This window comes from Anser brachyrhynchus, assembly GCF_964034855.1.
Source record: "Anser brachyrhynchus genome assembly, chromosome: 1".
In the NCBI taxonomy this organism is placed as follows: Eukaryota; Metazoa; Chordata; class Aves; order Anseriformes; family Anatidae; genus Anser; species Anser brachyrhynchus.
In genome coordinates, this window is record NC_137694.1 from 111816050 (window position 1) to 111888138 (window position 72089).

The 72089-nt window shown below is 37.1% G+C and overlaps 2 long non-coding RNA genes across 2 annotated transcripts; both read left to right on the top strand.

The window, feature by feature from the left end:
* Nucleotides 1–6267: 6267 nt before the first annotated feature.
* On the top strand, nt 6268–49800 carry LOC308184662. Its single transcript, XR_013942771.1, has 4 exons — nt 6268–6703; nt 8938–9090; nt 47195–47244; nt 47576–49800. It is a non-coding gene; the product is annotated as an uncharacterized lncRNA (long non-coding RNA).
* Nucleotides 49801–57594: 7794 nt separating this feature from the next.
* LOC308188384 lies at nt 57595–65341 on the top strand. The gene is made up of 3 exons (XR_013945473.1): nt 57595–58181; nt 60343–60545; nt 65005–65341. It is a non-coding gene; the product is annotated as an uncharacterized lncRNA (long non-coding RNA).
* The last annotated feature ends 6748 nt before the right edge of the window (nt 65342–72089 follow it).

Sequence of the window (72089 nt, forward strand, 5' to 3'; positions counted from 1 at the left end):
AATTAAATTAAATTAAATTAATTAAATTAACAATTAAATTTCACATGGTCTAAAATTTTGGGTAGACTTGTGCGGTGCCAGGAGTTGGACTTGATGATCCTATGGGTCCCTTCCAACTCGGGATATTCTATGATTCTATGAAATTATCTACCCTCAGTATTGAGGGGATAAATGCATTATCCAAAACTATTGAGTGGTAACTTTATCAAGCTACCATTTTCCTAGCAAGAGAAAAGAGACATCACAGATAGAGTTTGCATAGTAGATAACTATGGAACTGATTTCTGAAACCTGGGATCAGAATATGTATCACATGTCTCACTTGTTAGGCTTAACAGTATCACACACTCATATTTCTTTCCCATAACCATGAACGCTTCAAATATATATTTCATTTATAAGGAACATGTCAAAATTTGATCCACATAATTGATAGAGTACAGAAAAAGCAGTAACCTGCTATTAAAAATTTTCCATTTGTTTTTTTAGCATGTCCCATTTTAAAATCTATGAAATGCCTTTCTTAACACCTGAATAAACAGGTGTTAAGATGATGCAACTCTTCAACCGAGATAGGCTGAAGTTAAAAATGAAGTACATCAGGACCCTCTGAAACTCAATCCCTAGATATTCTAAGTGTTTTCTGAGTGACTCTCCTTGTTTTGCAGCGGACCAGTCAAGCTTTCCACAACCCTGAAGTTCATGCACAACTCCCATTTTGAACAGTTAACTGAACTTGGCTTAGGCTGTTCTTTGTCTCTATTACTCAGGACTTGCATTCTCTGCAAGTGGCAGATCACCACATACACTAAACAGTAATTTTGTTGACTGGTGTTTTGACCACACTTATTTCCCCCGAAACCAGGCAATTAGAAACAGGAGTAAGTCCAGCATCTGGAATCTACTTCCTACTTAATATCAGAATAGAAGTAGCAATTGCAAAAAAAAAAAAAAAAAAAAAAAAAAAAGCCATGATCCCTGCAGCTCCACAGTTATGCAGCAGAATTCTGCCTTTCTAAGGAATGTTCATAGACAGAAAACAAAAACCCAGAACTAACTCAGAATCAAATTCTTTGCTAGTATCCTCCATGCAGATTGAAATGCAACTAGTTCTCAGTGGTCAGGCAGAAAACAATACAGAGAAAGTCTCTGATTTTGGAGTACCATTTCCAGTTTTGTTTCCCTAAAGAAGAAGTAAGATACTGTTGAATGACAGGAATGAGTGAGTCAAGCCAGGACAGACATAGATTTGTATTCAGCTAGGCAATACTGAAATAAAAGTTATTTCTAAAGTGACGAAATAGAGAAAAAGGATGCTCAGTTGAACTTATTCCAAACTGAGGAAAGGAATCCTTACCTTGCACCTTCACAAAGAGCATCCACTTCAGAGCAATTTTGCTAACACACATTTCAGGCAATTAACAGTATTATTACCTTCTCCAGGGCAAAGATCTTATTACATGACATTTACACATGTCAAAAAAAAAAAAAAAAAAAAAAAGAGAGAGAGGAATAGGGAGAGGGAGAGAGAGTAGAGCATAAATACAGTTCAAATTAACACGTGTAGGCAGAAGCCCTTGCCCTATTAACCTATCCCATACCGTACACACTCTAAGATGCGATAGTAAAGGTATGGTTACCCAGATACTTCCACTCACAACACTTTTGCACCTGGCCCTATACACATGCATACCGTACAAAGTTATGGAGGGAAATAGCTCATCCTTACTGAGTCTTCTCCATTTTGACTTTCTGTAGTTGATCATGCTCTCCAATTGTTCGTTCTTTTTCAAAATCAGAAGCTAATGTCTTTCATGTTATGCCTGTCTAAAATATCATGAATATTTTCTACTAAAGCATGTTCAAATTCACAACTGCTCTAAGATAGCTTTAGTTGATATGACATGCATCCCTTTACAACATACTTTCATGTCTATCACAAGCAGCTGCCATTACACTTTGAATTTTATTGTTTATATACCATTTGGAAGCTTTGAATGGAATATGGGAAGAACTGGATTTTACAAACATGAGGGTGAATACAGACACTTCTTTTTCCATTTTAAAAGAAAAGCAACCAGAGAAATTCCTTCTTAAAATCAAGTTGATAATAAGAAATGTTCTGGTTTATCTTAGACACAAGGTTATGAACACAAGCTATGAACACTCTAAAATGTTATGAGAACTGAAAACAGTCAAATCTACATAAAAAGTTTAAGATATCAAGGCAAACTCCATTTTTAAATTTTCCTTTCCTTGAAGAGATAGAACACTTAGATATTGGCTGTAGAGTTAACTCATACTGTCTTTATATTCTTCTTAGTTCAATGTAGTATGATTTGGCATATAAAACAGGCTGACATTTGTTGGTTAACATTAAAATATGAAGCCTGCTTTTATGTCAAAGTTCAGAATATAAAAAGAAATCTGACAATTCAAGTTTCAAAAATATTTCCTAAAACACAGAATTTGAGTTATCCTGATAAATAAATAATAAAATATCTTCCAAATTAAGGATTTTCAACCAAACCTGATTCATCTACATGCACGCCAGTACATTTAATTTTTTGCACCATAGTCCCCTCAGGGAAACAACAACAAAAATCATTTGGGTCCATAAAATTAGGCACATTTTGCTAAATATCACTGATGCATTACTATTCAATTAATTAAAAAAAAATCATAATTGTGTTCTGCTTCACATAGCATTATTATTATAGAGAAATCAAACCCATTGTAGCTTATAGAAAGCATAGGAAGTAGTACCTAGCTATCAATTCTATCATCTGTTTGGTTAATGACAAGCCATGCAGAAATACAGCAATAGGACAGGAATCCTAAAATTAAACATAATGTATGTATAACCAGTACCTTGCATAACCGATATAAAGAGGGCATCACTTTCCCATGTGAACAACTGAGACTATATTGAGCAGCAGACAACTGGCAAGCAGACTTAAGATCAACTGTACCATCTTTCATCCCTCAGTCATACAAGTTGAGGAAGATCCATATAGCATTTACATAATAGTACACCATGAAGTATTAAATGTGAATTGGGAGAAGGGAGATTACTACTATGTACTCCACAACCAACTCTGGAAAAATCTATTAATGGCAAATACATTTGTATTCTACTCTCCCAGTGGGGCCCTGAGGACAGCCTGAGGGCATAAGAAAGACAGAGCTTACTGTTTACCCCAAACTCGAACGCCCACGGAACATTTTAGAGACCCCAGCTTAATCCAAGCAAGCAATTAACGTACCCACTTATTTAAACCAGAGTGGGAACTCACCCTATGTGTTTTGCTGTTAGTGTGATCTGTGTCTTGTCCAAGATCAATATTATAGGGCAAAAATGGCCTTTGCCCTCTTGCTCAGACAGACCAGGCCTGCAGAATGGAGCCAGAAAGCCTGGGAAAACCCTGTCTTTGTAGTAGCACGGCACTGGAGCATCTTGTCTATGAAGGACAACCCGATAATGGGAACTGCATGTTCTTGATCTTGGTATGGTGTCCCTTACAGCTGGCACAGGCCACAGCCTCTCCAACCAGAGGGAGGTGTCTAAGCTGTAACCTTGTCCAACCCAGGGAGCGCCACAGCCCAGACCAGTTCTACATGGAATGCTAGCCTTGGTGGCACCCTCTCCATTTTCCTTTTGTTCAAGAATTTGCTCCAGGAGGGATAGAGAGTGCATGACTGTTTTCTCCCATTCAGATACCTTCATCCTAGAAAGTTCCTGGATGACTGTGCACAAGAAACTGCACAACCCTGGGCTTGTTGCCCGTGGCAAGCCTGAAGATATGGCATGGGCATGAGAAGCGGTGGTCAAATGAAGAGCTCAGAGTATTAGATATTATTCAGCACCAGAGGAAATGTTTTACCTTATGACTATTAAGAAAAAGTTGATTAATAGAACATGAATTGTACCTGTCAGGCCTGAAAACTGTACAAAAATGAGAAACCCCAGAACTGCTGATGGCTCTGTTCACCTGTATTTTGAAATCCACTCTAAACAAGTTTGTCCAGAGTATGGGGATGCTGAGACAGCATAAGGTCTCATGTCACTAAAATAAATAAATAACACTTTCAAATGAAACTGGTAGCTGAAGTTTTTCAGCTGGTGATTGATCACTTCTATTGTGAGCATCTGAGAAATGCATTTTCATTTGTTCTAGGTTGAAAGGCACACTTCAACTTGGCCATAAAGTTGAACTAGGCAACTGTTTTAATTCAGCTAAAAGCAAAAGAAGCTGCCAGGTGACAACTTTTTTTTTTTTTTTTTAAATTGGAAAACATTCTCATATAAATAATACTGGTTTTATTATTATCAGGAAAGCTAAGGTAACAATTTATATTAGAAAGTATTTTAGTGGAGGAATGTTTGATTTCATCTAACTATAGGAATTCACTGTAAAACACAAAAACTTTGAATACTGCAATATAACTCTGGCTCTTATTTTTATAAGAACAATACAAAACATGCTTCAAGTTTCTGTACATAAGCACCTTGCACAGCTGAAAGCTAACAGAAATGTAAAGTTGATAGCAAGCTGCTGGAGCACACAGCAATAATCAAGCATCACACCTCTGCTTAATACAGACTGCCCTCACTCATGCAGCTGGACCACAGCATGGTCAAGGAAATTTCACCTGATTATTGTGTGTATGAGCTGAGGATTCTGAATACAGAGCAACTAAATTCTCATTATTGGCTTTTATTCACCATTCATAGCAGGTTTTCTAGAAAAGAACGATAACTCTTCTTTCCTCGACTCTCAGTGTCCTCACTTTTCTTACACAACTTAAGTAGTGCTCTGCATGTTTATTGGAGATAAAATGTGTATTGGAGAACTGTGCAACAGTTCTGGCACAAGCTTGCACCATAAGGCCCAACACCACGTAAAAGGAAAAGAATGTGAATAAAGGAAAAATTAATGCATATATGCATACAGATTGCTCACAAATGTCAATACATCTGAAGAAAGTTACATGTGTAATATGTACTTAAGATAGATTATGAATGGTAGTGATATTAGTCACATATTACTATTACTCATATTATAGTAGTCTTAACTTTCTAAGATAAACATCTTAGAATGTGACGTTTTATTCATAAATAGCTGTTGTTTGAAAGAAAAGACATATAAAACCAAGGAGAATCTGCTGATAGACTGTGTATCTAATATTTTTGCATTTTAGAAAAGTTAGAAACACTCAGCTTGATATATATATATATAAGCATATATACATATATACATTTTTACATGAGATCTGATACAATTATATCTAATAATGTAAAGTATTTTCCCAAAGGGGAAATATTTAAAGCAAGTAAAAATGCAGTTTTAATACTAGTTTATATACTTTTCTATGATGAAACTCACTATTTAGATGCAAAGGCAAGAGCTCCCTCTAGTTAACAGACTGGTGAATTTTCCTAGCCTGAATTCTGAAGTGAACTTTGAAGAGCTGTCAATGAATTAGTAACTACCAAAGCACAGTTGTCATTGTTCTGAGGACACTTGGAATTTGTTTCCTGGATTTATGTTTTTAAGGAATATATGGTTTTGGATTGACATAAATAAATAAATAAATAAATAGGCAAATTTCGCCTTTTGAAATTATTTTTATTGTATCACATTATTTATGTGTTTTAGTTATATCACACAAGTTATATAGACCATCTCCCAAAATTAATAACAATAGCTTAGTGCCTCCTGATGCCTTTTTAAGCAGATTTCAGCACAAAATCAGATATGATCAGGTCCCTCCTTAAGACTTTCTGTCTTCTCTCTCACTGAAATAGGTTAGGAAACAGCAATCAGCTTGGGACTGAGGGGTGCTGTATTGCAATAAAATTAGGGGCCAAAAGTAATTAAAAGATTTACAAGAAGAGTCACAGAATATGGCCTATAAGAGAAAATTAAAGAAATCAGCATTCCTTTGTCCAAAGAGACAGACAGAGAAGAAACAGGATGTTTTTCTTCAAAGAGTGCTGTGAGGAACAAGAGAACTATCTGTTTTCCATGTACTTAGAGGCTGGACAAAAGTAACATATTTAAATTGCCTGGAGCAGCTGTTTTGGAGCAGACTTAATTTGTCTAATTTGAACTTAGACTTCCAACCCTGTCAGGAATGCTTAGATAAAGCTCATTCTGCCTCAGTGAACGGGAAGTGTTTGCACAACAGCATTTGGTGTCCCACCTCTCAGCACTCTACTATGTATCATACATACCTTTTGCTGTCTGTATGTCAGTTCACACCTCGAAATGTTTTACTTCTTTGTGACAATATCATTTCTGAGGCTTCACTATAACTCCTTGATTTTTTTTTTTTTTCTGTAGAAATTGTACTTGGCCCCAGCAACATAGGGTAACTTACTGATTAATTCTTTCTCTGTGTAGGACATTGCATTTATGCCTAATGAATGATGGCCTTTTCTTCTCCAGAATACTGCCTGATTTTTTTTCAAGATTACTTTGAGCTTTGTTTATATCATCCAATGTGCTAGCAACCTCTCCCAATTTGCTCTCACTTGCACTTTTAATAAGAACATTCTCCATCAGCTGTTAGATTTGTCCTGTTCTTGTTTGTCAGTATTTCTACTAACTTCATGGAGACCTCAACATTAGAAATGTGAGGTACCAAGCCTGTAAGTTCTCAAGAAGACCATAAGGCTCAATGAGCCCTAAATCAGCAGGTTTGTGTTCTTTTATCTTTTCTTTCCTTATTTGATACTGAAAACGTTCGCTTTAACAGTGGTACCTAATGTATAAGCCTTCTGCTTGCATGTTTGCTTATTGCTGAAGTGTAGTTTTAAACAATTTAAACAGTTTAGAACTTTCATCAGCAACTTTCATTCTCACTGAACATTAAGCTATGTTTTTTTGGGGGGGAGGAGAGGGTAGTATTTCTTATGATTATTATGTCTACAAATACTGTTTTTTTTTAAAGTGATATTGCTTACTAGTTGCATTTCAGTTTACATAACTGGGAAAATTCCAGAGAACACTTAAGTGCTGACATATTTTACCAGTAAGCAGCAGTTTCCAGAAACCAATATGACTGAAAAGAAATATTAATATCAAATTGCAATATGGTTTGGGGAATTCTAGACAAACAAGAATTAAAGCACCCACCAACAATATTCTCAAATAGTGATTTACATGTGTCCATAAATATTGACTGAATCTGAGCAAATCAAAGGTATGGTTTCTCCAGAAAAAAAAAATAGTTTATTTCTGACCACTGAAGAAACTCAGCTTTTTTTCAGTTAAGCTGCTTGTGAGCCATGTATCTACTAATCTAGCTCAATAACGTTATAACCATAGCACAAAATTTAAATAGTGCCCATCCTCTTTATAGATTTCTTCCTCATTTTCTGAAATTTTTGCAGCTTTTCTTGTTAAAAAAGTAAACATGGAGTTAAGGCTGAGATTCATGTTAATTTGTAGGAATAAAAAATCACTTTATCTGAATATTTTCTAAATACTGAAACTAAAATGTTTCTAATGTCACTGCCAGAAATGTTGTTCACTGCAACAATGATTGTTAACATTTTTTCCATAATGCTCATGGTCTTATTTTACAACAGAATGCATCTGGGAACTCCCACTCAAATCTAGCTATAGAGGAAGAGTTATAGATGTAGAGGGCATTTTAGACCCTGTTTATGACCCCCGGTAGACCCTAGTTCCCTAGGAATGTTTGCTGAAAGCGTTTAAATGAGGAAGTAAAAATATAATATTCAAGTGACTGTTCGTGTACCAAGCCACCTCTGTCTTGCACACATGCAAATGGTACACATAAACTAAGTCCTTTAGCTGTTGATGAAACCTTTATTTGCTTAGCCAATAGAAAGGTTTGGCAAAACACCCCAAGCACGAGTTTATCGTTCTGTTTAATAGACAGCGGGAGTGTACTGACATGCAAGCCAGCAATTACGATACAAAATATTCACGTCTGCCAAAGAATGATGTCAGTTCCAGGCTGTCGTGTTTGGTACATATCAAAATACCCTTGCTACTAGAAGCAGAGGTACGTATGTGTGAGTTGTATATGAATTTCCAAACTTAATAAGGCCACACACCTTGAAAATGGATCATTTAACGGTCAACATCAGCACATTTATCTGCAGTAGATTCCTTTTTACACATAAAACATAGGTTAACATGTGACCTTTTTATTTGTTCTTAGACACCTGGAAACAATTAAAAAACATTTAGTTTTCCATTCTGTAAAAATATCCTATTTCTTTAAGTAAAGAGCTTGCAACGAGTTATAGAAGAGGGAATAAATTTAAAAATCTATTAATAGAACACATCTTTCTTGTTATGTACTAAATTTGTAGGTGGGGGAAAATTCTGTATTAATAATGTGAGAAGATTGAAAGCTTTAAAAATATAAGGAACCATCAGCGCATCATTTCTGGAGGATCTCCAAGAAACTGCATTGAATTCAAACAGAGATTTTAAAAATTATGTGTATTTTTCCTGTTCGCTAGTGGCGTCACAGCTTTAATTTGTTCTTTCCTCCATTTTCTGGGTAAGGCTGGCTTGTATTAGTCATATCTTACAATTCCTGAATGGAGAACACTGTTTAATACCAGAGATCTCCCAAATATGGTTTTGATACCATAGACAGAAACCAAAACCCAATTTAATGTTTGGAAGTCTTTCTACACATTTAAAGGGATTTTAATCAGGCCCAAAAAGAATATCTTAGTAGTCCTTTTATAGGTATTTATATTTCAGTTGCCTTGAAACTGCTTTCACATAAGAGTGATTGAGAGATAACAGAATAGGGAAGTAGGAATCAGTTCATACAAGAGACAATGGGCTGTAGACATAAGACAAACACTAATCCAAAATGCAGTAACGTAGTGGAAAGTCATAATTGATTCTGAATAACTTCCTTTTCCTCCCACACATCCAGGAGCTGAGAAAATATTGAAGGAAAGATGAGAAAATTCACATCCATTTCTCCTGAATATGGAGCCAAACCTTGGGAACTAGCTTTGCCTGTCTGCCCCTTGTCTCCCTCCTCCCAGTGGAAAAAAATGCTGTGACCATCTCCTCTGGAAAACTGGTGAGCATGAATCATTGTGCTGATGAATAATTCCCTTATTAAAACATTTCTAAATTGTTGCCAGCTTTGTGATTCTTCTACCTTTATGCCTCCAGCGATTCTTGTACCTGTGAGAGAGGAGGAAACAACTGTGTTGGGTCTGTGGGTGAATTATACAAGAATCAGTACTTCAGCTGGGGAAATAAGAAAGCCCATTCCTGAATGGCTTATGCAGTAATTTAGGACCCCAGCTGGACATCTCTACAATAAAGAGCAATCTCATCCAAGAAAAGGAGGCATATTACCCCATGTTCTGGCATAGTACTGTTTTTGTAGAGGGTAAGCTCACAGACAGGTGGTACTAGGAAGAATATACTCTGCCTTCCCTCTCTGCCTGTCCAATTTGTGTTTGTACTCCTAGTTGAAACATGGCACTTAACTGAAGTCAACTTTGGGTTGTGTTATAAGTCACATAAAATAAAAATGTGGTTTTCAAACACAGGATCTTGACACAAATTTTAAAAATAGAACTGGCACTTGTTAAAAGCTTTTGGCTGAGCATCTCTTTCCTAAAAGGCTTTGTAGGCAATTACACTGTGGAGCTAAGTATGGAAATACCCGCAGTAGCGGTTACAGCTGTGCAAGTCTGTCTGAATCCGGTTCACACAGAAACCTGCTGACTTTCTTGTTTATGAGCTTCATTCACACATTTCAAGGCAAAATTGAGTAAACAGTGACCTCTAGGTGAAGAGTCACCTAATTATGAGCATTACTATGATGTCCTTTATGCATGCTCCTTGAAGAGAACAGGAGGGCTGTGGTTCCAGCAAACTATGAAAGGGGAAGTCAGTGAAAACCCTAAAGGTTTTTGATCAGCCTCTATGAAAATGGTTGAGTAGCCCTTGACTGCTGGCATTGTATCTGAGATGTGGAATTATATTGCTCATTGGGGCATGCTGGAATTGACAACAACTCCTAACAGAAGATGAGCTTCTAAAAGCTGGCAAAGGTCATGCAGATTTTACCAAGGAACTTCTGTTCTATCTCAGGAAAAAAAAAAATATCCTTTCAACCGTGAGAGTCCTCATTTCATTGTACCTATATCTGATTTCCTCTATTCATACAAAATCACAGAACGGGAAAAGGCTGCACCTATACTAGGAAGTTAAACCATGCCAGGGCATATTCCCAGGCTCTGTTTTGCCTTTGTGTGCTTGAACTACAAGAGCAGACCCTCACTTTTGGCCTATGGCAACTGTCAGTCTCCCAAAGGATTCCTGGACATTGCTCACCCAGGTCATATGAAGCCACCCTGTTTTTAAGGCTCAAAGATATTACCTTTTTCGCTTTCTGAAAATAAAGAGTGGAATATATATATGAGGCTGAGGTGTAAGTAGTACATAAGAATTTATTTATTCTCTTCTGTAATTACATATTTTGGTCAAATATGTACACAGCTGTATTATTATCTTCATATAACAGATGGAAAATTGATAATCTAAAAGCCAGGTTGTCAAAAAGCATTTAAGCATTGCAACAGCCCTGCCAATACTGTACAGGAAGGAAACTGATGGAGAAGGTTATTGAGCACAGATCTCTTGAGTCTTTTACTGTCAGTATCAACAGGCCGTCCTTCCTTCCCTTTAGTGGAACAACATGCATGTTTTGTAGAAGTTAATAAAATTCATGGACTCTCAGTCGCTATAAACAAATGAAATGAGAACATTCTTGTCAAAATATTGAAAATTGTGCTTTTGTAAATTACTTTTTTTTTCTGTTTGAATATACTAATGTAATTCATCAGAATTGGAACTCAGGATATTTAGACGACTCTTCTTGCAGTGGCAGTAAAGATACGTGTTTCAGTACAGTTAAGGCAAATAACAATAGTAATTGAAGAAATACTTTATTAAACTGTTCACGTATAATTAATTACAATGCACAGCTCAGCAGGAGATGATGTCTGACATATAGTTCCAGCATGTAGCAGAGGTTTTACTTTCACATAATGGAAAAGAAAAATGTAATTTTAGCAAAGTATAATATCTCTCAGATTATCTCAGCTCTACAAAAGACAAAGGTTAATAACAGATGCCTACAAAAACACGCAACAGACTATTCAGCATTCCCAAACTTTCAGGTAATGACAGTTTATAGTAAGTAAGAGAGAACGCATAGAACATGAGAGGTTTTTCCTTAACTGAATACTGATCTACTGGCTTTGGAGATCAGGATCTCTCTCTTTCTAAGGAAATGAGTATTGACATCAGGAGAAGGAATTAATGGGGTAATATAAATTTTCTATCAACTGCATTTATATAGGGAGCTGTGCAAAAGCAATATCCTTTTGCAATACCTGCTCCTGGCAGTGGACAGCAAGCTGAGCTTCACTCAGCTTTGGGATCACATAAGATACTGTATTGTAAGTTTGGTTGCTTCTTTAGTTAGCTAGAAAAGTTAGGAAAATTATCTTTTGTACAAGAATGTATACAGTCAGTACATCCCAGGATTCAGTGCTTACAGTCTCCTAACTTAGTAGTTCAAGGAAAACGCCTAAGCAATTTCCAACATGTTCTATAATTTTATGTCAAGTTGATAGGAGGAGCAACAGCAGAGGAGCCATACTAGGATCTTACATACCCATGAAGATTGCTTTAATTTTATGGCCATCTATCTTTCCTGAATTTTAGTTCTGAATCATAGTCATTTCAGATTAAAATTCAGTATCTCAGCAGCGGTTATAAAAGTACACTTGCTGTTAATTTTATATAACAATGAATATTTAGTAGGCATATTGAGTTTTAATTAACTGATAGACAGATCTGACAAATTTACCAGGCATGTTGTGTTTAATTCTGAATAGCAAAGAAAAGTTAAAGGAATTCTGAGCCTTGCCAAAACACTGAAAAATGCACATTCAAAGTGAAGGACCAATGTGGCCACCTGATACTTTGATCAGAAGGAATTGGTGCCAGACATTTCAACAGGTACAAATATGCATGCAAATCATTCCCTTTGTGACAAGACTGACATCAACCACAAGGTCATGGTATGCATAAGCTTAAAAATACAAGTCATTTGTTACCTAAAACTATGCAAAAAGAAAACTACTGCCCAAACATATAGCACAATGTATAGTTTTATGAATGAGACAAAGAGGTTTCTAAAGAGAGGTAGGCTACAGAAGGGAGGATGTTTACTATTTCATTTTCTATACTGCTCAAAATTTAGTCATATCAGTACAAGTCAGTTGCAAAACTTTTCTTCATATCATTCAAAGTTCAGTCCCCCAAACATTTCTGGTGCTCCTTGTTTCATAGTTGTTACAGCCTGCAAGTCTTCTGGTGGATTATTGATTCTTCTATTTCTGGAGATGTTTTTGTTGGGATGAAAACCTCTTCTAAATATTTTAAATAGCATTGGCTATTTTTATGATTCTTTAACCAATGTTGAATTGTTTAACTAGCAAATTTTAATATATTTTTCTTAATTGCATTCTTCATTATTCCTGTTATCTTCCTAGTATAATATTAATTCATGCTCAGCAATATATTCTTAAACTACCTTGCTGTTAGATAGCTTGTAAACATGTACAGAACATTTGTTACCCATCTCACTTGAATTTAAAAAGTAAGGGTTTACATTAAATGGCCACATATAATGCTAAATGAATTCAAGAACCCCTTCCAAGAACTCTATGGACAAACAGATTTGTAAGGTAAAAACTGGAAAGTACAATACACAGACCTCTTACAGCCGAAAAGTATATCCCAAACCAGATGGATGCAGGAACCACATTCATAACCCAATAATCTCTTTATTGTCATAGTTAATAGTTTCTCCCCAGTTTACAGGCAAAAGCTAGTTTGCTGAGATAAAAAATTAAAATGCTCAATTTTGTTCCCCTCTTCCCTATGTTTGATTTTAGATGCCCTTCGGGTTCCATCACTGCTATTATATCCAACTATTTGGACTGTTATTTTGGTTTCTACTGTATCTGTGACTTATTAGTCCTGGCTGCAAGCCATGAAGTGATGGAAAATGCAGAGGTGGCACCTTTTGATGTTACTTGTATTGTTGAATAGACTTCCTGTGGGCCAGACACAGACTTGGGAGCTGATAGCAGCAATTGTTTTTTTAAGGACAATGCTGTGTTAATATTGGTGACTTAAAGATTTTCCCTATTGTCATTCATACAGAGTGTCCTTTGTATATCTAAATTTATGGATATAATACACTTGTCAGTTTGTTGCTTTCAGTGTACATTAATTCTAACAAAATACTAACTCTACTTTATTCCATTCTCTTTCAATCTTCCATTCAGAATCCAAGTTCTGGCTATAGATATTTCTTATTTCATGTCTGTTGTTTTAAGGCTAAACTGATCTACCCCATGGCCACCCTCAATAGACAAATCAATATAACAGTAAAAACAAGTGACTAAATTTGAAGATTACATAGTAAATAATTTGGACATTTGAATAATGAAAGAATTTATTAATTGATATATACTGTTTTCAAATGTACATATCACAAATCAAAACCTTGTGGTTTTACTCATAGCTTTGCATTAATATTCATAGATATTCATATTACATGTCCTTTGATGCATAGCAACTCTCATTGAAGTCTAAATGACACAGATCTTCTGAAACATCAGGACACTCAGGAACATGCTATTAAAAATCTTGACCTAGATTTCATGTAGAAAATTCCATTAAGTTTTATGCCTATTATCTATTATCTATCTCTTTTAAATTAGTATTAGTATTAGTATTAATATTAGCCTCTTTTGAAGGGGTTTCAGTTTTGTTTTCTTCCTTTCACATAATCACAGAATGGTTGAGGTTGGAAGGCACCTCTGGATATCATCTCATGCAACCCTCTGTTCAAGAACAGTCAGCCAGAGCAGGTTGCTCAGGGATATGTCCAGTCAGGTTTAGAATATCCCTGTGAATGCAGAGATCCCACAATTTCTTTGGGCAACCTGCTCCAGTGTTTGTCCATGCTCACACTAAAAAGGTGGGTTTTCCATGTCCAGATGGAATTTCATGTGTTTTAATTTGTGCCTATTGCCTCTTGCCCTGTTTCCGGCACTACTGAGAAGTCTGACTTCTTCATCTTGGTTTCCTCTCATCAAGTGTTTATACTCACTAAGAAGATGTCTCTGAGCCTTCTGTGCTCCAAACTTAAACTCCCAGTTCTCACAGTTTCTCCTCTTATAAGAGATACTTCAGTCCTTTAATTACCTTTGTCACAAAGGTAACCTTTGCTAGATCCACTCCGTTAAGTCCATGTCTTCTGTGTTCTGGAGAGACCAGAACTGAACACAGTACTCCAGATGAGTCCTACCATAGATGACATTTTACTGCAGTCTAACAAAAACTGCACTGGGAGCAGCATAATTCTTTCAATCATAAAAGAAATTCAGTTGACAGCAGTTCCTGATTCTGATAAGGTTATTGCTTTTCTTTGCATATTTGTGTATAATGGTCTTGACTGGAAAACTGATACTCAAAGGGAGAATTACACAAAGATTATTAATTTAGTACATATACATTCTTATTCCTTTCTTCATCAGGATCCTCAAGTTCAATTCTCAACTTGCAAGTGTAAGCAAAATATGCTTTTATCTACAGAATAATAGGGTGTAGTCTGGAGAAGCTGAATAACTGATGATCAGTCTTGGCTACAGTGATGAATATTTATCATTTTCCTGTAATAACGATGTTTAAAGAATCTTCTTCTTGCTTTTGATGATTTATATCTAAAAAGAACTCAACTGTTTTCACTTCTCTTGTTAAGGATGGACAATGATTGTTTTCAAATATTTTTCTGTTGCTCTGTGGAGTTTTATTCTGTTCTGATGTTATAGGTACTCTGTTCATACACCTCCAACAAAATTCCCCTTTTCTCTGCAGGAGTTTTCACATGACTAAGATAAATACCGGTGAATCAGAGTTCTTCTCATTGGTTTGTTCAGTTTATGTATCACCAGTCAATAAAGGAAGCATTTTAATTATATATATGCTGAAGTTTATATCATACTTTTCCAAAATTCATTCTTGCACTTAGGTATTTTTACTTCTCAATATATATATATACATATATTAACAGTGTATTTTCTGCAGAGCAGAAAACATTCTATATTGCCATCAGGGCTAGATAATTCGAGGTTTACCATCAAGGACCTCAACTATGAACTTTACAGAATGTTTGGGCTGTTTTTTATAATGCATGTCTCTGCTATGCCACATTAAAATCCTCACCTACATATAGTTCCCTCACAAAATCTGTATTCTAAATTCAGAACTAAACCTCTAGTTTCCTAGTTAACCTGGTATTTCAGCTTCTTTTCTCTCTAGTTAATAAATTCAGCAGAGACAACCTCATTCCAGGAGCAAAACAAGATTCCTGGCCATCAGACGTTTTCACCATTTTATCCTTTTAAACTACTGGCAAATAAAAGACATTGTGTAGGGATATGTTTCTGTACTTCAGTCTCTTCAAGAGCTATCTTTTGAAAAGGTCCCAGAAAACCAGTTAGAACAACACTAGCATGGAGTAAGGCCTTGTATGCTACATTCATTGAAAACATGATTACACATAGTAAGGGCATACAGTTTTATTATCTTTTTTGAAATTAAACACGTAAATTTCAGAAAAGATCCTTGAACTTCTCATGGGAAATAGTTTCTCTTATGGAATCTGCATGACTATGGAGCTCATTCACTCGTTACCAGTTTTATTAATGGAAGTTCTGCTTCATCTTTTTCTTTCTTTCTTTCTTTCTTTCTTTCTTTCTTTCTTTCTTTCTTTCTTTCTTTCTTTCTTTCTTTCTTTCTTTCTTTCTTTCTTTTTCTTTCTTTCTTTCTTTCTTTCTTTTTCTTTCTTTTTCTCTTTCTTTCTTTCTTTCTTTCTTTCTTTCTTTCTTTCTTTCTTTCTTTCTTTTTCTCTTTCTTTTTCTTTCTTTCTTTCTTTCTTTCTTTTTCTCTTTCTTTCTTTCTTTCTTTCTTTCTTTCTTTCTTTCTTTCTTTCTTTCTTTCTTTCTCTCTTTCTTTCTTTCTTTCTTTCTTTCTTTCTTTCTTTCTCTTTCTTTCTTTCTTTCTTCTCTTTCTTTCTTTTTCTTTCTTTCTTTCTTTCTTTCTTTCTTTCTTTCTTTCTTTCTTTCTTTCTTTCTTTCTTTCTTTCTTTCTTTCTTTCTTTCTTTCTTTCTTTCTTTCTTTTTCCTTCCTTCCTTCCTTCCTTCCTTCCTTCCTTCCTTCCTTCCTTCCTTCTGCTAAAAAAGATGTGCATCTCCTAATTTTAAGCACTCTGGCCCTTACTCAAAGAAGTCCTTAAAAATCTACTTTGTTTTAAGTAGGTACTTTCAGTCTTTCTCAAATAGGACACTTTCTTGAATGATTAAACATATGCCAAAATAAAGTCAGCCATTTGTAAACTAGAATAATGTATTTGGTTTAACTTTTCAGTAGCTTGCATGGAATGAATAGAACATTTCACTTTTTTTGGCATGCAAAGACCACCTCAAGTTCCACAGCTAGGCACCTGAGGACAGAGCTTCTTTGTTTTTTCCATCAGACACTTTTCCCAAGGGATTTTTTCTGGCCATTCCTCATCTCCTACATTTCCCAGCGTAGCTACAGTCAAAACTTCCTATAGAGGGATTGACTTGTTTCCCCAGATTTTCATTCTCTCACGTCACTGTGAATCCAAAGCCATGTTAGGCATGGTTTATAGCTGCATATCTGAAGCTGCAAGCATGAAGTGAGGAGAGGATGATGAAAGAGCTAGATTTTGATAAAGAGGAATGATGATTGTTATTCTCAGTCTTCACTGACTAGTTTTTCCAGGTTCCACCAGGGAGCACTGAGTGCCTGCCAGGGCTGATCAGATTCTATTAGGCTGACACTGCATATCTCTACAGTTCTTTGATAGCTAGACCTCTTAATATTTAAAGCTCTTTAATGATTTCAGAATAGGAATAGAACAGTATGAGGAATTCTATCACCATATATCTTTTACCTCTTTCTTTGCAGTCATGGAAATTTTGTTTCTAGAAACTGCTATGAAGGCAATATTTCATTTGTTATCTTTCTTTAAACTGTAGATTGGTGGGTAAAATGCTTTCACATCTGGCCTATTCTTGACTTGTTGCAGCCTACATACAAAAGAAATCTACATGCATCCATGAAACTCCAGTCAGTGATTCAATCAGGTAACTGATTCAATCAGTTAAGACTGATGTCTTACTTCCATCAAAGTTAGAGAGAGAGAGAGAGAATACTGTTCTATTAACCTCAATGGCCATGACTAGAAAATAGTTGTTGAGTGAATGAAATAAAAATTAAAATGGTCTCCCATTGTACCTTTAAATACAAAATTGGCTTTTACCACTTTTTTGATTAAAGGTAGCCTAGCCCAAGAACCAATACTGCTCCTCAAGTGTTCATCTACAGAAGTTGCTGTGTGCTAGATTCCAGTAATCATCTAATCAAAATGATTATAATTTTATATTTCCAAATAACAGCATATATCAATCTTCAAGTGTTCCAAGTATGCAAAGATTAAGAAGTTTAATAACCTGTTAGGATCTTCCACTCCAATTTTTATCCCCTTAACTAGATATGATGAATATCTTTTAATATCCATACAGATAAATCATTTTTAGGAAAAAAAAATAATGAAAACAGGATGTAAAAATAAGAGAAAAAAAAAAAAAACTTCCGATGATAATCTCTTGCAAAAGCAAAATACAGAAAAATCATACCAGTGAAACTGAGGCATAATTCTGTAATATTAATTGCATTATTTCTCTTCAGAACATCTTAATTCTGTTGTAATTCATTTATTTTGTCAAGAATTTCATTAATTTGCAAATCATTCTATTATAGAAAGACTTAGTCCATAGTTTGCCATAACTGTCACCATTAAGAAAATGCTTAGCAAAAATTAAAATTTATTTGTGATACTGTCTTTTGGAGTATTTATCAGAGCACGATTTCAACATCTCACACACACATTAAAAAAAAAATATGAAAAGAGATTTTGCTTAAGATTTCTGTCTTCTTTCTCAGCCACCATTTACTGAGCTAAGTCACATTCTTGCTGTGAGTTTTATATGCATAGGCTTTTGCAAAGAACACTTATTTGACTTCACGACAGGAAAACACTATCCAAATAGCATTATTTATTGGACAGGGTCATAAAGAGAAGCGAACTGCATGAATCATTCCAAATATATATATAAATTCTCTCATAAGACCTTTTAAATTACATTTAATAAATACTACAAATTCTGTGCCGTTTCAGTAAAAACCTATGGCAGTTCTACACACAAAATATCTACATGGAAAGTACATATCTTCATTTTGATTCCCACACGACTCACCTATATCTTGTTTTAGAAAAGTATGTGAGAAAATTATATATAAGAGACATACACATTTTTGCATGGATATGTACAGATGTATTGTCCTCTGAGCAGGGTAAAAAAATTCAAATTTTGCCTAATTCTTACACTGAGAAGTCCAAGTACCCATTTCAGATATGGGATTCCTAAAAACCAGAAAAGAAAGAAAGAAAGAGAGGAAAGAAAGAGAGAAAGAGAGAAAGAGAGAAAGAGAGAGAGAGAGAGAGAGAGAGAGAGAAAAAGAAAGAAAAAGAAAGAAAGAAAGAAAGAAAGAAAGAAAGAAAGAAAGAAAGAAAGAAAGAAAGAAAGAAAGAAAGAAAGAAAGAAAGAAAGAAAGAAAGAAAGAAGAAAAGAAAGCATCAGAGAAGAAGGACTGATTACCGTTTAAAAAAAAATGCAGGATGCTGTCTTGTCATCTCCCTGTAACAGTGTCAAAGACATGGGATTTTATCCCTTTTAGTGAAATAGATTCCAATCTCATCAATTTAAAGTGGTATATTTTTATGCAAAAAATAATGTAGGAAAAATGTATGTCCCCACACATCTCATCTAATACCTTTTTTGGATAACATGAAACTTAGAAAGGTTAGTAAAAATTATTTCATATTGCATACAACTGAATTCTGTCATACTTGTGTAACCTACCAAACATTACACCAACTTTTGAGGAAACACTTTTATACACAAAATTCATTTTTTTTTTAACTTTTATTTTATTTGTGTGCATAGAGTTTCTTCAGGTACCAAAGAGCAATCCAAAATCTTCTTTTTTTCACCAACCTTTCCTACATTTCTGCATTTTGTTAAATTGAAAACTATTAAATTCTGAATTTTCTGATGCTTTTGCATGCAGAAATGAAAGGCCTAGGGTTAAGGTTAGGGTTAGGTGGATGCCTAGATGGATGAGTTTTACTCCATTTAATAACTGTCAATTTAATGCTTTTAGTGATACTATGAGATGCATCAAGAATACATCATGTTGTAATCAGAGTTAGCAAAATACATTACAATGTGAGAAACATCCAGTAGAAAAGTTCCTTTGAATACAATCTTAAATAGGAAACACACTTTATTGCCATGCAGCTTAACTCTGACTTTTAAATATGGTAGGTAGCCCTTTTTCTCATAGAAACAACACCTTTGGAAAACTGCATGAACACCTACCTGCAAGACAGTTCATATTCATGCAACTTCCAAATTTACCTCTTCAGAACCACATGGCCGTTACCTCATGATGGCAGCTAGAGAGGAAGTACTGTGTGTCCAACCTTCTGGTACTCCCAAAGAAGAAACAGGGCCAAATAACTAAGGTCCTCACACAATACAGAACATAAGTATTTCCCTAACAAAGACACAAAATTCATTTACTGTCTGGGAATAAGAATTCACCTGCATGCTGGAATTAGGAGCTGGATTAACTGATCATGAATGGCTAGCCTCATGGTAGCAACACCACCTAGCAATCCTTCCCCATCAAGGAACACCTCAAGGTAACACAGTCTGTGCATCCATTTGACTCTCAGAAGTCAACAGCCACCAGCCCTTCTCAGTTTACCAGGGCTGTATACAGTTTTCAGCTACCACAGACTCCTCCATCCTCCACTGGTGCCCTGTGTCTCCTGAATTGGATGGATTTTGTTTATGGGGAGCTGTCCTTTTTTCTTCCTGCTTCTTTCTTCCCTGTTATGTCCTTGATGTTAGCTGGTTCTTCCCATGTGGGGTTCATAAACACTATGACACTGACATTGCTATATTAGACCCTGAAGTCATGCATGCTTTTAGTAGAGTGTGGGGTGCTTTTACTTTTATATATACTTTGTGATTGAATCTGAGCAAAGGCCCAGAAAGTCCTAACTCTTCCTATTAAACCATGTTAACCCTGGCATATAAAAGACCACCTTTGGAGATCAGACCAGTTGAAGGTTATTAAACTGTGAATGTTCCCTGTATCATGACTTCCCTGAAACACACATATCAGAGGAATAATTGATGTTAGCTGCCTGTATAATGGCTAAAGTAACCTGTAATGGGGGAACAACAAAACAGGAGAAGGGAAATAGTTGTTAGGATACCACCTCTGAAATGTCAGGATCCCAACAGGACAGAACTGGCAATCCCATTAGGCAGTATAGCTTAGCTTTTGGCAGTATAGTGTTATGACACTGTGTCGTTCTGTTTGCTGGGGAAAGAAGACAGCATCAAGTGCCTGTGGAAAGAGTCACAATGAAGTATGGAAAGGAGTACAAAAATGCTGAAGGTAACAACATACACAGCAAAACAGAGAAAAAAATATGCTTACAATTTAAAACACGTCTTAATTGGGTGACTAAGGGACTGTGCAAGAATTTCAGAGAAATTCTGTTTACCTTGTTGCTTGAAATTTATTCTTTGTCACTTTTTAAAGATAGTTTATGATACAGGGAACAGTTATATACTGGAAAAGAAAATGAACTGTCATTTACTACTTTTTCTAACACTCTTATGGACATCATCTTTCCCAGCTTATAACAGTTCATATAGTTGCTCACACACATTCTCTTCACATTGTTTAAATATTGGAAGCTTCTTCAGACCTCTCACAGTTTAACTAGCACACACAACTTTGCTAATACTGATACTGCACTTACAAATTATCAGCAACTTTTCTGTAGGAAATTCAGCTTGTCTAAACCTCACTCTGGAAGCTCGCAAGCAGGAACTGTATATTTTCTCTTTGTATGCTATGATTCACCCCTTCAAGTACCTTAGGGTTTAAGCGTAGACTTCAAGTAACAAGCTGCATGCCAAAGGGCCTTCTTGGTTACCACATGTCACTAGAGGACACATCTCTCTGTGACACCAGCTCTCCATATAGGTAATGTGAAACTTCCTTTTGGAGACTCTAGAGGATGTGCTGTGGAAGTTACAGCACCTCTGAAGGTACCCCAAGATCCTATAAATTCACTTGGAGATGTAGGCTAGGAATGTCTAATCACAACAAGGTAACTGAAGATCCAGTCACCTTGAACCACACTTCATTCAGCTCATGTCAAGATGAAATATAAATAAAACCTTCCTACTTCAAGAATATCTGCATACATTTATAATAGCCAAGTGAAAAGAATAAGAGAAAAACAGGATTAATCAACTTACACTGCTTTATATTGCAAATGTCTCTTGTCCACCTCACTTACAATCTTGACAAAGCATATATTGCACATTCAGTTTTCATATATACCTTCATCCTCAGATTGCACTCATAAAAAAAGAAATACTTGGGTAATATTTGCATACACAAAAATAATGTTTACTGTCAGAGCACTTTTCAATACTCCATACCCACTAAAGGAAAATTCTGTCAAGCTTGCTTCTAGCCTCCATACTCACTATGCTACATGTTCAACAAACATCTTTGTGCCTCTTCCCATACTGCCTCTTTTGTAGGAGAGCATTTTCCCAACCTCTAACATTGTCCAGCTGTTCCTTGGAAGATCATGTAGAATTCATGTCTGACAAAAATTTGACCACACCCTTGGTTGTTGATGCACCAAGAGCATTGCTGAGTGTTAGCTTTCTTCTAGATTCTTGTTGTGTTACATTTGCTTATCACCATTTGCATAATTGAATTCAAAGCTTTCAGGAGACACAGTTCTTCCCTTCCCTTCCCTTCCCTTCCCTTCCCTTCCCTTCCCTTCCCTTCCCTTCCCTTCCCTTCCCTTCCCTTCCCTTCCCTTCCCTTCCCTTCCCTTCCCTTCCCTTCCCTTCCCTTCCCTTCCCTTCCCTTCCCTTCCCTTCCCTTCCCTTCCCTTCCCTTCCCTTCCCTTCCCTTCCCTTCCCTTCCCTTCCCTTCCCTTCCCTTCCCTTCCCTTCCCTTCCCTTCCCTTCCCTTCCCTTCCCTTCCCTTCCCTTCCCTTCCCTTCCCTTCCCTTCCCTTCCCTTCCCTTCCCTTCCCTTCCCTTCCCTTCCCTTCCCTTTATTTGTACAGAACTTGCAGAAATTAATAATTAGAGATTAGGCTTTCTAGGCCATTACACAATAATAACTACTTCTGCTTTACTTTGTTTAAAATCTGATGAAAGTTTAGAAAACATCAAAATTAATGTCGCCAGACAGCTACTGGCAGGTCTTTTAATGTAAGTGCTTTTAACTGTGCTAAGTTTCAAGCAGTTACCTACAGCTGTTTGAATATCAACTGAATTTTGGGTCACGGCAAGGGTAAAGAGCTGTCAGGTGCTGTGCTCTTTGCCTTAGGGGACTTCCATGTCTGAGAAGGAATGGGCCTGACCACTGCTTTTTGGCTGCCATGAAAAAGGAAGCAAAAGCAGGAAGCAAGACAAGCTCTGGATTGGTCTTTAGGGATCTTAGCAACTACGCAATACCAACCACATCTAGCAGGGACTGTGCTGGTCTCAATAAGCAATCTGAAGCTAGATATTGAAAACATTCAGGGAGATCTTGGAATCCTTTTCAGTATTGCCCAAAATTTACTCCAGAAATGCTAGAGAACATACCATAACTTTTTGAAGTCTACCAAACTTAAAAATATTTGATGCATTCTAAGCAAATGGATATAAGCATATTTCAAATATATATTCCTCAAAATTGTATTATATTAGTTTTCATATAGTGTTCAGGTTTGTGGACATCAAATAAACATAAATACATGTTTAGAATTATTATGACTACAGCCATTAAATACTTTCTATCACTATGGTTATTAAAATAAATACCAGCTACAGAAACATGGTTAATTGGAGACAAGGAAGATGGAAACAGTTATTTCCTTTATTAAACAACTTAACCTCTGATGAAAGATTGGCCAGTGAACAGATATGAAAAAGCATTGATATAAATTATTTATAGGAGCTGGAAGGAAATGTTAATTCTACTTCAGAAAGGGATTTAGTAGTCTACGCTTGGTTGCAAACTACACAAAATTTCAAAAATTGCAAAGAGAAAAGGAGTACCAGCACTGCCAATTCAAATTTATTCCACTTTAGGGCTTGGGTAGGGGCCAAGAAGCAGAAATGTTGGTGCCTTTCTTGGGCTCCTATCCCACAGGAGGCCAAAAAAAACTGAGAGAAAAGGGTAGCAAGTTCTGAGGAAAGATGACCATTGATTTGACCTTCAAAACCTGGCATAGTTGCCTCTTTGTACGAAAGTCCTGCTTAACCTCCCAATCTTTTCATATTGATTCAGGAAAATAACTAGCACTATTAAAGCCAGTGTTTTTAATGAAGTAACAACAAAATAAACTAAATAGAAAAAAATATATAATCAAATTAAATTATTTTATATATACATATTTGTGATGAAATTTTTTTGATTAATCCAATGTTGTTGATGATTTTGCACTCCTGCTCTTTAAGAAGAGAAACATGCATGCCCCAGATCTGAACATTAAGCTCCCTTATGTGTTATGTGTGGAGAGGTTAGGGAAAAGGAATGAGGTGGAAGAAGTGGCTACTAAAAGAGATGCTCAGTCCTCCTAAAGATGTTTTTTATACTATTTACATGTGTTTGACAAGCAAGGTACAGAATGTGGGAGTACTGAGAATATGCAATGAGTGAGATGGGTCTCCTCCCTCTGCTCTCCTATTCCTCTGCTTCCATACCACAATTTTATGAAGTAACTGGAAAAAACATGATACAACCTCTTCAGCCATCAGCTTCATGGCTGTTTGGGGATCACTGAGAGATGGCTTCTGCCACAAGTCTCCAGTAGGATACCCAGCATCCAGACTCATGATACATGCCAAATTCTGTATTTAAGGATTGGATCTTATTTTTTCTGAACAGTCTAAGGCTGTATTTCTGTAGAGTTTATGATTTCTGGAACAGCAGAAAGATTAGTCATGTTGCCAATAGTCACTATTGGACTGAATTAAAAGATAATTGAAAATACATCGGTGAATGAAATCAACAACTGATTTTCTGGGAAATGGTAATAAACATGCACGTCAGAAGGAAAAAAAAAAAGAACTGGGAATTCTGTCAGTCTGTTATCATGGAGAAAAGTAAAAATGTGAAAGTGGTCAAGACATCATAAAGTTAAGACTATCTGGAACCATTATAGTCTACATTGGCCTATGTTTTCTTGTCAACTGCTTTTTTCCTTCCAGAACGAATGAGGTCTCCTCCCAGTTCTTAGTCTGCGGGTTTGGACTGATCCCTTTCAAAGGAAATGCTCAGCTTGTGTTGCTGCTGTGAAATCCTAGCAGAAGAAGGGGTCTGATTTCTCAGTTCTGTTTTTTTTTTGTTTTGTTTTGTTTTGTTTTGTTTTTTACTGAGCCAGAAGCCACCCTGACATCAAGTGTAAATTCCAGTAGTCTCAAAATAGAGCTGATTTATACTCACACCCCATTTATCTGTCACATCCACAGGAAGATACAAGCAGAGGGAAAACAGCCCATTAAAACTTTGTCTTGTCCCTCTCACTGGGGGATTATTCCTCCCCTGTTTTTTGCTGGGAACAAAAGTGGATTAGACTGAGCTGTTCTCTTTAGTTCAGAGATGAAATTTGCAGTGTTTCTTCCAGGAATTATATCAAAATTGTACACAGTCCCTTTCTGATGGGAAATACAATAGAGAAACTATGTGTCGCAGTATTTATTAATACAGAATATGCCTTCTTACAGCTCTCAGGCATTTTCATGGATGTTTCCTGAAATTCCAGGCTGAATGAGAGTCATACAATTTTATTTTATTAAATTAGTAACTTTTGGTTACTGTCAGGGAAAAGTCACATACACACACAAATAAATAAATAAAAAGGAGAACAGAGACTAGTTACTGCAAATACATATTGTGAGGAAGCAAAAACAGCTTTTCAAAAAGTTAATTCCATGTAACTTAAGTCTCCAAAACAGCTTGCTTAATAATTCAAAGAGGCAAAATGTCAAAAACCTGGCTCTTTGATCATTAACACTGTTCATTATTTCATTAAAACAGATGCCATTATTTTGCAAGAAGTTACTACTATTTCTACTAAGAAGTGTACAGTAGTTTTATCCATAACATGGTGAAAAGGACTTCTAGCACATCTGGAGATTTGGAAATTTTTAAGCCACAGTTACGGAAGTGGAGAAAGGTTTCCAGTAGCACTTTGGCTGCCTCTGCAGAGAGTCCCAAATGAATCATTAGTGTTACCCATTTCTGAAAATATCAGTATTTATTATCTGGGAAGTGATTTTCTGAAGAATAATTGGTTATATACCATTCAAAACTCTGAGCCCAATAAATTCAATCAAAAATTCCATAGTTCTGTTTCAAATTGAAATATTTCAATTCAAACATACCACGGTTGTTCCCCACTGCTCATCCAGAGTAATGCTTTGTTGCAATTGCACTGTTGCACTACAGTGACATTTACAAACTGAAGCATTGATTTACATTGATTCTTTTAATGATATTGAAAATAATATCAAATCAATATATTCATTTTAGCAGGCTTCAGTAATTCCACTAGATGAATTTATTTAAATAGTGTCTCACATCACCATATGTGATAGTTCATTTGCTCTTAATTCCCTGCATTCTCTTATGAAGAAACACTGAGAGAGCTGTGCATGTTCAGCGTGGAGAAGAGAAGGCTCCAGGGAGACTTCTTTGTGGTCTTTTCATACTTAAAGGCTTAAAGGGGTCTTATAAAAAGGATGGAGAAGGACTCTTTACTCTGGTAGATAATGATAGGACAAGAGGGAATGGTCTTAAACTAAAAGAGGATAAATTTAGATTAGACATTAGGAGGAAATTCTTCACTGTAAGTGTAGTGAGTCACTGGTACAGGTTGCCCAGAGAATTTGTGGGTGCCCCATCCCTGGAGGTGTTCAAGGACAGGCTGGATGGGGCTTTGTGATATAATTGCCTAAAGTGACTTGAAAATTAAACTGATATTCGTATTTTAAAGAAAGGGTATAGCATTGAAGAAGCTTCCAGGGTGGAGTGTAGTTGCACTACCTAAGCATTCCGTAGGCCTCCAATCTTATTTGTTAGCACACTGGGAGAACCTGGTGTGCTGACTCTAAGGAACAGTACGGAGTGTAGAGCGGAGTGCAGACACCGTGGCTAGGCTCTGTGACATGATTGTTCTTGTGCACACCAAGACTGATAAGCTGCACATTTTCTACCCTGAGCCAATGACCTGTCATGTTTTTGGCAAAATGCTGTACTCTAGTGAAGTTTGCTCATTTATAATATCATTATAATATCAAAACACACCTCCATACCAGAAGCTACCTGCCTCCGAGGTGCAACCACCCCTCATTGAGCATGCGCTCTAAATTGCTCAGAGCCTATACCTTTAAATGAAAGTGAGAAAACTTTGCACCAGTCGTAACCAAGATATGCATGACTAGAGTCATTCAAACTCCACCTGAAAGATAGAAAATAATATAAATTGGCTTAAGAGAGAGGGGATGTGAGGGAAGGTACCATTGTGACTTCTGGGATCAGTTGATGGGCTGAGCCTCTCTTCCCCCGCCACCTCCCCCCTCCCCCCCCCCGCCCCCCCAATTGGGATGTCCTTGGGTAGGATTTGAACACTTGGTTATACCGGGTGTCTTCACGGAAACTTAGAAATCTCTGTAGAGTCTTTGTGCCTTTTAACACATCAATAGCCGGCGTGTGTTACTCATACTGTTGGCATTTGAGTGTGCTTTGCAGACAGTGAATTTATCACCGGCAATCCAGAGAACCTGTGTACTTGTTGCTTCAGTAAATTGCACTAGATTGCATTGAACCCAGATTTGATAGTTCTCATTGAAAGCGACCAAACTCTTTAAGTGTGGTCGTGGCAGTTCATGGAACATGAAGGTGTACTACATTATTTGTGAATCCATAATAGTGATAGTTCAGTACCCTGAATGCAACCGGACATATAACAGCTAATGGGCTACACCCCTTAACGCAACAGGCCACAGGCCTTGGCCAACCTGATCTAGTGGGTGGCATCCATGCCTATGGCAGGGGGGTTGGAGTTAGATGTCTTTAAGGTCCCTTCCAACCCAAGCCATTCTGTGATTCTATGATTATGTTAGTTACTTTCTGTTAGGCAACTATGACTTTTCTCCTGTATAAAAAAGTCTTCCTCTGATAGCTCTCTTCAGCCTGGATAAATTGCTAACCTCCCAGTGAGTTATGTGTGCACTAGGACTTGTCCTTACCATTTAGTAGCATTAATAAGATTATTATTGTTCTCTGTTACCTTTTTTAGACATCAAAAATAAACATTTTTTGCCTACATTTTCTTAATCCCTATTTTCCATTCTTTGTTGTCCTTTTGAAGTTACACGCTTAACTTCACAATGCAAGCAACTGAAATTAATGAGCACGCTTTTTCTGCTCACTTTCCAAACTGAGAACAATTTTTTTATGAGTCTCTTTCCAGTCTCTCAAGCAAGAATGGTCTCTGGAGGAGGGCCAAGGTTTCTACAAGGACAGAAGCCAGAAGACGACGCAGGCATAGCCTTTAATAAGATAACTAAAACCCACATTTAACATTCCGAAGTGTTCTGATTGTTGTATTGCTACCTGCACGTAACAAAAGTGTATCCCCAAATGGATAATGAAGAAAATGATATTTGAAGCCAGGGAGCACAGTATTTCATTTCATTTCTCAGCAGGAGGGGAGTTTGGAACTGGCATACAGTTTAAGAATGAGCAAAGCACAAAACAAACTTTTTTTTTTTTTTAAATGAAAACTGACAAGGAGAGCCAAAAAGTAACAGAGGAATAATAATGTTTTCATTGATGCCAATATAATCAGAATGACATTACGCACTGCAAGTTGCATTGCAGTCAAGGATACATTTTAGAGACACCCTTTGTAAATTAAAATAATAATAATAATAAATTTTCCACTTCCAGAATTTTATTTATTTCTTTGCCTAAAAAAAAAAATAAATCAATCAAACAAAAACACTTACAGCAGATTGAACATTTTTTGTATCAGGAAGATTCTTTTAAAAGCCCAAACATTAGATGTTAGTTGGTACTCATGAGTACTGCACATGAGCTAATGCACTTGAGGATATTTTGTTGAGTACTGCCATATATATTTGGTTTTGGAGAAAGAGAGATTCCTGCATTGCACCCCAAAGCAAGATGACAGCTTGCCTGGACACAGAGAGAAGATAAGGAATGATGCACACGAAGGTATAATATAAGCTAATGTCAGAGGTAGTATTTCCACCCAAGAAGACTTGAAATGCTAGTAATAATGTAAAAGTTCACCAGATGATAGTTATGTCTTGTTTTACCAACAGGCAACAGGTAATGTTCCTAAAGATTTTTTTTCCTTTTTTTCCTTTCATTTTCATACTCACAGATTAGCCACTGCATTCACATTAAAAAAAAAAATACTAATTTTTAAAATAAATGATGTGCTCAGTGTAATTAATTTATATGTCTGTGGTGTGCTATACACAATAGCAAAAAATGTGTCTTTGATTCTAGTTACAGACACAGGATATAGTCTGTCTAGACTATCAAGTAACTTACCTCTAAAGTGAGAGTTTTACACGTGAGATTACAACTCTGAAATGGAAACTGCTTCAGGAATATTGGCCAGAGAAAGAAAAAAATAGATTCCTTTTACACTGTCCTATTTATTTTACCCACTCACTCTTCTAACCAGTCCAGAGGAAACCTTGTACCTAGGATGTCTGCAGTCTGGTGGATATGCCAGTGTTTCCTGTAAGACATTTAATGAATAGATACCACCTTCTTTCCTCTAACACCTTGGAAAATTGTGTATTTTTCATTAGAATATTATAATTTATGTTCATAACAAAATTTAATGAGATCAGTACAGATGACAGAACCAAAAAGTAATTATACAATTCAAAGCTTTACATTCAGTCCCATGAGTTATTAATTTATAGACCTGAGTTTGTATGAAATTTGAAATGACAATTTTTCTAATCATTCTTTTATCTCTACATAATTTTGGTAATCAGGAATACACTCAGATATGCTGGACCTTAGGCTGGGAGATGTCAGAAATCGTACAAAAAATTTAAGTTCAAGGGCTCATTTTTTTATTCTCCATTTTTACTGCCTTCTCACCTGATCTTTTTAAAAGTCTGCCCCCTATCTTATTGGATGCAACTTCTACTTGCAGCTAGCATCTCCCTCTTTTGTAGGCTCATACTTCATTTTGTAGAGAAACCAGAAGACCATCTATAAATAAAGACAGATTTTTTAATGACACAGCTAGCAAGGCAGTTCCCAATAGGTGTATCATCTACAAAACTTTCGATTTCTTTTAGCTAACTAGCAGCGCACCCAAATCCTTCTCAGGCTCACAGACTGGTTGGTCTCTGACCTTATCTCCAACCCAAATTTTCTCTGAGTGCAGCCTCTCTAATTCTGCCAGCCCACACAGATGCCATGATGCCAGTGGGGCTGCTGACTTGCATGGACACACAGACACCTCACAGACAGTGGAGGTGATGCCTAAATGAAGCAAAATGCACCAAAAGAATAAGATAGAAAATAAAGAGACAAAAATCCTCTTAAAATCTTAATTTCCTTGAACATCCTGGTCTTTAATCTTCTATTTGAATCTTTATTTAATCTTCTATAATGAATCATAGAATCATTAAGTTTGAAAAAGACCTCCAACATCATCTGACCCAACCATCCCCCTACCACCAATATCACCCACTCGACCATTTCCCTAAGCACCATGTCCAACCTTTCCTTAAACACCTCCAAGGACGGTAACGCCACCACCTCCCTATGCAACCTGTTCCAACACCCAATCACTCTTTCTGGAAAGAAATGTCTCCTATACCAACCTAAACCTCCTCTGGTACAACTTGAGGCCATTACCTCTAGTCCTGTCACTAGTTATCTGCGAGAAGAGGCTGATTCCCAGCTCCCCACCACTTCGTTTCAGGTAGCTGTAGAGAGCAATATGGTCTCCCCTGAGCCTCCTCTTCTCCAGACTAAACAACTCCAGTTCTGTCAGCCACTCTTCACAGGACTTGTTTTCCAGACACTTCACCAGCTTTGTAGTCCTTCTTTGGACACACTCTAGGGCCTCAATGTCTTTCTTTTAGTGAGGGGACCAAAAGTGAACACAGTACTCTAGGTGTGGCCTCACCAGAGCTAAGTGCAGGGGATGATCACCTCCCTGGTCTTCCTGGCTACACTATTGCTGATACAAGCCAGGGTGCCATTGGCCTTCTTGGCCACCTGGGCACACTGTTGGCTCATGTTCAGGCAAGAGTTGACCAACACCCCCAGATCCTTTTCCTCTGCACAGCTTTCCAGTCACTCTGCCCCAAGCCTGTAAAGTTGCATGGGGTTGTTGTGGCCAAAGTGCAGGACCCGGCACTTAGCCTTGTTGAACCTCATCCCATTAGCCTCTGCAGATTGATCCAATCTGTCCAGGTCCCTCTGCAGAGCCTTCCTACCCTCCAGCAGATTGACACTTCCCCCCAATTTATTGTCAACTGAAAATTTACTGAGGGTGCACTCAATTCCGTCGTGCCGATCATCCATAAAGATATTAAAGAAGATGGGCCCCAACATCAATCCCTGGGGAAAACCACTGGTGACTGGTCACCAGCTGGATTTAACTCCATTCACCACCACTGTCTGGACCTGGCTATCCAGCCAGTTTTTAACCCAGCAAAGAGTGTACCTGTACAAATCGTGTCTCCAGCTTCTCCAGGAGAGTACTGTGAGATAATATGAGGGAAAGAATAGCAGAGGACTCTCAGGACATGCACAGGCTGGGCAAAGTGTGTATGCAGTGAGAAAAAATTGAGCTTTCATTGATCCTCTAGACTAACAATCAACCTCTTTGGAGTGGTCTGTATTGACTACAAGAATTTTTAGCAAGTTTCTATCTATAGAGCTAATTGATATTGGTCTAATAATAAACATACCCTAAATGAAAATATTAGCTAGGGTCAGGCCTTTCAGATGTACCAAAAAAAAAAAAAAAAAAAAAGCCACCTGAAAAATCTGTCATGGGATGTGTATTTAAAATACCTTTAGATGTAAGGACACTCAGCTCAGCCAAGCAGGGATATAAGGAAGGGGATCTGCAGCTGCCTACATCTCTCAGCTGCAGCCTTTTAGGTGCCAAAAGAGCAAGAGTGCCTTTATTTGCAGAAGACAGGTGGGGCACCTGTCTGTCAACCATATGTTTTTCTGGCAGAGACGGGGAAAAAAAAAAAGAGTAAGTTTAAGGTAGGAATGCATAAGATGGGTTGTTTGGGAGAAAAGGAAACACAGCGTTGAGGGCTAGCGAGCAGCAGGCTGGCAGAGAACGTGTGAGTGCCTGTGTGTGTCCTGGCAGCAGAGAGAGGAACAACAAGGCACTTCACAGAGAAAGCCAAGTCCAGGGTCTGCCAAAGATACTGGGAGACTTGTCCAGACAGCAGAGCTGTCAGTCTAAGTGTTCATTTAATGTGACAAAGCAAAAAATTGGAACGAGTCAGTTTCAGACTGAAAGGCTTTGAATTTTTTATATTTTAAGTAATTGCTGACCTTCAGTATTTTCTGAAGGGACTAGTGAGATCTGAAGTCCTGCCTTTTGGATATCCACATGGAGCCAAAAAGGTTTTTCAGCAAACTCTGTACCTATAAATATCAAAGTGCTATGTGTTTAATACAATGTGCATCCAGGGAAGATAGTACTTTCACTTGGTACGAGATTTCCAAATCCAGATTTGGGGGGAAAAAAGGGAGGACACAAAGACATTTCCCACTGCTAAAAATAAAATCTTTAATAGATGTAGACCAATTAAGAAATAGTTTTGACACAGCTGTCTATCTTTGGGCTTATAGTTCTTTAAATATTAATAATTTCAAAAATGTCATTTTGCTTTTCATTCATTTCACCAGATTGTTTTTCCACTTGTGACAATTCAGTTGCTTACAAAGTATACTTTGATAAATTTTGTAATAAATCAAAAAAAGCATAAGAAGTTGAAATAAAGGGAAATTATTAAAGAAATACTAAAATTTTCATAATGGGGAGCGAGAAAAATTTCCTTTATCTTCGGCTGATTTACAGAGATACTTTGGCACAATACCTTCTTTGGATATCATCATTGGCAAGAGGCTGGATGTCTACTTTAGGTCCCAATTATGTCTATTTTAGAGCCCAATGAACTTCCTGTTGATGACTTGGATCAAACACAACTAAAACACCTACAGCAAAAATCCTTATTTTCTAGTTTTGATGGGTGGAAAAATTAAAGCCTCATATGTTATTTGAGTCATACAGTCACCAGTCTGTGTTCTTTAAAATTGTACTGTCTTGCTGGGAGCACATGCTTATTCCACTACTTGGTCCCAACCGTAATTGCACCCTTGGATCAATGACCAAATCTTCACTCCTACTTAAGAGTCAAAATGTTTATTTTTCACTATAGTTTTATAAATAGTTACCCTGTAGGCTTGATGGATTAGGCCTTTGCCAGGTAATTGATAAAACACTGCTGAAAAAAAGCAGTTTACACTTTGGAGAGGAATGTGATATTTCTAAACATTTCCCAAACAATTTTTAAGAGGCCCATTAACAAAATTAGATTTTCAATTAGACCTGAGAGTGTAACTGGAAATAATTGCTGCTCTGATTTTATGTTTATCTGCGGGTATGGGGGCTGCATATGCATATGTGCATTTTTGCAGAACAGAAACCTTTTGAGGCACAGCAGGTCAGCACTGGGGTTCCTCTTGTTATTTTACCATATAAGCTTCAACTGGTGTTCTGGCCCTGCTTTCTGGGGTTCTACACAGTCTTGATCACACAGTCATCCACATCACAGAGATGTTGCTAGTGTCTTCCTTTCACCTCCTACCCTGCCTGTTTAAGCCTGTGATTATGATTTAAAGAAAATATTGAAAACTCAGCAGGAAAGTTCTCACAAAACTAAACTGAGCACAAATCAGATAGATAAGGCTATGTATGGTACCAATCACTATAGCTCAACAGAAAGCACAGCTACCCAATTTTTGCTAGTCAGGATCTAGCATAACAGAAAAACAGGTGGACTAAACAAATGCTTCCTCTCCATGTTGTGCCAATGTATGTGAATCAAAAAGTAAAATTTGAAACAAAGTACAAGCAGAGTGCAATGACACATTTACAAGTACTGAAGACTTTGACCACCTGTGTAAATGGCTGGAACCACCTCATTCTCCATTATATTTGCTTTCTCTTCCCACACCATCTGCATCGACATCAAGTGACTAATGGTGACAGTCATTAAAAGGTTTCTCTGTGCACATAAACTTGCCTTTGTATTTTAATTGTCCTACTTCCAAGTAAAGGAGAGCGCAGGATATTTGGTGGTACTAAGTTACTCATTCTGGAAACAGTCTTTAAAGCAAGTTCTGTGCCTTTTAATATGTATTGTTGATCTAGAAATTCAAAACTCCTAGATTTGTGGATAGGCAGCAAGTGTTTTTTGTTGTTGTTTGTTTGTTTTGTGTTGTTTTGTGTTTGTTTGGTTGGTTGGTTTTGGTTTTGTTTTGATCTTGGTACAAGGAAAACAATTCACGTATTCCCAGCTGTGGACTGTGAGATAAGACACATTTTCAAATTTCATTCTGAGAAGCCATTATTCAACAAGAAGCCACAGAAAACTTGTTGCCTCTTCAGGGGCACAGTTAAGATTCCTAACTTCAGTTCCACTCTCCTTCAAAAAAAGAAGTGTGTAGGAACTGCTTTTCATATTCCTGCTGTGCCCTCTCCCTGGAGCTCACTCTGTGAAGCAAGAAATATACAATACCTCTCCATCTAACAAAAAGACCAGCTTCTGGACTCTATTATACTTTTACCTTCACATTGCACAGAAACATAAAAAGAATAAATGTTGATCTACAGATAAATAGAGGTTTCTGTCTGGGAAAAATTGTTTACACACAGATAGTAACATTTTGTTAGCTAACAATGTCTGCTGGCCACAGAGCACAGGGAGTAAAAGAAGGTAAACTCAGGAAATAAAACACAGGAAAGGCTTTCAGCAGTAAATTGAACTGTGTTTTGTGTGTGCTAGGTGGATATGATTTAGAAAGACCAAAAAAAAATATCTTTTTAGCTAACCTGATTTCTGACAAGAGCAAAAAGAATCCCTGTTCATTTTACACTGATGGCTGCACAGGACGCAACAGAGCCATCATGACCCTCCTCAGGCCCCACAGTTGCAATCTGGCACATCAGAAACAATCTTTGTGTTTCAACCAAGCAAAGTTATTTCTTGAAAAGTTCTATTACCCAGAACTTCAAAGAAAAGTCTTCTGCTACCAATTTTCAGTCATCCAAGTAGGGAAGGACTGCAAATTTTTAAAAATTTATGACTAAACCTTGTGAAAAGAAGTGTCCATCTAAACACAGACCTTCTATCCCTTACTTCTATTTCTGTTATCCTTTAGGACTGTCCTTTAGATTCTTTAAGACTGCATTTGCTACAAACAAGAGGCAGACTTCAATTATATCAGTAAGGCAAAAATAAAATCATATTCTGAATTTTGTGTCTGAAAGATAAACACTTTAGAATGTAGCAAAAATGGGAAAATCTGTCACCCCCAAGAAATCTGTGAAGTGCAAAATTACTATTTGAAGGTTGTAGGAAGAAGAAAGGCCAAAGAGATTGTAAACTTCAATTAATCCAATAGGACGTACTCAAAAACAGATGGTCCTGACTCATGGAGTCATGTTGTGTGCCCATTTCCTCTCTCCACATAAACAGGACAAGACTAAGTACACTAAAATAATTTATATAACCCTCTGAATATAGTAGAACATCAATTTTCTTTCATTTTCTTTAAAAAATACCACTTAAGATGTGGAAATAAAACAGTTGATCTACAATGGGTAGCAGTTCTATTTCCTGAAACTTTTCTTGTATCAACTAGAGGAGCCTACAAGTACATAATTAAACACATGGGTCCAAAGCATGACAGAAGTGGCAGTAAATATAGATGTTTCTACAGATACTATCTTTCTACTTAGATATTATGACTTGCAATAAAACTGAAATAGAACATATGTCTGCAAGCAAAGTTTTCTGATGCATTTAGGATTCCATGAAATTTTGTTTAGTGCTTTCTGACATAGATTTTATTACATTTAGGATCATATCTGAAATTATTATTATAAAGCCACCAGAAACTATGGGATTTTGATGGCTATTTATTATTATGACTATTAGTTGCAAAGTACTAAGAGACCATATTTCTTTTCTTAGGTCTTCCTTATGTTAAATTTATACTTAAATATATATATATATGCGCATGTATATATATGTATGTGTGTAAATGTACATGTGTGTGCATGTTTGTGTGTGTATAAAAGTCCATTTTCTTTTAAGAAGCTTTGCTTCACGTTTAACAATGTCAGTTGCATAGCTTTCAATATCATGTCATCTGTGTGGTTCATAAACCTTCAAAATATTATGTTATGTAACCATTCAAAGTTGTCCTGTCAACATCTAGAAACTGACTGAGAAGAGTTTTTCAGAACACCATTACAAAGCTGTTACTAGACTTCTCCCTGTCTCCTGACTGAGAAGAAATGGAAGTCAGGCAACCCAGTGAGCCTAGGAAGCCTGTGTCAAAGATTATTTATGTGCTGGGATGTACTATCAACTACTCCAGCATTTTGGTCCCCAAGTCATGCAAATGCTGACTAAAAGCATCCACACACTCCAACAACAGAGCAATGGGAGAGGTAGATGCACAGGCACATGCAGAGCACAAGACTAAGAGTGGAGTGAACACTAAAACTTTTACCAGAATATTCCTGAATTAATATAGTTGTCCTCACTTTCCTAAATCTAGATGCTATCAATGTCTGTATCTAATGTTGCTCACACTGTTCCTTTCTAGGAACATAACTGTATAAGCAGCCCCATCAATTTGCACCATGCCCATCTTTCAATCAATGATTGCTCAAGTGGGATTATGGCAGGAGAGAGCAGTTCCACATATCACCATGCCCCAGCAGATTACCCAGTAAGACCATGGACAACTTGACTCACACTAAAACAAACCATAACCACAAGCAAACACACTTAAGGTACAATGTGCTGCTTAAATACTGCTTCATTTGCTACTGCATATTCTAGCATGATTTAACCTCATTCAGATGACAGACTTCTCTGCTAACATGTGCATTTGGGAGCAAGCCAAATTCAACATGATTCATGCCATGAAGAATCTCATTGACTTCTCCTCACTTTTGTGTTTCTCTGTGTTCTTTCAACTGTGGGTGCTATGAGACAAAGGACCTATTTATATTGTTTATAACTAGGAGACTTATCAAGAAAAGGAGGGAGTCAGTGAGTTGCTAAGGTAGACATCAGAAATTTCCCCACTCAGTAATCCTGAAGACCATTTTCAGTTTCTTTTTATGAAAAAAAAAATTGTTGTGTCAGCTGCCAAGAATGCTGGGAAAAGATGGGTGACTTTTCCTTAACTGGAAAAAAAAAAAGGAGTTCTTAGAAATATATACGATATACCTTTCTACATCTCAGCAGTGCATGATGCTATGAGCAGATGAGCAGAACTAAAAGGCCAGTCACTGTGATCTGCTAGGGACTTGCCTCTGTAAAACAGACATCAACATTTAACAGAAGCTGTCTGAGATGATTGTTTTCAGAACACTGTGACAAAGCTAGCAACTAGGCTTTTCCCTGCCTCCCAACTGAGAATAAATCCATTTCTCTCATGTAGAATAAAGCTTCACATAATGCAGGTAACATTATATTAACAATGACTTAAAAAACATGCTCCCATTATTCTACAGTTCCCCCACAGGGCTGGACTAAACATAGCAGTTGTCAATTATTCAGGTTCAATTTTGATCTCTGCTCCTGCATTCATTCCGCTTTGGACAAATTTCTAAGCCCATCCTAAAAAAATCTTTGGAAAACTGACTTGCAGCTTCCACTGTTTCACCTATATGTAGGGACCTCCAGTATTCTTGACTCTTCTTAAGCTGCTCCTCTACCATTATTTTTCAGCTCCTTGCAGTGCTTTCTTTCCCTGGTCTCATTTTCACTGGCAAATTTTAGCCTAGCATGGACAGACAGATGAAGATCTGTTGGACTTCCTGTGGCCATTTCCCAGCTAAAGGTTGTTTCTCCCTTGAATATAGGCGAAAATCTATCTTTGTACTAAAGCAAGCCTTTCTGGGAAGATGTTAGGCCCAGAAGTTGGGTGCTTTCCGCTTTCCCCAAGAAGCCTACTGCTTGCATAACTTATTAACGAGAAACCTGGAAATCTAGGCCTTCACAGGACACAGAGCAGAAGGGTTTGGGACAAGCTGTCACAGACTTCTGGGATGGCTCTAAATAACCTTGCAAGCAAGAGCATAATTCTGTGTATTTGAAATGTCTCTTTACTGAAGAATGGGCAAATAGGGTAAAATGCCAAAGCCAAACTCCTCTTTCTACACCTTCATTTCTTCACTTTCAGCTGAAAACAGCAGCTGTGCTCAAGAATGTACAGTAGTGTGGGATACAGGTTAGGGAACAACTGTGGTTAGCCAAAGAAGCTGGATTCCCAGTTTGTGGGAAAATGAGAATCCTTGAAATTGGTTTCAGCCCAAATAGGACAAAAATCCAAAGGAAAAAAAATAAATACAACAAACCCAGAAATCCCCAAGAGTTGGAAGCTCTCTGGATCTTTTAGCAACTCAGTAAAACTGGCAACAAATATAAGGTTCATATAATAGCTGCAAGGGTCACAGCAGGTTGCTGGTCCCAGGGCAGACTTGTTAACAGCCCCCCCATGGCAAGGGTCACAGATCTCCCCATCCCCTCAGCTGCAGGGAGGACCTGCCAAACCCCACCGTGAGGTAACATTTCCTTGCTTCCTCAGTACATTTCCAACTAGCAAAAACAACAGTATTTGCAACAGCACGGCTCAGTCCTGGAGAGCAGACATACTCGATCTTGAGAGGAGTCATCAGTGCTTACCATTGCCACAAACGCTAGTCCAGGCTAACTGTAGCAGTAACTTTGTGCTGCATTAACACTTAATTAAGTTGTGAAACATTGCATAATTAATATTGCTCTATACTCAGGCTTAATATCAGCCTTTTTTTGTATCATTTTGAAGCTTTTAGAATGTGCTTTATCTAAGTAGTTAACAAATGAGATTTTTAATGTTAATCTTGGTGATTCAGACAAAATCCGGTTATTTCACGCAGTAAGATCCCATTGAATCTCCATTATGAAGGCTAATGGAAAACCTCATTGGATTACAGTTTGACGTCAAATCTGGCACAGCACAACCTGCAGACATCTGACTCACAGTGCCAGCAAAGACTTGGAAACTTCCAAGGAATCTTTCCTGTATTTAAACCAATATAATTCCCTGGGAAAGAGCACATCTGAAAACAAACTTGTCTTAAGAACTTTTATTACGATCCCATTTGAAAAGTGATTGGCCTTCTCTTAAGGAACAAGCGGGGAATTCCCCGCTTCTTCTCATGAAGAACGTAAATGAACATTGCGTTTTTTTTCAGTAGCTCTAGTATGTAGTTTCCTATAAATGGGAATGAATAATTTGTATTTGAGGACTGTGGTGATTAACGGTCTGGTAGTGGTGGTGGCTGGTTTGTTGGTTGGTTGAACAGAAAAAGGGAAAACCTTCCAGAGTCCATTAATTTCCTGATACTTTGCCATGGCATAAGTTAGTGGATCTAACTTGTAGGTGTGTGTGTGTGTGTGTGTGTGTGTGTGTGTGCATGCGTGTGTGTATACATACAATTTGTATCTAGGTTTATCTGCAGATTTTTCAATATGAAAAAGCATTTTGGCCTTAAACACAACATACTTCCCTTCACAAGTTTTCAGATCTCAGTCCATGCCTGTTACATTGTAAGAAAGTTCCTGCATCTCAAGAAGAAGATATGCTCTTCTGCTGTTAAATTTATGCAGCTAGGAAAAACAAACAAACAAAACAAAAGAAAAACAAAAGCAACAACAACAAATAATAACTGTAAGACAGATCAAAACATGTTTTCATTAGTTTGCAAGTATTCATTGTAGCAAAGACAGTCCTTTATCAGAGCTTTTTTGGTGTGGTCTTGCATAGCAATACATTAAAAAAAAAAATAAAAAATTGCTCAACTTCACTCAGATTCAAGAGACATCTATGTCTGTGTGAGCTTTCAGAAAGTTTGGGCTACTGGGAATGCTCTAAAAGTTGTCTGATTATCCTATGCCAGAAAAGTTATATCCAGTTTAATAAGAGAATTTACAACTGAGATAGACACAAAATCACTTCTTTTCAGTGATTTCACCTCCATCAAGAACCTGAACAGTAAAGTCCTGCTGTCAAAATTACATAACGATACAGCAAACTGACTGGAACTTTTTGGTTAAATCTATTCCAGACATTAATAAATAGATAACATGAAATTGAACCAAGATTTTAACTGACTTTATTTATTTTTTTTACCACCTTGCATCCATCAAATCTTCAAGTTAAAATTATTTGATATTATTTAAATGAGTTATTAATTTTAAAATATCCATATATCTTAGTTTTAAATGCAATGTCTTTGAAAATGTTAGTATGTCATTTTGGGTTGGGTAAAATACCTGAATTTTTTAAATTTTCAAGAAAACTTCAAAAGAGGTAAAGATTTTTTCTTTTCCATATTGCTGCCAGTAGCCTGTGTGATGTTTGTACAAATTTGGAGCTGTTAAAAACAGAGTTGCCATAAGAGACATAACACTATGACAGCAACAATTTTTACCCACAGTACAGCATGCACTATCTGGCCATATGCATGTCAGTCCTAGTTGTTGATCTGGCTCTATGAAATGCCTCTCTAAACCTGAAAACAACTCAACTTAAATCACCAGGAGCTAGAAAAAAGCTGAAAGAATTGACAATGCAAGTTAGGCCTGCCTTCTTATGCCAGTTATGGCAGCCTCTGGGATATGTTGCCCAAACATATGTTGAAAAACCTGGGAATGAAGACAAGGACTTTGCAGTGTGGTAATTATGATGCTGGGTCTCTCAAAACCAAATGTTTTAGGTTCTATGTAAGCATTTTATCCACTTCTTTAGCATGCATCCCTGGTAAGGGCTGAGGGCTATTTCAGAAAACAGGTTGATTTATTTTTAATTCCTATTTTTATTATGCTTCCAGTTTCACATATCTGTACTTCTTTTGCTCCACCAAAACTGCAATTTTTACTGACTTCATGAATCAACTCTTTAAACTTAAAAAATATAAAAATAATAATAATCTCACAATTAGATATTCTCAGTCTGAGAAGGACTGAGAAATTTGCTTGCATGATGTCAAATAGCAAATGAATGTCTGTGAGCACTGCCAAGTTATAAAACTTGTAATTAATTTACCCTGTAAAAGCTTGGCTGCCTTTTTTTTTTTTTTTAAATATATGTAGCAGTATACTATTTCACCTGAAGGAGAAAAAAAAATGAAGAACTAAATAGTTAGTTTTTTTAATATATATATATATGTTTTTCAAAAGTACTCCTGATTGCTCAGTTGTATTCTGCTGAAAACTCTTCCAAACAAACAAACAAACTAGGCAGAATGAATTCTAAGTAGATAGTAAAGTTTGCTGATAATACTCTAAAGAGGGTGTGAACCTTTGAGTAAAGCCATTACATCTTTATTATGCATCCATATTAACTTAACACTTTCCAAATTCAGTCTCCTGAAACCTTTATAATGGTCTTTAAGCTTTGGTACAGGCACAGTGTTTTCAAAAAGGTGAGTCCTCTAATGACTCATGAAAAAAATATGTACACCCTACTGTGGAAAAAAAATGTTATGTGCTAATTAAAGGTGGAAGTCAGAACTGAATAAACCTTACATAGATTTTGTCTGGTATATAAGCTTTTTTTCTTACGTCAGGTAAGACACACACACCGTTGTTCATACTTCATTCAGCTAAGGCATGATTAACTAACCGGAATTTGCCTAAATAAGGCTCAGTGCATATATCCAAGAATTTTTAGTAAGCCCTTTTCTGATTCTCCTCATTGGTATCCTGGAAACTTTTGTTTATTTCCACAAACAATAGGTTTATTTGTCATTTCTATAGAAGAAAAGCTTCTAGAGCTAATTTACAGGCAAACTATGTTCCCTCCCATTTTATTTTATCACTTGCAGAAAAACTTAAACTACTTAGTTTCCCTGAGGTCCCTTGAAAATTAAAGGTTCTTATGGTAAATCCTTATTTTTTAAATTACTCACCTCCATAGATTTAAGGAAAAAGAAAGCAAACTTCTTTCCCTGCCACCCCAAAAATGTGCAAAGGGATGTTTTAATTCTTGGACCTTTTACATCTTGTCAGCCATATAGTCTCCCCTTCTTTTATAAGCTTATTTAAATTAAAATTAATTACTTGGCATTTTTATTAAATATTCTATCCCTTATGCTACCATGGACAATTACCTTAAAACAATGTTTGCAAAGTATAGACTTCCCAAGCTTAAATGAACTTTAAATCTGTTCACATTCAATGATTCCACTATGATTTTAACACTTGAAGCTGAATAACATAGTTATGGACGACAAAAATAAGGCAATCTTATACACAAATATTAACTTCAGTGAGTGCATTCATTACTCCACTAATACACATCTTCTGAACTTGAAGATGGCACCAGGAATTTAGTTCCATCACTCTGATCATCTTCATGGCCCTCCTCTGGACCCGTTCTAACAGGTCCACATCCTTCTTGTGCTGGAGGACCCAGACCAACTGAGTGAGGCCTCACAAGGCGGGGTTGGGGGGTTGAGGGAGGGGTAGAGGGGGACAATCACCTCCTTTGACCTGCTGGCTGCTCCTCTCTTGATACAGCCCAGGATGCATCTTTGGTCTGCAAGTGCATATTGCTTGCTCATGTCAAGTTTTTAAACCACTAGAACTCCCAAGTCCTTCTCTGCACGGCTGCGCTCAATGAGTCCTTCACCCAGTCTGTACTCATGTCTAGGATTGCCCCAACCTAGGTGCAGCACCTTGTACTTGAACTTGTTGAACCTCATTAGGATCACATGGGCCCACTTCTCAAGCTTGTCCATGTTTTGTATGGTATCTCTTCCTTCTGTTGTGTCGACTGCACCACTCATTTTGGTGTCATTTGCAAACTTGTTGAGGGTGCACTCAATCCGATTGTCTCTATCATTGATAAAGATACTAAACAGGACCAGTCCCAAGACAGACCTCCGAGGGACACCACTCATCACTGGCTTCCACCTGGACATAGAGCCATTGACCATCACCCTCTGGGTGCAGCCTTCAAGCCAATTCCTTATCCAGTCTTCAGTCTTCCCAGTCTATCCAGTCTTCCCTTATCCACTGAATGGTCCATCATTCAAATCCACACCTCTCCAATTTGGAGACCAGGATATCATGTGGGACCGTGTCAAAGGCCTTGCAGAAGTTCAGGTAGATGACATCAGTCAGTCTTCCCTTGTCAACTGATGCAGTCGCTCCATCACAGAAGGCCACCAGATTGGTCAGGCACAATTTTCCCTTGGTGAAACCATGCTGGCTGTCTTAGATCACCTCTTTGTCTTACATGTGCCTTGACATTGCTTACAGGAGGATCTGTTCCATGATCTTTCCAGGTACAGAGATGAGGCTCACTGGTCTGTAGTTCCCTGGCTCCTCTTTTCTATCCTTTTTTAAAACGGGAGTGATGTTTCACTTTGTCCAGTCACCAGGGACTTCACGTGACTGTCATGACCCTTCAAATATGATGGAGAGAGGTTTTCTAGCCAGTTTCCTCAGGACCCTGGGATGCATGTCATTGGGCCCCAAAGACTTGTACTTGTTCAGTTTCATCTGGTGGTCTCAAACCTGTTTACAGTGGGAGGACTTTGCTCCCCCAGCCCTCATCTACAGGTTCAGGGAAATGAGAGACATGGGAAGCCTGACTGGCACTGAAGACTGAGGCAAAGATGTTGTTGAGTACCTCAGCTTTCTGGTAACTGTTGTTACCCTTCTCATTTATCAGAGGAGGTACATTCTCCCTGGTCTTTCTTTTCTGGCCAATGTACCTCTAGAATCCCTTCTTGTTATTCTTTGCATCTCTTGTCAAGGTCAGTTCCATCCATGCCTTGTCTTTCCTGATCCCATCCCTGCACATCCAGGTAGCATCCTTGTATTCTTCCCAGGCCACAGATCCCTGCTTCTGCTGTCTGTGCATTTCCTTCTTGTGCCTCAGTTTGACCAGCAGGTTCTTGCACAGCCATCCTGGCTTTCTGCCATCCATGCTCTCTTTATTACACAGGGGTATGGAGAGTTCTTGTCATGCTCTAAGGAAAACATCCTTAAAGAGTTGCCATCTCTGTTCAGCTCCTTTGTCCCTAAGGACAGTGTTCTAGGAATCTCATTCACTACGTGTTTAAATAGCTGGAATTTTGCTCTTTGGAAGTTCAGGGTCCTGACTTTACTCATTGCCAAGCCGATATTCCTTGAGATCACAAACTCAACCAGGGTATGGTCACTGCAGCCCAGACTGCCTCCAGTCTTAACCTCTTTAATGAGTTCTTCTGCACTGGCAAGCACCAGGTCCAGAAATGTTTCTCCTCTGGTTTCTCTCTTTCTTTTTCTTCTCTCTGGAACTTAACCTCAATACACTCTAGGAATCTCCTGGATTGCTTACAGCCTGCTGTGTAGCTTTTCCAGCAGATATCTGGGTGGTTGAAATCTCCCATCAGGAGGAGAGCATGCAAGTGTGATGCTTCTTGTAGTTGAATCAAGAAGGCCTCATCAATAGGCTCTCCTTGATCAGGTGGCCTTTAGTACACCCCAACCACAAGTTGTCCTTTATTGGTCTGGACCTTAATTTTTACCCATAAGCTCTTAACTTGTCCATGGCTATTTCTCAGAGGCATCAAGAGAGCAGGCTAATAGTCAGAACCACAGCTCTCCTGAACACTCATCCCAAAGTACATAAGGGATATAGAACCTTCCCCCTCTTCCACCTGTTTTGCAAACTTGGTTGTCACCCTGTAAATCACAGTCATGTTTTACTTCCATTTCCTAAAGATATTTAAATGGCATAAGGCATACCATGAAAAGAAAACTTGATAAGAATGCAAAAGTTGCTCTGCATAAATCAGATGGGTCAACATTGGTGTGGCATACGTATGTCCACATGCCTCCAACATGCCTATCGGAAGAATTGCATTCACCTGGTGGGCAGCAGAAATGAGTATGCTCTTGGTAAGCATTGGTTCAATTAGAGTTCTTGTCCACGACTCCTAACCCCTCCACTAGTACTGCATAATGACCTAGATGTATTATGGAAGATGATTGCATTTAGAAGCACCCAATTCAGAAAGTCATTGCTAAGAACAAGTTATCTGGCCAAATAATGTCAAATCCTATCTTACTGTGAAATTACTTAATTATGTCTGTGTCACATTCTTTCCTTCTCTCAGCATGTCATAATTGTCAAACATGCTTTCCATCTCTCAGGACCAAGGCAGTCTCAAGGCACCTGAAAGGGCTCTATCTGAACATTTCAATGTACTCGATCAGGTTGCTGCAACATGAGCTTTTGTCCATCCTTACACAACACTGGCCCGTGCTCTAGGTCTCTGCAAGTCACAAAACTCTCCTAAATGGAAACTTTTATAATATTTTTTTATTGTGTATAAGTTAAGAAAAAACATAGCAAAGAATAATCTATTAATTTGTCTTTAGGGAAGTCTCCCAGAACTCAGAAGTGATTTCTTGTAAAATATTACTTAATTAAGATAAAGCTATTTTTTACAAAGTATTACTTAAGTCTCAACACAATGCAAGGGAAAAGCTATTTAGGGGTTTAAGTAGATATTTCTGATTTTTTTTTTCACAGTATGTCTTGTTTATCAATAATTATTCTGTATAGACATTAGTCATGATTAGTAATTATCAATCCAGTACTAAATGAACTAAAAAGAATGGTGCACTCAATACAACCTGAATCTATGACATCTCTCTGTGGGCCTTTAATTACAGAAAAGGTTGACTGGAGCAGAGTAGGAACAAAGGCAACGAAGACTGGAATTTAAATACTGAAAAGCAGAGGAATAAGAAGCACTAGAGCCTTGAGTCAGAGGAAGAATCATAAATGTCAGAATTATGGTGGTTCAGTTAGGGTGAGAAGGAGTTATTTGGAGTAATGATGAATGAAACTGGTGAGGGAGCCAGGGAGAGAAAAAAAGGCACAAGGAAATGGAGTACAGATTACTTTTATACTTGTGAGGAGCTCACAAGTAAACAAAGTAAACAACGACCTTCTGAAGGCAAATACTTACAGCTAAGGATTTTTGATTGAACAGGTCTGTTTCTGTTTTTTCATCTAATTTTCAAAATTTCTAACATGCAGTAGGAAATTGGTTGTTCAAAATGTCTGTCCTTGGATGATATGACATCTGTCCGCCCTCTGACCTGCTTCTGGGGTCAGACGTAATCCAAGGAAGTCTGCACCACCAAAGGCACCCCCAGTCCACACAAAGGAAGAAGATATGAGGGTGTTACCATTTGTTTTCTGTTAGTGATATATAAGCACACACTAGGGAGGATGCAGAGTGAGCTTTCAGCTCTTACACAGTGCTTCTACAAGACCAGGTAAATCTCCCAGTTCTATATGTTGACCTTTTTTTGCTCTTCTAGTTTGAACTGCTTTTGAATCACAAATGTAGTTAACCTCAGCTTTTATGCTACTTCATTCATGGTGTTTGTTTCCTTCATAAATCATGTCTAGATACAGTAGATTGGGAGGCATTCTGCTAGGAAAAAAAAAAAAAAAAAAAGATAGAAACTAAAGTAGTCTTCCCTGCTCTGAATGAGTAACACTTCTTCCCAGTTTTCTTGAAAATGAAATTCTGTTCTCTCTCAAATTACTCGGAACTAGCCACATCCTTTCAGGAGTATGTGAGGACATAATGTCGCAAGACATGTTGCTGTCTTCCAAGTGTGACAGGGTATACCTGCATAGGGTGTTGCAACCCCTGATCCAAATTTAATCTGGTTGTCTACCTCAAATACATGCAGAGATTACGGCAATGAATCCAAGCGTGCATTAAGCCTAATCAAATGTCTCATCCCTGTCTGTCAGTGAATTGTGTATTTCCCAGAATCAATCAAATAGGTTTACTAGATATGCAAATATGTGATTACCCTTTCTTTATATAAAAAAAATACAGCACACTGAAAATTTGAAAGTGGAAGACCTGATAGATAATCCAATCTTGAAGAATATAAACAAATAGCAACTACATTAATCCCAACAACTGTCAAATTTAAGTTAGAAGTCAGAGTATTCACTACTACTATCTGCATATGGCCATGATGAAAAACTGTCATATCCTGTCTGAAGTGAGTTAAGAAACAGCCAGGAGTAAAACCTCTTCAGTCTCATGTCTATCAAAACAGTATCAGGAAATCTTAACATGTAATTTTTTCCATGTATCAAAATTAACAAATTAGTAAATAAATCCCCAAGTTCATACCATACCTGTTGAATGATATCTTTATTACTGTTGAGGATTAATATCATGAGCATGGGCCAAGAATGCAAATATGCTGTGTGAAAGAATTTAGGAGTACAGCTGAAGAGTCAAGAGATTGTTCAGCAAAAACACTGATATGTTGCCTTCTCAAAAATTTGAAGAAAGAAGGCAAAAGGAGAAGAAAAGGAGTAATATTAGCATTGATTTGCTTTGCGTTCATATTAAAAGGTATTTTTGTTGTTGTTGTCTTTTTTCAGTTCTGCCCTGTTCCTCCCCCGCAGGCCAGATGACATCCTAATATGAATGAGTAAGCTAACCTCCACCCTTTCTCTCCTGAAATAAAAACCTTTTCCATTCCTGTGCTAAATGTACATTTATACAAACAGCCCTCTAAAGAAATGGATCTTACTCTCTTTTCTGTATACATCAAAAGTCATACTCCATGCATCAGCACAGAAAAAGCACTTTAAAAAAATGTTGCAATACCTCCAAGAAAAGAAATATTATTGATGCAGCTGAAGTACTTCAATGTTACATTTTTTTAACCTCAGAATTGATGTGACTTATTGCTTCTAAATCTTCTCTGCTTCATTGGCTTTGTGACATGGAAGCATTATGACCTTGCCTTGTCCTTGCAGAGCACTATGTCAATGGCAGTGACCATGGTGAGACATGGCAAACTGGACAGTGCAGACAAGAATGGGATGTGATGCCCCCTGTCATGCATCAACAGTGGACAAGACAACAGTACCTGAAACTAATGGACAAATGTACCACAGTACCATCGTGGTCCGATGAGATTGGTGATCACTGGTAGCATCTTGCTGGAAACATCCTCAGTGCCAGAGACTGAATGGTGGGACATGGTTATGTGTGTGTCCAACACTGCCAGCATGGAGCCGAGCTGCTGCCACAAGCCAACGACAGACCGGCAGGACCAAGCATGCTGCCTCCAGACCCACTGTCCTGTCATGGCAGAAACCCAAAGGTGGAGAAGCAGAAGGACTGTAGTCCTATAGGTTCAAAATTCATATCTGAGACTCTGTAATAAGCAGATTATAATATTTTCACTGACTAGCAAAATCTCCCAAAACCCAGCAGTGAAATAACCCCAAAATATTAACTGCTACAAACTGAGTCACTGGGGTTAGTCTAGTGTCTTTGTACAGTGTTGATGAAAAACTTTAGAGCATATTTAAAGCCTTAGTACATGTTTTATTCCACCAGTCAAAGTCTATTATTTTCATAAAGCTGTTCTTTAGGCCACCAACACACTGTGGGAAAGCTTAGAAAACTCTGACATAACATAACATACCTTGGGACTATATTTCTTTTAAAATCTTTACTAGCATTAGCAAAACACTGTATAAAGTTATCTGTGTATATCCAACAATTTCTTTCCATTGCAGGACAAAAAAAAAAAAAAAAAAAAGGATGAGGAGGTGATGTGGGAGGTGATGTGGGTTGGATTAGGAAAGACTGCAAATGATGAAAGATTGTGTGGCAACTGGGGACAAAGCTGGCTTCTTTAGATTTTTATTTCCAGAATGTATTTCTCAAAACAAGCAAGAGGTGTAGCATTCCTGCACACTTTGGGAAAGTTTTTAGTTTTGTTGTTGTTTGTTTGTTTGTTTGTTTTTTCACAGATGAGGGGAAGAGGTACTTGGGCAAGCTAAATGTCTCTTAAACACAATTCCACTATAACTGTTTTTCCACTCCATTGTTTCCTAGCAGAAACAAAAGGAAAACAAAAACAAACAAACAAACAAAAACAACAACAACAACAACAACAAAAACAGGCATAGCTTTGACTTGTTCGTCTCTGTACCATATTGAAGGACAAAGTGTTTGACATAGCTGTTCAAAGAGTACTGCACACTCATGGTGATATTTCATGGAGCAAATGCCAATAGCTGGAATAAATATTTTTTATTTTATTCCAGACACTACATTTGCTGCACAGGAAAGGTAATTGTGCTTCAGTGGTTAAACCAAATCACACTGGGTTTTAAACTACAAATCAGCCTTCACATATACAAAATCAGGAAATGACAGGAGGGTTTTGTGTGATCCCTGAGCGACATCTGGTGACCATTTTCTGCTGCCTGTGTCAAAGTTTGAGATAACAATACCAGCGCCCTCTTTGAACACTTTTCAGAACTGGAATTTCCATAAATTTAACCAACACGTAACATTAACTGGAAACTACCCTGTTAATCAGTGCCAGGGAAATAAATTTATTCCAGAGTTAAACATATTAGAATTGCCAGATAAAGTATTTTAATAAGACAAGTGCTATTATGTTTGATACTTAATGAAATTATACTTTTCTTTTCTTTTCTTTTCTTTTCTTTTCTTTTCTTTTCTTTTCTTTTCTTTTCTTTTCTTTTCTTTTCTTTTCTTTTCTTTTCTTTTCTTTTCTTTTCTTTTCTTTTCTTTTCTTTTCTTTTCTTTTCTTTTCTTTTCTTTTCTTTTCTTTTTCCTTTTCTTTTCTTTCTTTTCTTTTCTTTTCTTTTCTTTTCTTTTCTTTTCTTTTCTTTTCTTTTCTTTTCTTTTCTTTTCTTTTCTTTTCTTTTCTTTTCTTTTCTTTTCTTTTCTTTTCTTTTCTTTTCTTTTCTTTTCTTTTCTTTTCTTTTCTTTTCTTTTCTTTTCTTTTCTTTCTTTTCTTTTCTTTTCTTTTCTTTTCTTTTCTTTTCTTTTCTTTTCTTTTCTTTTCTTTTCTTTTCTTTTCTTTTCTTTTCTTTTCTTTTCTTTTCTTTTCTTTTCTTTTCTTTTCTTTTCTTTTCTTTTCTTTTCTTTTCTTTTCTTTTCTTTTCTTTTCTTTTCTTTTCTTTTCTTTTCTTTTCTTTTCTTTTCTTTTCTTTTTTCTTTTTTTTTTCTTTTTCTTTTCCTTTCCTTTCCTTTTCATTTTTCTTTTTCTTTTTCTTTTTTTCTTTCCTTTAACATAGATTACCATCAGAGCTTTACCTGATGGATTTAATAGTTTTGCACTTCTGGTTACTGGCACTATTGTGGTGCTTCTGCCCAGGCTCTGAAAGCACCTTTCCCTCAGGGGACCACAGTATGTGGACAGACAGCAGAGCAGGTTGTTTATCATTAACTGTTCCTCTTTCTGATGTTCTCAGCCAGAGACACTAGGCCTGATTTACCAAGGAAATTAAGGGTCATCTGTTGTCTGCTGTTCCCCTGTGCATCATTCTGTCTGCATCTTCTCTGGTGCCAGCAGAAGCTTATGATCCTGCTCCAGTGCATGGGGAAGCAGGGCACCCAGCTGGGAGCCCAGCAACAGCAAGGTTGAAAGAGGCAGTAAGAGATGGGGGCTGAAGAACTATGGGAATGTGCAAAAAATGGCCAAATACCCAAGCTATTTCCAGAAAGAGAGCAGACAGGAATATGGATTCAACTCCCCTTTGCTAAACTGTAGAAAAAAGTAATGCTATCTTCTTTTCAAGAACCTCCTCCAAATCATGGCATCTAGGGAAGATCAAATTAAACCTGGATATCTCAGATACATCAAACTTTGGAGAGAAGTTATTTGTCCTTATAAATATTGGTACAATGCAAAATAAACCAGTGTTGAGAGCCCAATAGCACAATGTACAGTAACAGGTAATAACATAATACAGGAGGTTTGAGATTTACCTGTCAGCTGGTATCTTAATGTCAGATTTCTACGAATGTAGTGGTCAGTGCTATTTTCCATTTTCTATTACTTTGTTAACAACAGATCTGCTTCAGACTATTAACATAAATGGACAAAGTAACCCGGAAGAAATGGAAGAAGTCACTTTTCATAGGGAGCAATTTTTCTGCCTGCACTGAATTTTTTTTTATTTTTTTTTTTGGGGGGGGGGGGGGGTCATTGAGAGTTTATAACACATCTATCTACAGACTAGTTTCAGAAAGAAAATAGTAGTGGTTCTTTCCATCTTACAGCTCTCTTGATCATTTCTCTAAGAACACATTCAATCCATCTCACCTTTCCATCATCCAGCCTGGCCTCTAACACCTTTCCCAGGGCTCTTCTTGTAAAAGATGCTGTTGCTTGAAGTCCATTAAAAATGCATTTCCTGTTTATTTAGTATTTAGCAAATAATTTGAAAGGAGTATTTTTCTAGGGTACCCTGCATATGTCAGAACTCTGAATTCAAGAGCAGGACAGTAAGCCATCTACAGGAAAACAAAACACCACCAACAAAAAAACACACACACAAGAACTAGAGCTGCCTTCCTCTTTCCCCAGGAGCAATTTGAAACAGGAGTGTTACATTAAAGTTTCATTTCAGAATTTTACAGCATAAGGGTTTCATTTTCTTGTGAGAGGGAAGGTGAGAAAGTGTTGGAACTATATGGAGAGCAGAATAAAATTCTTATAAAATGGAAAGAGGCAAAAAAGCAGGAAGAGAAGGAAGATCCTTCCCTCATTAAAGCAGTCAGGAGAGGATAAAAAATGGCAATGACTCAAGTTTCCTTTTAAAAAAAAAAAAGTAAAGAAAAGGAAAGAAAAAAAAAAAGGAAGAAATAGAACAGCTGAGAGCAGATATGGTGAGAAAGCTGTTAGAAAAACTGTCACATCACGCAGGCAACACTGTTCAGATCCCAGTGACCTGCCTCACACACCACAGATATTCAGCAGTAAAATTTGTTTTAAGAACTGTATGTCATCTCATGGCTTAGAAAAAGGGGGGATACATTTTCATACTGCATGATTTAATGTTATTTGAGTTGACCTATTTCCTTCAGTTTCCCTTTTAAGGAAAGCTTGGATTCTGCAGAGAGCAGGAGAACTCAATTCCATATTCTTCCAGGAACCTGTTTTGTGTCCCTGACTATATATCTCTAATTTTCTTTGCCTCTGTTTACTGTTTCACCCATTTTCTTGGCTTTAGTCCAAGCCTCAAAGGACTGGAAGAGTAACTGATATCTTCAGTACCAAACAGAAATACAAAGAATGGAGGAAAGGAGAAATCAGTCTGGATAATGTGCATAAAAAAGTAAAAATAATAATAAAAAATACTACTTTTTTTTTTTCCCCTAACCAATACAATAAATTATCTCATATGGAAAAATTGACTCATCATAAGACATTTTGTTCAGGTATTGCAAGAAAAATGTAGGCAATGAGCAGCAACCCTGTAGCTGGCATTTCCCCTCACGCCAATGTATTGGACCACAAGGTCCAAGTCCCTCTTCTGTCTGTGGGCACCAGTGACATCTGAGACCTGCGTATCTAACCCACCATGCTACTGAGCCCTTCTTTTCTGCTTGCTGACAATAAAGAATCACAGAATAGTTCTGGGATTACTCTAGTAACAAAGATTTCAGGGAGCTCTGTACCAGCACTCACTGCTTTGCAGTCAGCACGGGAAGAGTTTATATCAGCAGTTGCTGCCCTGAATTGGAAGAGAGTAGAGTTACCTTGCAGGTGGGCACCTAAGCCAGTTACCCCAGGCTGGAGGGTTTTCCCAGGCAGATCTTCTGCTGTTCCCACCCTTGATGAACCTCTTAAATTTCACTTGGACAGAATGAAAACAAGTCTTCAACTTAATGGCAGGGACACTCGGCTTTCAGCTGTTGCTTCACTATTTTTAGAAAATGGAAAGACAATTCATATTGCAGTCAGACTGAATAACCTGATAACTGGAGTGTTTTCCAAGAAAATGTGGGAGAAGACAGGAGTCATACCAATTTCACACATTTTAGGTAAAGTACTTTCAAACAGCTAAGATATAGTTATATCTTGTTTACCTTCCTTGTAAATCTAATACCCCAAACATTTTTCCAGCCAAATTTATTCCACCAATTCAATACAGATTCACAACTATAAGAGGCCTTTTAAATTTATAGTTCAGAAATATTATTTCCAGCTCTCCATAATCAGAACTTGTTCTGTGGAGATGTAGTGAGCTCTATTTATATAAATAAGAAAACAGATAGAGGATATTATAACATGGACAAACACTTGTGTATTCTGAAGCTGTGAGAACGGTTCTCTACTGCTTATAAATTCAGGTGCCTCACCCCTGGACATAGAAGCATCAACCAGTTAGTTACAATGGATTTAGATCTGAAAATGTGTATGGTGGAAGAAAAGAGCAAAAGGTACTGAACCTCCTGACCTCCCCCTCTATGCTAAGAAGTAAATAAAGGATTCAGAGGATAAACATTTAGCATAAGACCTGCCCCATCTAGTGAGGATTCATCCATAACACAACACAAGCAAAAGCATCCTGTGACCATGTAGACTTCCATTCCTTGTTGTGTGTTTGGAAACAGGTGTGTAAACATAACCAAAAGCTCCACACTCTTATACTCCCTTTCTACCATCACACCCCCTTTCCACACTGAAAGTGCTTTCTTCTGCAATATGAGAAATAGGTTTCTCTCTTTTGTATTACACATGCAACAGCAGCTTTCACCAAACTACATATCTGAGTGACTGAATTAGACAAACTAAAGAAGCGAAAGGTCAGCTAACTACAGTGATTTTCAGGCATGTGCAACATATTGTTCTGGATTAAACTGTATTTTATTCACTCATTCTGTTCATGCAAAACAGACTTTTCCTTTTATGCTCGCTATCTGAGCAAGTAATGGTGGTAAAAAAATGACTTAAATAAGAAGAGATGCTAATAAATGGTGTGCTTAACTTCCTCAATCTCCAGTAAGAAGTAACTTGTGTGATCATCCTCTCTTGTCACATGACAGGTCTCTCTCGAGCCAGAGGGAGATGCAAAGCTTTTTTGTTGGGCCTTTTTTTCTCCCAACATTATTACTACTCTAATATAGAAATCTCTGAAGTGCAAGGTCTGCACTCTGTCCTTTGAGACTCAGCAGAAGTCTTTAAAATGCTTAGTCTATTAAAGCTTATAATGAATGATTAATGATCTGAAAGCTGCTGATCTGAGGTGAAAGACTCAGCAGAATTTGCCCAACAACTTTTGCAGATTTATGTTCTGAATATTAGAAACCAGAACTGTCACTGTAATTATTTCACAAAAGCTCAGATTCCTTTGTGAAGTACACACAAACCACCACAAAACACACACACACACGAAAAAAGCAACTCAAGAAGCAAAGGTGAAGCTCTCTGCCATTTTCCTTTTGCTCTAAAGTCCTAGCTTCTGTTTGCTCCTTCAATTTCTTTCATCTGATAGCACTACAGAAAGAAATTTGCTTATTTTTTTATTTTCATAAGACCATGCTACAGCTTTACCCAATTTTATGAAGTTTTTGCTCAGATATAAAAGATCTGAATTTTCTACAGACTTTTCACTTTAGTCCAGGGCATAAGTGGTTTTCATTATGGGCATTCTAAGTTTAAAAAAACAGCACTCTGCACAGTGATAATTTGCACATTTATAAAGAATATTCAGACTAAAAGTATATCATTTTTTCTGTATCTTTTCAGCTCTGTACGTAAAGGGTAGTCATTTAGAGATAAATATTTTCAGGGTAAATATCATGCTCAAAGTAGTATGTATAGATGGAGATATGCAGTTTTCACCAAGGACCTTTAAATTTTTCCTGGTAACTTCTCAGATATGAGCAAGCCATGTGCAACTTTAACATTATTGATATACATACAGTTGTTATACTTGAACTTATATTTGTTCTTTAGTGCTCCAAATGACAACACATTAGGAGCTGTGTATGAACAAGGAGAGATAAATTCTAAAGCCATTGCAGTCCAAATAATACCTAGAAAAAAATAAAACATGCACAGCAGATTAAATGGGCTGTGAGAGTGTTGGTTGCACAGTCAACAATGCAACACTCTTGAATATGGTAGCCCAAAGCTCCAACCTTCATAACAACTTCATGTGTGTATTACCAAGAGGGCTACTATGCTACTGCTTTCTGAATTGAACTGCTTAGTACCCACCAACTTTTTTTGCAAAGACACGTTTCTCATATATAGATTAAAAGGTCAAATTGATAAATAAATTACAAATAACAATGGAGGTTGAAACATGCAACATAGGGAAATGTTTTGTATTTTTTTCCTGTGGGCACCTGCTCCCCAGGAACACTTGCATACTCCCCCAGTTCTCCCATCACAGGGGTTCTTGTCAGAGGCCTAAGCCACCCTGTGGCAACACTCGACAGACTGTCAACAAAGATACATATTCAACAAGTCCTGCAGACAGATTTGTAGATCCTGACCACTCCAAAGTCTTCCCTGAGGTAACAAAATCCAGGCAGCAAGGTTTCATGGTCAGAAAAACTGAGAAATCATTGAAATGGAATAGGAGACAATTGTATGGTTCAACCCAGGATAAAGGGGAAAGGATGAAACACATGACTATGAAACTTCCTTTTGGTTACCTAAGCTTGTCCTGAACTGCATTCAAATTGTCTCTGGTATACATGGTACATGACTGGCACCATATATCTGAATACATAACAAGTTATTTTTATATAACACAGTCACACCATGTTGGCACTCAATATGCAAGATTCAAGTTCATACACATTCTTTGACAAATCCAACAAATGATGTAAACTTTATTCAGCTGTCAAAAACACAATTGATTATGGAGGAATATTGTCAAATGTAATCCCCTAATTGAGTAAGCATCCAGGTTATAAGTGGAAGGGCATTATCATCTTTACAAGCAAACTTGAAAGAAATTGAGAAAGCACTAAGTACCCCTGAGAGGTTCTCACAGACTTTTCGTACCAGCAATTTTACAGCCAGTATAATCATCACCTAGCCATGGAGTACGTTCTTGTCCTCCCTCATACAATGCTCCTCTTTGCTGGCTTGCACAGTGGAAGTAGAAGGCTTGACAAACAGCACAAGAGAAGCCTGTGATTTTGATTTCTGGCACCAGAAAGTTTGGTGCTACCAGGTGCCAGAGGGGAATCAGCCTACAGCGTTCAGAGATGTTTGATGCTCTGGTCATCTGCCATCATGGTTGTCCTCGACCTTGCTGAACAGGGCACCCTCTGTTAGCAGCCGTTTACTTACATAGAAATCAGGGAAAGGCAGTTGCACGAACATCAATCTCTTCACAAAAGCAATTTATGAAGTTTTCTTTCCCCTCCCATCCAGCATCTGCTCATGCCTGCCCTGCTGAACTTTAATAGCCCCTCCTAACATTCAAGGTTTTATTTTTAACCAGATTACTGAAATTATTCAAATATGAGGAAGGGGACAAAAAAAGACACATACATACACACCAAATGTGGGGGAAAAAAATAAATAAATGGGGAGACAGAGAAGATTGCTTTCTCTTTTTTTTTTCTTTCTAATTCTGATAATTTCAGTGAACTGGTTTGTAGTGCATCCCCACAAGCAAGTAAGTGGGTTGTAAGCAGGGTGTGACACAAGCAGTCAGACCTAACCTTGCATCTGGCAAAAGGTCTGTATGATCACACCCTACATTCATGTCAGACAATAGGTACCTCCCAGGAAACACCATACGCCTGCATATGGGCCCAGTGATTTTGCAGTCTCCAGGGTTAATTTCAGCAGGGCTCCCAAGTAGGCATAGGAAGCTGCTACTGGGACAGTTTTGACACATAAGATAACAGAAGAATATGTCTGGCTTCTCAAATAAAAAATCCTGAAATTGTGACCAGAAAATCTGAAGGAAGTCCTGTTCTGATGTTTTGAGTTATGGATCATTTGTATATGTTTGGGAAAAAAAAAAAAATAAGTAAAATAAAACATCCCAGGGAAGGGGGTGGGAGGTGGAGGGGATGGATGCTGATCCCCTACAGAGTCATAGAAATAAAAATAATATTTTGTGAGAAAAAAAAAACAACTATTAGTTACATGAAGCATCCTGTTAACTTTTTTCATGGGTGTCTTGCATGTCTGATTTTAACTCTTAACTTTTATTTCTGTCTCAAATCTCTCTGACCATAAATCTAAATCAGATCCAAGTTTGTGTAGATAAAAATAGCAGAGCCAAATAGCTCTTCCATGGCCAAGATAACAGCCTGGCAAGTATCTAGCTGTGAGGACTTATGTGTAGGTCACACCACATTGGATCTGTGCACTCTTAAACTTCCATCACCTGGGTACACTGCAAAACCATTTCTTTCTTTGATTTGTAAGGCAGACTCTTGAGGACATTTTTCACATAAGGGATAACAGATCACTCTGGGCAACAAAATCCTGCTCAACCACCCGAAGAGACTGCCTCTTTTTGCCAAGTTCCAGATTTTTGGACACTTGTCAGCAGCTCAGAACATATATAAGCACATATGGTGAGTGTTACAGGACGTTTTCTTAACCCAGGCACTCTTTAAGCTAAATAGCACTCACAGAGGAGATCTAGGCAAACTGTGATCGATCACCTGCACACTTTCCTTACCTTCCTTGTGTCATCATTGCAGGATGTGCTTCAGATCAGCTGCCCTCCAGCCCACCTTTGGATGAGATCGTCTGCCCTGCTGTTGTTTTCTTCCTCTCTGTCAAACAGGAATCTCCCAGCAAGCAAACCATGTCCCCTTGCTGCTCTGCTGGGAGATTTCCCATTCTCTGCTCTCTCTCTCTTGTGTGGATGAACCTGGCAAAAATAGTTTTCCCATTTAGGCACCCCCATCAGCATCCAGCTCTGATCACCTACAGCACAGTCCTACAGAGCTACAAAACTTGTGTTGGGCCCAGGCAGGGTGGGCGGCACACGACTCACACGCTACATGAAAATTGCAATGCAAATTACAATTACAATAACTGGAACTCTCAGTTATAAAAAGGCTGCTGTCCTCTCACAAGTCTGAGTGCACACATGCCTGAGGATATTGTGATATGGGTCTGCAGAATTGAGTCAGATAGTTCAGTAAAATATTCATTACACGAGAAGGGGAGCAAGGAAGACGAAAACTTGGCAAACATATTATTCTAATGAAAAGCATTATCCAAATGCCTCTTAAACACAGACAGGCATCAAACACCTCTCTAAGAAGCCTGTTCTAGTGTCCAGCCACACTCTTGGTAGAGAAGTTCTTCAAGTCTAGTCTGAACCTCCCCTGATGCAGCTTTGAGCCTCTGCCATGCACCCTGTCACAAGATAGCAGGGAGAAAAGATGGGCACCTCCCTTTCCACTTCCCTGCCCCAGGAAGTTGTAGATAGCAATGAGGTCACTCCTCAACCTTCTTTTCTTCAAGCTTAACAAACACAGTATCTTCAGCTGCTGGACATAATTTCTACCTTTTTTACCAGTTTTGTTCCTTCCTCTGGATGCATTGAAAAATTTTGGAGCCCAGAACTGCACACAATGTTCCAGGTGAGGCTGCAGCAATGCTAAATACAGTGGGAAAATCATCTCTTTTTTGATGGGTTGGTTGTGCTGTGTTTAATGCACTCCAGAATATGGTTTGCCCTGTTGGCTGCCAGTGCATGCTGCTAGCTAATATCTCCAGCAACTCCAGCAAACTACTTGCAGCATGCCAATTAGATTCTGACTCTCCTGTGAAGTAATTAAATATATCTTGCAACTTATCATATGTTACAATATGGTGACATATATGTTTAATAAGCTCTTTTGTCCATCATGAAAGGAATTAAGCATTAGAGAGCATGAAATTTTGGCTCTGCTAAATATGATGTTAATTTAACATGATGCTTATCAAATAGTGATTACAGAGCAGAAGCTCTGTAGGCAGGAAATTATGGTCTCTATGATAAAGAATTGTTGTTTTCTATAAAATACCATTAAGATTCAGCTATTGGTATCTGTGCTGTCTGGAATAGTACTAACAGGGAAACAGTAAGAGGTACTGAATTCACAGCTCTGAGAGGGGGAAAATAATGTCTGATCACAGACCTTTACAGTCCTGGATATTTTGCTAGACCAGACACAAATACACAGCTAGGTCTTTCCCATCCTTCCCTTCCCGTCCTCCAATAAAATCTTTACAAACACATCTCTCTCTCTTTTTGTTTTTGTTTCTAACATTGTACACAGCTCTGTTAAAAACCTTTGTATAATCACATACTTCACATTCCTTATTACATATTTATTCAAAAGTTTTTGAAATTTCACTTTGTTTTATTGCCTCCAATGTTACTCCTTTAATACTTGCCCAAGCTGTCTGTCCACAATTACTACTTCCCTTCATTTATATTTGTCCAGGACAGTTATGGCCCAGATGTACTCAACATAGCATCTAACAGCACCACATACTCTAATGTTCCTAATCTGGTGTGCTAGACTATTCCATCATGTAAAGCAACCTAAAGAATATAAACTCAAGGAGTTGTTTGTAGGAACTGAGAGCAAATGAAGTACATCTTCGGTGCTGGCTGCAGAAAGAAAAGAGACAACAGAGCTGTTCAGTAGTTGTAAGTCATTTGTGGATCCCTCTAGGCTGAAGGGATCCTTCCTTGGCTGCTTGAGATGGTGTCAGGGCAGCTTTGTGGCACAGGAATGACATAAAATGATCTAATGCTCCAGAGGGCCTCGTCCCAATGCATACAACAGAAAAGTAGGTCAGAAAGGAAATCTCGCTATTACAAACACCGCAGTGGCAGCAGTCCATTGTAGGAGGCTCAGAGTTTATGTAAGACAGTGGCCAGGCCTGCTTCACTCTGAGTTTCACAACCAGCAGAAGTCTTATGAGATAAATCCTTAGCTGCTTAGCACAAAAGCAGGAATCAACTTTGCTCTCAGAAGAGCAAATATATCTTATCACCAATATTACAATTTTATGTTTGTAGTAATCTGAACAGTTTAATATGATTAAAGAGCATATAACAAGCCTTTTCTGTCCCTCATTCACGAAGGATTTTCTGAAATGGAGGCAATATCTTCAAAGGCATGACCAAAAATGCAGTCAGTTGTTATTCTGGTGGCTCCCTTCTCTTTGGCTCTCCTCTTCTCTTTGGCTCTCTTCTATTCCCAGTTATGACAGGGTTTCTACATGCTATTCCACGAGACTAAAGAGACCTTAAAAGGATGTAATCAACTCCCTGGTCTCTCTGAAAGAGATATAACTAATGGAAAGGGATGTCTCAGCAGTCTTCCCCAGCTCTCACAGGAAGGGTATATTATCAGAAGTGTGACGAGAGAAAATTGTACTGTTCCCTCATTTTTGGCTATTAAAGGCCAAAAATAGGGGCAGAGAGATACGGAATACATTAGATATGTCACAGGTGGAGTCAGTCCAGTGACACTTAAATGGGAAATAGTTAAGACTGTGCCTGATCCCATACAACAAATTATGTCAAAGTGTCTTAAAACAACTTTAATGTGCCTCTACTACCTTCACCTTTGCATCAGGGTATTGGGATAGAAGAACTGGGATCTTCTTCATGAGTACATGAAGAAGGTCATCTCTGCTACTTCTGGACTTACACTAATTAAATAAACAGATTGGATTTGGAGACTTAGTTTCAATCAGGAAACCAAAAACTTTATATTTAATGAACACTTGTCTTCTTTGCAGTGTGAATACTCTCTCATCAGGAATTCTGCCGCTGTCCTCGCTGACAGTGATTTTTTTTTTTTTTTTTGGTCTTTACTTTTGATATGCTCCAGATACTAAGACCAACACCTGAGCTGATCTCCAAAGGCAGCAGCACATGCTTGGCAGTGGCAGTACCCGAATGCTAAAATGTATTTTGCAGTAACAGGAGCTTGACCACATCAGTAAGTAACCAGTTTGCTGGAAATGTTTCCCTTAAATTTAACAGCCTGCCTGGAAAAGGCTGATCAAACAAAATTGAGTCTTGTTCTCTAGTAAACATACCAGGTAAAACAACACAAGGAAATATATGCAACTTAAGAATGTCTCTAGTGGATCATGTGCACATTTATTTTGACATGAAGAAAGGAGAATATTTCATTCTGAATGCTTTGGATTGTGCATAAATTTACCCCAGGCCAGGAACAACAACAACACAAGAAAATCAGCCATGGCCTCAGGTCCCTGGAGCAGCTCATTCCCTGTGTTCTGAGTCTACTTAGTGGAACAGCACGTTTTCTAACTCTCTGAGGCCTAACCTTTAAGTTTTAGCCCTCTGCTGACTGTAAATGACTTTGAAGACAGGTGGGAATACTAACAGTAAGATTTTAATATCTCTCATTTGTCATAATGGACCATTAAAGCTAATGCCTATAAACACACAAACTGTGGGGTTACCAGGTTCATTCCAGAGTCAAATGCTGGTGTTAACAATTCCCTCCTAGACTATTAAAAAGGTAACCACATTTCTTTAAGTCTTTCTTGACCATGTTTAATCTCTGGAAAAGTCAGGGCAATGGCCCCAGGGAAAGAAATGGAGCAATATAAATATACTTTTAGAAATGTTGTGTCCTATAACAGATTAAGATAAGTGTTGCAAACTCTTAATTCATGCAAGCATTAGATGAGTATCAGAGACAAGAGTTTCAAGCAATTACCCAAAAAAAAAAAAAAGGTTTAAACACTGAATCAAACTGCAACGTAAGGTGGTGTAGTACTGGTGTCTGTCTGATGCTAACATCTCATCAGATAATTATCTTTCACACCTTTCTTTTGATTTTGATTTGTGAGAGCTAAACATATCCACACACTATATTGGATTCCTTCTTAGGTCCTCCCTAATGAGACTTTCATTAATGTTTTCTTTTTGTTATGCTTTCTTTGAGTGAGATTTTCGTGCCTTTATACATAATTTTTTGAAGTTATGAAACAGTAAAAGATTTCTGAAGAATTGGCATTGTCGTAGAACTTTGGTGAATATGTTTTGTAAACTCATAAATTTAAATACGGTGGTTCATAGCTTGGATCTGCTTTACACTCAGTGTGCAAAAGCTCCAACAACAGAATTAAAATAGCATTTTACACATCTGATCTGTGTGTATACCACTCTATTTTTTATTTATTAAAATCAACTTACACCCATTAATCTAAGAAAAATTTTCCATAGAAAGTCTTTTCATAAATTTTCATTACTGTTGAGAAGTGACGTAGTAAATCTTGCCTTAGCTTGTGAATGTTAGTAACTTGTTAGTGCTCATTGCATTCACCAAAGAGCTTTGTAATTATTTTCACAGACAATCTTTGAAATATCAGATTTGACAAAGAAGAAGCCTCAATTAAGTAAGGTCAAAAAATGTTGTACTAATAACATATTTGACAGACAGGGAAGAGACAAACAGCAAGACTCGGGAAGCAACTATTCTTTCTTGTTTGACAGAGACTAAGACATCCTTGCCAAAGTATAGAGCCTCCGACAATAAGCCATTTAACCAATCAAGTAGTTTGGGTATCCTTTCACACAATTTAATCAGAGTATTAAAAAATCAGTCACCCTTTTTCAATGGAAAAGATCAACAGAATCTGAGATGGTCTGAGTCAGCAAAATCAATATAGAGGCAGGGGAGCATAAAATACTGCTTTTACAGCTGGCACATAGACTTCAGCACTGTGAGCTCTGAAATTCCTCACATGCTGGTCAGTAAAGGAGTATATGTGTCATTTTCTATCTGAAAGCATTTTATTTTTCTCATGGTGATTGCACTATAATGTATGCAGTGTATTCACTTGTTCATATAGTGAAATGTGGCCATCAGGGATCTCCAAAACACCAGCTCTCTCCGTAGTGCTTCCTTTCATTCCAGAGCTCTGGAAAAGGAAATGAAAACTGTGTCTGACCTCTGTTTACGTCCAGTTTCATATCTGGGTATAGCAAAGAAATGGGTGGTGTCTTTGCACTCAGAAGGCTGGCTATCTCAATAATCAAAGGCAGTGCACAACCAACCATGCTAATGAACCACTTGGCTTTTAACAAAGCATAGAAGTCAGGTAAGTGTGCTCGAAAGACTGTTATGTATTTCAGAAGAAATTCCAGAGAACAGTAATACCATGTTCAGTTCCTGCTCCCCTCTCCCTCCATGACACTTCACTTGTGGTTAGCCACAAAACACATTTTTGCCTCCCATTCTATTCAGAATAAATCATAAAAAGCTGCAGATTTCATGAGTCTAGAATACATTTTTAGAGATTTTGATGTTATGGGGTCCTTGGTTTAGCAAGCCCTACTGACAAAATGCAGGACAAGCATTTAACTAAATATCTCTTTTAGGAAGTTATTTAATGTAAGTAAGACAGCGTTGATACTTAATAGGGAAAAAAAAAAGAAAAAAAAAAAAGATTAATTTTCCTCTCAGCTACAAGAACTGAGAACTTACACAAGTTGAAATTAAACTCCACCTAGGGATTAATCCAAATTTATAATAGCAGAAAGGATCTAAGGAATCTGTGGGCAAGTTTTTATACACCACATTTGCCCTTAACAAATGTGTGAATACCTTTGATCAGAAGCAGATACAACTGTGTTTTACTTAAGTAGGCATGGAAAATCTCATAATCCATAATACAGTACTCTGCATTGGCATGGGATACATAGGATAGCATCTCAGGGGATAACACCTGTTTACCACAGATCAGCTGATACAGAGTGACTTCAGTGTGGATTTTAGCATCATGTTCCTTCTTTCTTTCTTTTTATTTTCTTTCTTTCTTTCTTTCTTTCTTTCTTTCTTTCTTTCTTTCTTTCTTTCTTTCTTTCTTTCTTTCTTTCTTTCTTTCTCTCTCTCTCTCTCTCTTTCTTTTTCTTTCTTTCTTTTTTTTCCTTTCCTATTAGAATCATTACCCACATTACCCAATGAAGCCAAAAATTATCCAAAAATCTGCTCTTTTTTATAACAGATCTGTGTTTAATAGAAATTTATTTTCAAGATACTTTCAAAATAGCTTTTTGTTTTATTTTTCCACTAGAAGGGTGTATTACTGAGAGAGCTACACAGATGTCTTACATAATAACATATTGCTTTCATAAGATCCAAGTATGGTTTAGATAAAGGTGTACTTTGCCTACTATGTGTTTGAGTAAAGTTGCCAATGAAAAATTGAGGTGATATTCTGAGAATAGTATTTCATTCTAAGAGCAGTAGCTGGACTTTGCAGAGTGACATAGCTATGTAAAGCGCACACAGAAAAAAAAAAAAAAGAAAAAAAGAAAAGAAAAATGACACAGAGGCACATTTTTTGAAAAATGTAACTTCTATTTTTCTACGATATCTAAGAGTGCAATCAGAATTTCCAGGAACAGGTCATTCTCCTAAACTTCTAGTAACATCTTTAAATGAAAAGATTATATAAATCAACTCAGTTGCTGTGCTTTAGAAGCAATTATGTGGATGGCAGAGGTAAGAAAAACAAGGAAAAACTGAAATCTTTTATTTATGTCAACATACTTCTAGTATTTTTGTTTGTTTGTTTTGAAAAACAAAACAAAACAAAACAACAACAAAATACTTAGCATGCTCCTAAACGTAGTTAAGAGCAGAGAGTGACCTTTCCATTATAGCATCTAAGGGCACCACAGTGATTAATTTTATCCTCCCTTGTGCCTTTGAAGATGAGATAAATGAGTTGTTCAAGGTCAAACAAAAGTCTGTGGTTGAACTGGGAACAAAAATCAGATTTTTTGGTGTCTAGACCTCTGCTTTATCTCAATAATAAATGTTGGTAGTGAGAGACACAGAAAAAAAAAGCTGTTAAGATGACAGTTACTTTCAGAGAGAGAAAACCAAGAGAAATGAGCAAATCATTTCTACAGGAGATGTTTTTAAAGTCAAGTTATCCTGTTCCTAATTATTCCCTGCTCTGGGAAAGATAAATAAGATAATATATAAGATAGTAAGATAATATGTAAAATAAATAAAGATAAATAAGATTATACATCATTTTCATTTTTAATATTTATTTTAAAATTAAGTCCTTTCTGTACATTGATGAGCAATTCTTCACCATAGTTCTCTGGTTGTTCACGTGAAATGACTGATCAGCTACTTTGAGGAAAATGGAAGCTATCATCGTGTAAAATATGTAGAAAAAGTTGAAAAACTTTTTACTACATTTCGGTGAAAAATCAGTATCTTGTGAGCAAATACATTTTTCTGAGAAGTAATTTTTCTACTGCTTTTACTTATGATTCTAAAAGTAACTTATGGGCTATATTGGTGTCCATTTCTCTCATTTTGACTTTTATGTAGTTTCTATAATTCTGATACTAGTGAAAAATATAATGAAAATAGTTTTTTCTTTTTTTATTTCCAGGGAAGTCAAATAACTAGCTAATAAATAACAACAACAACAACGACGACGACAACAATAATAATAATAACTCTTCAAAACATACAAATTACAGAATAAATTATTTTTCTTCATATAAGTCTTAGATTTTCTCATTTTTAGCAATAAAATTTTAAATTTTAAGTCCTTGAGGAACTTCTCATACATATATTATAATGCTTTTTTTTCTAGTTATTAAGATTTTAATCCAAAGGCTAATCAGAAGCTAATCAAAAACAGTTCCTTAGCTTTGATCGATTTGACATCAGCCACCAAATCTTAATTTATTTCTAAGTACTACAAAATACATTTTATATACAAGTAGTTCTATATTAAGTATATAATTGCATAATCAGGCAATCTCAAAATTGTGTGAAACCTGTTAAAAGCACTCACAATTAAGATGAATGTGAAAGAGGTTTTCAATAAAATGTTGCATGACTCAATTGCTGCTTCTTAAGAAAATAATTTTCATTACAGCTGATATTACCAAATGAATGAAGTGTTTTCTCTTACCTGCATATTTTATTAAGTTTATTTTGAAGATAAAAAACACACGTATCTCTGAGATAAAAACAAACTTGCCAGGAGGCAACACTAACTTAAAAGATATGCAAAATGCAAGCAAACATGACTGTCTGCTGCATTTGGATCTGCAATATCATAGACCCTCCAGGATGTTTGAGGTATTACACAGTACAGTGGGATGCACTTTTAAACTTTGTAACTAAAGTTCTTATATAGAAGGCTTAATAATATTAATATGACTGATTTGCATTGCAAAGCTGATAACAAATATAATCCGTATGAGCTCATCATAGTAGAGCTTACGTGGTTACCTCACTATTACCCCAGTAATATTTTAATCCTATTTCTTTGGATTCTTCTTGTTTATTGACATATATGATTACAATGTGTAGGCCAAATTTCTGTAATCTTGTATTTAGTCCTAGAAACATCTCTGTTGAAGTTTGTCCTTGAGTCATCTGGGATTTATGGTGTGAACTGACTAATAATCCATCCTATCAAATTATTTGTTTGTCTTCTAAAAATGGGCAAGGGAAACTACATTTTGAATGTGTTAAATAAATTGAATTTTATCTTGAAAGAGAAATTAGGTTATTGTTGCAGTCTTGGTTTCTGTAAGTCTGTATAAGTAAGTCTGACTTGGTGTGTCAAGCTATGAGTTGTACAAGTGTAATATGAAGTGAACTGGTTCCCATTTAGCTGGTATTAAAAAAATAATAATAAAAAATCAGACTCGCAAAAAAATGAAGTATTTAGTTTGCTTTTATTTTATTTTTATTTATTTTTCTGAAATGTAAAAGCCATGACAAAAATATTTTAAGAAAACTATCTGTTCTATGTCAGGGAATTACTTTTTCTCCACTCTACAGACAGAGTAATTCCCATCAGTCAGAAAGGATGACCTTATTTCAGTTTAATTGTTTACAATGCTTGGTAATTGCTCGACTTCTTGACTGCTTTAAACAAATATTCTCACTTGGATTGTACTCTCTTGTCATCCATCTTTTCATCACCAGAAACAATTGAGACTAATTATTGCACCAGACTTCTCTATTGTCTATCTTGATTTCGACCCTAATTACCCAAATGAGACATTATTTAGGCACATCATGCTACATTGTTAAAATGGAGACTAAAGTGGCAATTTTACACTTAAAGTATTTTCGAAAAAACTGTAGGTATACTGGACCTAAAGCAGATCCTTTCTACTGTTTCATCCCATGCATGTCACATCAGGTGTCACTTTTCACAGCAAATGATTCAGACCTCTTCCCAGCAGTTGTAGCCACTCAGACAGCAGCAGGTTGAGAGCTGTCATGAGCCCCAAATATCAGACAATGAGCAGTAAGTATGCTTGAGTTCATCTCAATGACATTGGAAATAAAAATAAATAAAATGGCAACTGCAAAATTAATATGTTTTCATAGAAATATCAGAGCAAATTTTTTGAGAATTTTAGCTCAGATTCTATTTCTTGAATATTTTCACAAAAGTGGATATTTCATACTCAAGAAGTATGAGATTTATGTGGTTTCCAGTTTAATTTATTTACACAAGCATTTCATTGGCATCTATGTTCTTTGTGACAGCTTTCATATATAGTCTTGGTTTTACATTTTGTATCTATATGTCCTTTCAGAATATGCAATATTACTTCTACGAGTCAGCCATAATTCTTCAGTTTTACATTACTCATATTAATAGTGAGAGTAAAGGTTTATGAGACAATATACTTGCCTGAAAATTTATTTTATTTTTTTAAAATCCAGATGTCAGCTCTGTGTACCAGTGTTTCTGCAGTTGGAAAGAAAGGCTGCAATAAAAAAGAGCATAGAAAACAGCCCCGGGGGGTGGGGGGTGGGAATAATCTAATTTCTTTATTCCTGAAGAAAAATAATAACAATTTAGTACTTTAATTCAAAAAGTACTTCAAAATATCATTAAAGACCATGCATTACTACTTCTAGAAAATGTTCTTAATGAATGCAAATATATAAAAGTTTTCCAGTATAGCTTTCCAAAATAAATAATCTCTTGGGCTATGTGGGTGGTCAGACACTGGAACAGGTTGCCCAGAGAAGTTGTGGATGTCCCATCCCTGGAGGTATTCAAGGCCAGGCTGGACAACCTGATCTAGTGGATAGCATCCCTGTTCATGACAGGGGCATTGGAAATAGATGATCTTTAAGGTCTCTTCCAACCCAAACCATTTTATGATTCGATGAAGATAACTACAGTCAAAAAAAAATAAAAATCACAGTGTTATAGAGGAAGGTTTTGGGACAGACGATTATTGTATCTGATAGCTTTGCTGCAGATTTTCCAATGGTTCCATTGTTCAACAGAACATTTAATGATGTACTCCTATGGAACAGTGTTATAAAATGTAATAAAGAACAAAACAATTGAGATCCATAAAAATGTCAAAGTACTCAAACAAACAAATCCTATAGTACCGAATACAAAGCAAAATTCCTTCTAGTGGCGAAACTATTAGAATTATTCCAAATGTATATTGCTGGAAATCAATTGACCTTAATTGAGTAATAGCATTACAGAGAACAGAATTTGGCTGTCTTTGGATTTATTTTAATGCAAATTTTCTGCAGCAGAGCTGTACTTTTTATGTATTTTGGATTACATCATGTTTTGCTCTCCACAAGCCAGCCTATGCTCCTTTGCAATTTTGGTGAGTTTTGTCACTGAAATTACTCAGGTAGCGAAATATCTTCCAAGAAGGTTTTCAAGCTTTAAGAAGCCAGTACAACATTCATGACATCTTTTTAACATGAAAGCTTTCAAGATATCTATGCAGTGCAGGAAATTCTTCACTGTAAGGGTGGTGAGGCACTGGAACAGATTGCTCAGAGAAGTTGTGGATGTCCCATCCCTGGGACATCACCTGATCTAGTGAGTGGCATGTGAGTTGGGTCCCATGGCAGGAGAGCTGGAACTAGGTGATCTTTAAGGTCCCTTCCAACCCAAGCTATTCTATGATTGTATGAAGAAAATAAGGTTGCAGTCAGCATATGCCCACACAGAATGATGCCATGAATCCTGTGACAAAATGTACTTAATGAGCTGCATCGCATAAAGTAACCTGCATCTCTGTTGTCTTCTCTATGCCAACATTACCATCCTTCATGACAACTACAATTATAAGAACTAGCACTACAATATCTGAACCACATAGAAAATATGCATTGATATTACTTACCTTGGTCTCACCTGAAATTATGCACTTATATTAAACCTATGAAAATGTATTTGTCAACATCTAATGGAAAGCAAAGTCTATACCATTCCTCACAGCAATAAATTCTGCAAAATCACACTCCACATGTACAGTGTTGAGGCTGAAAGTCCTCATCAACTATACCAATAATATCAAAGGCGCAGAAAATACTTGCATAAGTATAGACTGACAAACATTCTATTGAAAAGATGCTTATTTTTCCTGAAGTATTTTTCCATACATCTTGAGCTCCATCTCTTGATAGACAACATGTTTGCCCCTGTAAGTGCAAGAGTTCCTTCTCTGCTTCTCTTTGGAATATCAAACATATTGCAAAGATATTTAAATTCAGATTCATATAGATCAATCCTCACACTGGTTAGAAAAAGTTATTTCTTACTAAAAGTTATTTCTAATGAGATAGATATTAAGCAGAAATATTACTAATATTTCTACTTAAAAGTTATTACTAATGAGAACCATTAGTACACAGTTTCAAGTTTTTAAACAAGATACTAAGCATGACTGAACATATTGTTTCAAAAGGATGAAAGTCAAAAAATAAGTGCATTTATGTTTCCTGTTTCCAGCACCCTCCTTAGGGTTTTGCCTCATGTTATGAGTGTTGTGACTTATTTCCTACGACGGGTTGTCCTGGTTCCAGTTAGGACAGAGTTAATTTTCCCTCATAGTAGCTGGTAGGGTGCTATGTTTTGGATTAGGATGAGAAGAGCGCTGATAACATGCTGATGTTTTAATTGTTGCAGAGCAGTGTTTACACCAGGCCAAGGACTTTTCGGCTTCTCGCTCTGTCCTGCCAGCGAGCAGGCTGGGGGTGCAGCAGGAGCTGGGAGGGGACAGACCCAGGACAGCTAACCCAAACTGGCCAAAGGGGTATTCCATACCATCTGATGTCATGCTAAACAATATATAGGGGTGGCTGGCCGGGGTGGGGGGCCGGCTGCTCGGGGATAGGCTGGGCATCGGTCAGCGGGTGGTGAGCAATTGCATTGTGCATCACTTGTTTTCTTACACATTATTATTATTAATACTATTATCATTATCACTATTATTATTATTATTGTTATTATTATATTCCTGTCTTAATAAACTGTCTTTATCTCAACTCACCGGCTTCACTTTCCCATTTCTCTCCCCCATCCCAGAGAGGGAGGGGGGAGGGTGAGCGAACGGCTGTGTGGTGTTTAGCTGCCAGCCGGGTTAAACCACAACACGGGTATAAAAGAAATAGAAGACATGATGGTTCACTTATGCAAAGAAATATATTGGCAACTTCAGCTGTCATAAGCTTTACTTTAATTTGAATTATATTTACATGGTTCATGACAAGTGCAAGCACCTTATACAGTGCAAGAACAAAGTTTCCACTGAACATAACACAGCTTCTGTTTGTGTAAGACCAGACCAAAAAGTTGGACACTTCCATTGTTCCAACACTGTCAGAAATCTCCCTTATTTTGTCACAGATTTTACACTATAGTGACACTATATACACCTCTGACACTTGCACAGAACAACCCAGTCAACTTTTAAACTCTCAAACCTTTTACCATTAATAAACTTATTTAACTCAGTTATAATAAGGATTTCTGATTTCACAGTATTTTCATGTGTTTATTGCTTCTACGCTGCAACTTATCCCTCAGTCACATTAGCCTGTGTCTATTTTAAATCAAGGTGAAGCTTCCTCTGATAACCAAAAATGTGTGTGCATATAGATTCAAACTCCATATAATGTTGACGAGAACATGGTATTTGCCAGAGTCCCCTGCAGAATTCAACAAAGCTACACACTTTTGTACCTGCTGAGTGTGCAAATTTAAAAAAAAAAAAAAAAAAAAAAAACAACATTTAATGCTCAGTGTGGGGAAAACAAAAACAAACAAACACAACAACAAAACAACACAGCCACACAGATTTTTTTTTTTGCTAGCCAAAACAAAAAATAAAATCAGCCATGACATACTGAGAAACCTCTACAAAATCTTTGTCGTTAGGCCCTTTGAACAAAGTGATAGGGAAATACTCACTAAAGACCTGCTTCATTATGGAATTCCAGCAGCTGCAGCGCAATCATTTGATTTTACGTCATGACCTGTATGCATAGACAACTCTTGTTTTATGATAATCAATTTTTTTTTTTCTGATTCCTTGTATAAGCACCACTTCTGCAAATAAATAGTTTAAATAACTTTTACTTTAAAATGGAACACCCTAAAAAGACATTTTAAACTATTTTTGTTAGAAGTTTTAGGTAATTGGTTTTCACAAAGAACTAGGGAAACCTTTAAATTCAGTAGGTTAGTCTGTAAGACTTAATTGATGGACATCCTCTTTGCACATGAGGAAGAGGAACAATGGAACAATATGCTAGAAGAGTCATACATGTTCATTAAGCAGATGATAGAAATAAAAACATTTTGATTACAAATGAAAGCAAGAGGATTTATGCAATGGCCTGTATATATCTTGCAATTATTATTGAAATAAACCCTATCGAGTTTAGTCAACTCTTAAACTGGTAAGGAGGAACACATTTCTAAGGACAATACTAATTTATTTTCTTCAAACATTTTATTTTCTCTATTAAAATCTGAGAAATTGCTCAGAGGAGAAATATTCTTCATATAATATATATATATAGCTATTTTTTGTGTATATCAAAATGCATGCATTTGTTTTGGTTGAGAACGAATGGATGGACCTTTAAAGGGAAATTACCACATGACAATGGAAAACATGCCACATTTGAAATCAGTCTCAGTGCAATTTAGAAAAACAAATACCATCACCACCTCAGGCAAAGAACCACTAAAGACACAATAAGTATCTGAAACTAATTAAAAAAAGAGGTCAGAGAAGCGATCAAATATAAATTTCCTTGGGAGGAAAACTGCTGCTGAGATATAAAGGCCTGTCTTTAAATGGGAACATTTTTTAAAAAATTCATTTGTCAAGGCTTTCATCTTTCTTTTCCTAGCTTCAGTGCAGAGCATCCTTTCAAGAGATAATGGAGAGGCGAAGCCCAGCCCATTGCTCCATATTAGCCTGCTCACCACCCTGCAGGCATCCATCCCAGCCTGGATGCCTCTATTGTTCTTGTCCTGGGGCAGGCTAACGTGCTCATTCCAATGAAGGCAGCGCACACAGCAGGCATCACTCTCCGGTGACCCTCAGCTGGAGCATCCTTTATGGATGGGAGGGGACTTCCTCGCCTGGAAGGCCGTTGTGAAACAAACCTTTGTGAAGAGTAGTGTGAGCACTGAGGCAAACACTGCCTTATGGA